Raw genomic sequence first — 72,089 nt, 5'->3', positions numbered from 1 at the left:
ACATAAATTAACTCAGAAGAGACTGCTCACATATAGAGAAAATCCTCCCTGACCTGGTTTGCAAGGCCATTGAGATCATTCCTTAGGACCCACCTTTGCTAATAAACCTCTGTAAAATGAACTGCTGAGAAGAGGAGAGGAAGGTATTCTTTATCTGTTTGTGATAGCTTACAAATATCAATGGGTTCAGTATGACAGAGGTGGCTGTTACTGAGTTCTCTTTCCTATGCCAAGTATGTGCTGGTAGTGACTTACATAAAATATTTTGAATTCAAAAACATGTATGATCATTTCATAAAATTCTATTGCCATTAGTATAACAGCTCTTTGCAATTTAACTAAGAGAAAGCCTATAGGCTAGAAAAGTGGCCCCTCACTGCTAATAAACTGGGATTAAATGCACATGATTTAATTAACTCAATTTCATAAAGCTTCATTCTGGTTTCGCTTGTACAGCTTGCGTGCCAGAGAAACACACTGGCAGGCTCCCAAATAATAAACAAATACAGAATATTTCAAGGTTGGGCTTGTGCCACACCGGAGCAGGGACAGCCAAATCTGCAATAGAAATGTCTGCAAACTGCTGGAGGAGAAAAGCTGTGCCAGGACACACCCCTTTAAATAAAATCCCGGGAGTGACAGGTCCTACTGCAGAGCACTGGATAGAGATGTGGGAGAGGTGAAGAGAGTATTCAGCTGTCTGGGCAAAGAAAAAAACAGGACTTTTCAACAAATCTCTTATGTTCTTACACAGAAAATAAAGCTAATTTTCTTCTAATATTTGTCAACATATTTTTATTCATTTGCTTGTAATTCAACCTGAAGTATACATCTGACATGGAAAAATTAGGAACGGAAAAATCAGAGCTTGGATAGCTTATATTTGGTAAAGTTAGAAACAACAATAATCAGGAATTTAGAGGATAATTGTGAATAACCTTAACTAAAGTTATCACAACTGCTTCTACATATAACAACAATCTTCTTTGCTAGTTTTTTAGTAAAATGGTTTGAAAATTTTAAACACTGGTTTAATTAGGGAGGAAAAACTTTTAGATTGACTGTAGCTATACTTTCAGGTGAAAGTACATGAAGTGGTCTTTAGTTTTTGCTCTGAAAATAGCTATTCTGGTATAAGCCTCTTTTTATAGTAATTGTGAGTTCAGACTGGAAAGACATGCTGTTTGAATTATGCTATATATAAATGTGCTAAATAGATATTGTACTAAATATACTATAACTGGAAAGATTTCACTATTTTAATTATACTGATGGACTTAAAGATTTGCATTTTTCTGGCACAAAAAGAGGATCAGCTTCCTACACACATTCCATGATGTCAGCTGAGTGACTTTGGTCTGATTGCAGCAAATGCAAGGTACTGCCTTGTGTTTAAAGCTACACCAAGTCATACCACTTCAGATTTACCATGGACTAAAAGCATTCATGTGGATTGTTTTCATGGCTCGCTTGGTCCACAGTAACTTGTTAAGCCCTGATGATTCAGTTATGAATTTGAGCTTGAAGGGAAACATTTCAGAGTACTGTGATAATGGTGCTGTAGCTGTGATATTATAAGGATATGTTTTACATTAACACAAGACCTAACGAAATAGCACTGTCATCTAGACTGGGCCTGCAAGAGAATATTAAATAGTAAGTACTAAATGATGCTCAAATAGATGAGGGCTCTCAAGAGAATCAGTACTGGTTAGGATACAGCTTATGACCAGCCTGGAATGCAGCCATGCTCCTTAATGCCCACGTGAATCTTTCACTTTAACCCAGAGAAAGATGATTTTTGGTTGAGGAAAGTGCCCTCATTTGGGAATGCACTTCAGCATGTACTTGAATTTCACTAAGAGCACTAGGATTCAAGTTTGAGCTTAAAAGTAAACATATGCCTACATGTTTTCCTGCATGGGGACACTGATTTAGGGGCTGAAAACCCTGCAAGTTAACCTCTTTTGAAAGCTACCAAGGTAGTGCTGAAGAAGGAAATTAAGTTAAAACTTCAAAAGCTAAGAAAGTATTTGGGTCATTGTGTTTCAAGTTGAAAATTCTGATACTCAAAAGTGGAGAATGATGGCCAGATAACACAAGAATGACAGAAACCCGCTAATGTCAACAAAGATAAATCACCTCCGGACCAGGGAGGTGGGGGAGAAGGGGGGAGGATTGCCCGGAGGTAACCTAAGGCTAATTAGGAGGGTAAAAATCACACCCCTGGGAGGGGACTGTACATGCTGAGGTCAGACTGCTTTTGTATGGTGGACTACTCGCTAATCAGAGCACATGCAGAAAAGCATCGTTATATAATCGAAAGCTGACTAATTAACAAGTTATTGTGCAGCTACAAACTCTCCAAAGAGGGGTGTTAGCTTAGGGAACTATGGCCTAGCTCTCCTTTCTGCAGATTGCCATCAAAGGTTAGAAGGTGGGTCTCAGCTCTGTGTGCTTGTTGGATCCCATACACAGGACACAGACCTGTCCCCTCTTTGAGGGACAGCAAAGTGACAGCACAGAGATCTGTTCAACGACAATGCCATTACATGAATTAAAAACCCGAGGTAATTTTTGATAATACAGTTTGTTTGCTGTTTGTGGTATCTTTAAGCAGAGAACTGGATAAGTCTGATAAGCTGTTTAATTTTGGACTGGAGGAGCTGATGGGAGTGTAGTGTTGCCAGTGCTCTGAGAACCTCACTTTCCCTATTGAAACTCACATGGAAATTATCCTGGCTACTCTAGATGTGTAAGAAAATAGACATGGGAAGGGCAGTTCCAGGAGTCTGCTCAGTCTTCTTTTCAGAGCTGTAATGTACGAGGATGTGTTCACATGTAGGGTGAACATTTACAGTCAATTACACTCAATTTATTAGATTAGGTATGCAGAGGAATGGAATAATAGCAGAGTCATATGGCAGTGGAGGTTTACCATCTGTTATCTGCCTTTAGCAATGGACCAGTTCTCACTGTGGACAACAGAAAAAAGGAGTAATGAAAAAGTAAATGGGATATATGCTTTTAAATTCCCAGCTGGGAATTTGACTCCAAATTCTCAATTTACAATAGCACCATTTTGTAAGCAAACTGAATTATTTTCCGATATTTTACAGCTGAAGAGGTTCGCTAGCAGGCTCTTATTAATTGCATTTAATAATCTTCTGTAAGAAGCCTGTGTAGAGTGTGCCACAGGGTACAGGCTGAGGGTATAGATCCAGATAATGCTATCGACAGCAGCAGAACTGTGCCGAGTTCATTTTGGCTTTGCAACTACTCATGTGCATTCACTGAGATTTTTGTATTAAAAAACATAACTGTGCAAAAATACTAGCCCCAGAAACAGAGCTGAGGAGAAGACATACGTGACAAGAGACTCTCAAGCAGCATTAAGTCAGGCATCTAAATCTGAAACTGGGGGATAAACCCTTCTATTCAGAAATCTCCTTCAGCTGTCAGCTGACAGGGGACCCTGCTGCCAGCCTGGGTGAGGTGAGCATCCTCAAGAGCCAAAAGCTACTTCTCTGCAACCACAGGACATCATTCTTCAAAAAAGGTACAAGTTAGCCTGATGTCAAACCCACCAAAAAGCCTCACCTGCTTGTAGAAACCAGAAATATCTCCACACACGTTCCTAACAGCCATCTGTAGTGATGCTTTATTTCCACATTGTGGCTTTTTTTGTTTTTAAAACTTTGTAAATGAAATCTACCTTCTCAAATCTCAGGCCTTTCTTTCTCTGTGCTGCAACGACCAAAGTTTGATTTATTTACAGAAACGATCAGTCCTGAGTAATTTTGTGAGAGCCTGTGAGACCTGTGACATAACAAAACAAACACAGCATTGGTATTGCTGCAGCTGCTTTGGGAGACTGACTTTCTGGGATCAGTTGATATCCCTTATATCCTTGCATATCACTTTGCTGGGGATTGGTATGGAATGGGGAGAAGTTATTTGCAAAATAGACCTTGACCTTTTCAGCAGCAAACAAATGCTGCTGGAGCAAGCAAAAAACCCACCATTTCTGGGAATTTTTAGAAGAGGAGTTTTTGATTGGGACTGCATTTGCCATCTCATTTTCTACCATCACTGTTCCAAGAGCTTATAGATTCTCAAACTCAGTCTACCTACTGATAGCTCAAGTTTTCCAGTTCCTGTTTCTAACCTCTATTAAAAACCCCAAATATTTAGAACTATGGACTCTAAAATTTTAAACAGCTGAAATAATACCATCCTTACACTTTAAAACTCTATCCTTGTAAAAAGGAAAAATAAGAAACACTATTTCAATCAAAAGAGATGGTTCATCCAGAAGAATGGATTTGAGGTGAAATATGTTGTAAATCTGTTTGACAAACTGAATGATACTAAAAGATTTTTCATTTCCCTTGCTTTTAACTTAATAATCTCAATCCCATCTGTAAACAAAGATAAATTAGTTCCTCAAAACTAATCACAAGAGAATGAAATTCCTAGCAATACATCCATCTGCAGGTTTGTGTGGATAAAATATAAAATTATATTATTTCACATGCACTTGTGATTTTTTTTCAAATTTTTGTGTGCGCTTTTGACCAAGTTGTTTTAGCATAATTTCAGAATGAAGATTAATTTGCTGTTGCATGAATATCTTGGGAAGTTCTCAAACTGCCAAAAGCATCATTCCCTCCATTTAACATCATCATCATGAACATTGAGACAATTTGGTGATTTTGACATCTTGGGTTCAGGGACTTACTGACTTAATTTGCCCTTTTTTATCTGCTTTTCTACAGAAACAAGCCTTTTGTGGTCATACTTCCAATTTCTGTATGTCTCTACCTGTGTGTCCTCCCTGTTCCTCAGTAGCTGAGGACATGCTGGCCAATTTAACTTCACAGATACACACAGATGTCTCAAAAACAATGCATGTACTTTAAGTGTCATTATGAGGTAAAGAGACTCCAGTATTTACCTTCTGACACTGCTGTGTGAGCTCATACCTTACAGTGCACTCGAGTTTACCTGGAAAAGCTGAGAGGAGGCAGACAGACAAAGAGCAGGACCCTCCAGCAGCAGGAAAAGCACCCAAGTCAGTAACACACAGGACAAATATGCAGGAAAACAAGTTCCCCTAGCTGTGGTGCTCCTTGAGTGACCTCTAGGTGTACATGATGCTATTCTGGTCCCAGGAACACTGTCTAGAAACCAGTGCCTATCAAACAGGATTAAACACTGGACTATCTGGTCTGACCTTGCTTAGCTATTCTTTGGTGGCCATGGCCAGTGATCAGGTTTCCAGGGCAGAACTCTGCCATGGCACTTCCTTTCTATGTGGTTCTGTCCTGGACTTCCTCAAGTGGTTCTTGGGTCTTGCACAAAGTTTACTAGCTCATATAGTATAAATTCACCGGAGTAACCTGTAGAGAAGCAAGATTCAGGATGGGTACAGTTCCAGGCATGGAGAAAAGCATACAGCAATTGGCAGGACTTTTTTATGGACTTTCACAACTGCACATGCCCATGCTTGCCATGAGTTTGCCTGCTGCCTGCTTCCCCCACTCCTCCCCTTTTTGCCCGTGTCCGATTCTGGTTTGTCCCCCTGCTTGTCTCCACCCTGTGTTCTGGCCCTTTCGGCTCCCGAGCTGAAAAAAAGAGTGTGTGCACGCCTGAATAAAGGATTCTGCTTGCACCCTTCCTCGTGTCCTGCCCCCTCCCCTCCTCCCTTCAGACTGCAACAGTAACCCAGCGGGTAATACCTGGAATTTACGTCCTTGAACTTGCTCTGATGGTGGGCTGAGGACAACAGCATGTATTATATTGTGTGTCTTTGTAGGCTGTTAAATCAATAAGCTGCTGGAGGGGAATCTTCCACATCATTTATAAATAATGGTGAGAGATGTGCTCTCAGCAGCACGGCTGTACATGCAAAGTGCCTCCATTGACTTCTGCACTGTTATACATTTTGCTGCATGATTAATTTAACTTGTTCCCTCTCGTGAACTGACCACACCAAAGATTACTACTCTAACCAGAGACTCAGCTGTTGCAAAGAACTGTCAACCCAAATCAGCCTTTCTAATAGTTGGGAAACAAAAGAAATTATGAAAACCAGGAGGAGATGATATTAACATCAGATAGGTTCTGAACCACAGGCACCTACAGCAGACTGTTTAGGAACCTGCTCTCCGCTGATACAAAATGTTCATTTGCACTCCTGCTGTTTCACAATAAACAGGTTTCAAATCCGTCACAGGTCTCCTTCCCTAGCTTTGTACTTGGGTGTTGAACACTCAAAATGTCAAGTCCTGTACTCCACACACACCTAAATTTCTGACCCTGGAATTTATTATTATAACATATTATGACCTATGACCTCTGGCAGAGCTTAACTCTTGGAGCTGATGCAAGAAAGGAAACATCAAAAGCATGGGTGTGGGCACATATACTGCAATATTACCTTAGCAGAGAATGAGAGAAGGAAGTATAGGTGATCACAAATAGACAAAAGATCCTAGTCAGAATAATGAGCAAATTAGTGACAAAATAATATCAGACTTGCCAAATCCAAGAAAGTCTGAAACAATAACAATATATTCATGAATTACTCAGATGTTTTGGTGAATGGAGTATAGATAACAGATGAATGATAGAAGTATTTAACTGAAAGTTATCTAAGTACTTAAATTTTATGGAGCAGTTTTTCCAAGTAAGGGGGTTTTTAAATGTGTCCATTTTTTCCCAATCCTATCACTACCAGCTGCTACTGCCCAGATTTGCTTATCTCCTGATTCTACTTAAAAACACTCAGCCATCACCTGAATTACTAATTACTTTTTGCCTAATAAATATTTCTATTTAATTGGAAACTGATAGCAAAACTGCTGAAAAAAATTAAGAATTCCTATGAAGTGTCTTACTAATTTTTTCTTATTGGTCATAGAATCATAGAATGGTTTGGGTTTGAAGGGACTGTATGGATCACTATTTCCAACCCCCTCCCATGGGCAGGGACACCTTTCGCTAGACCAGGCTGCTCAGAGCCCCATCCAACCTGGCCTTGAACACTTCCAGGGATGGGGCAGCCACAGCTTCTCTGGGAAACCTGTTCCAGTGCCTCACTACACTTATAGTTAAGAATTTTTCCTAATGTCTAATCTAAACCTACTCTACTGCAGTTTGAAGCCATTCTCCCTTGTCCTAAGTGCCCTTGTAAATAGTCTCTCTCCTTCTTTCTTGTGGTCTCCCTTCAGGTACTGGCTGTGATTAGATCATCCCAGTGCCTTCTCTTCTCCAGGCTAAATAGCCCCAGTTCTCTCAGCCTTTCCTTATAGGAGAGGTGCTCCATCCCTCTTCTACCCATTGATGAGTATATTGAATAAACTAAACCGAAACTTGGAGAACAAGTTGTGCTGTCAGCTCAGTGAGACAAATTCCTTTCCTTTGCACCTGAAGTTCAGTTGTGTGTTATTCCCACTTTTCTGACATGTTACAGAAGCTACACTGGGCATGTCCAAATGTCAGTCAGGAAGTTGGTATATTTTCTTAATATGAGCTGAATTCTTACCCTTCTGCTGAGTGGGAATTATCCAGGTTCTGGAACTCATGAAAAATGAGCTTCTGAACAAAGATGATTTTGATTGGTGTGCAGCTAACTGGCAGTTTCAGCAATCTCTGCCCAAACATTACCTCTCATTTCCTCATAGCAAGTCCTTTTGTAATTGAAGTTACTTTGACAATAGAGAGCAAGGTTCCTTGTTGATCTAGTGACCAAATAAACCACAACAAACAAGGAACTGTGAAACACCACCAGCAGCAATCTCTCCTCCAGCACTTTTTTCCAACATTAAAAGACTGTTTTGTAGTGAAGTAAACAAGCCTGGAAGATTCTGTCATCTCATCACCTAATCCCTTTGTAGTCCTGCTTAAACGTGCGGAACCTGCAGACTGTAAGGTCCTCACATGTTGAATGGCTGTTTTCCAGTATTTTCAAATATATCCCACAAAGAAGTAAAATATTCCTTGCTTAATAAGAGGTATTTACGCAGAACTACTTGATGACTCAAGAGCACTCTCAACAGATAACCCCATGGATGATGTGTTGACACTACCCAATAAAGGTCCACATTCCTCTTGATCTGCTTTATGTTTTCTAATTTCTTCATCACAGTCAGTACCTTTGGCTGGCAGAACTAACACCAATAGCGCTGTGTTTCATCACTGTTTTTGACTCATAAAGGTTGTCTGGGAAAGTTTGTAAACATGAGAAATAACCTTTGGACATAAGGATCACATTACCAGTCTGACAAATCAAGGAAGTTCTTGCTGGGTTAGAATGAATAACAAAGGGCATAGAGGTATATTTAGAAAGTAAATTCATATGTGTGATGAGCTACATACATTTCACAAGCAGCAACACTGAGAAGTTTGTGAAAGAACCAGTTCCCATAGGACTCCACCCACACAAAGGCAGCAAATAACCAAACACGTATGATGATGAAGCAGTTAAATGAAATTCAGGTATACACACCCAGCCTGGGTTACTTTCAGCATTTGTATGGTAATACATAACCTAAATGGGTTTATAGCACTGTGAAATATTAATCTAGCTAATAAGACTACTTCATAATTATTTTTGACAGGAGTATTTTCCAACGCAGCAGTTTACCAGAGTTTGGGAGACATGGGTGCACGGTGCACGTATACAATATACTTAAGCTTTCTAGAGAAACACTCCATACAGTAGGAACGAAGTGCAAAATTTTTATTAATTTTAATTCCTTATGGCACCTCCTCCTCTGCCTCTTTCCTCTTTTGTTTTCTTCCTGTACATTTTGATTGCCGACCTCTTTTTACTTTTCCACGTTTTGCTTCTTTCTGCTCTTTCTGATGTTCTGGGCAGTAGCGCCACAAAGAAGGAAAAAAAAAAAAAAGGGGAGTGAGGGGAGGAGAGGGGAAGGACAAAAACAACCCAGCCCTGGCTCTGCTCCTCTTATCTGGTGCTAATGATGCTGTAAAGAGCAAATGCCTGGAGTTCCTGTTACTGCGAGCAGCCCAGCTGCGTGGAAGAGGCTGATAGGAGCAGCCCCTCTTCTGGTGATGCTTATTTTAGCAGAATCGCGGGAAGGCGTACCTGAGTGGGAAAGCCAACACAGCTCCTACCAATGACGGCGAGGGGCCCAAAATTGCTCTAGCAGACAAACCTTGAGTGACAGTCTGAAAAGCACGGTGATCCCCGTTAATACATGCTAAAAAATGCGCGGCAGGTACAGCAGGAGGCGGCTGCATTTGTTAACCCTCAAGTCACGGCGCTGACCTCCTTTCCCCAGGATCGGGAGGAGGGACAGAGAGCTGATGGATGGTAATTAAGTGCCGGGTTACCCCTCATGTTCTTATTCTGGTCCGTTTTACTGTGACACGTGGTTGGGGTAACCGCTCAACCCGTGTATATTTATAAAAGCACACACAGCAGAGACAATAATTTTCTTTAAAATCATCTAGGTCGTTAATGAATCGCTGAGGTAGGAACATCATTGCTTTCCCTGATCGGAAATCGGAATTCCCAGAAAGCCTCACATCTCATTGTCAGCACCAGAGGCAAACAGCGGCATTGTTATTCCATGGATTGCACCTTTTCAATGGCTGAATTGCCAGCCCGAGGCTGTGTCTGGGTGCGCAGGGGCAGGGGGGCGGGGGAGAAGGATTTGCCTCGAGTCCTTTGGTTTCAGGCAGTTCCATTTGTTTTCCTAGAGGATGATAGTGCTCTGGCAGGCCCTCGCAGTTTTTTGTCTGGCCAGCTCTATCTCTGTATATTGAGCTCCGTGTAGCCACTGCACGTTGAGCTCTCAACGAGTTGGTTTTGTTAATGTGCAAAAAAAAAAAAAAAAAAAATCCAGGAAAAATCTGGAAAATTGCTTAATAAATTCACATGGTCAACATGAATATTTTATCTTCGTTCCGTTCTTCTTCTCCATCAAGCTGTTAGTTAGTAGCCCTTGTTGTGGTTTCTTTTGTTGTTATTGTGGTGGGTTTTCTTTCTTTCTTCTTCTTTTTTTTTTTTTTTCTGAACGCTGCACAATGAAATGTGATTCAGAGTTCATTTTGCTAATCAGTCCTCCTTTGACCAAAAAGTGCTTTACGGAGGCTACATCCAGCTTGGTGGTATCAGATTTCAGTGTGAAAGTGCTACATTCCTGACTGCCCTGCATTCCCTTTGTGTTTGATTTTGCCTGGTAAAATAAATGGAATACTTAGAAAGACTAATCCCACTCAGAAAAGAGGGAAAAAAAAAAGACCAGGGGGAAAAAATATAAGAAACAAGAATTTCAGCTATTTTTTTTCATACTAGATTCCACTTTTCCATCTACTATATTAATTTTCAGTCTTTTATTGATCCTGTCCTGCATTAATTTTTTTCTACTTTTGATTTACTACAGGTTTGATTCTACTTCTTGACTTCTGGTTTTAGCTGAAGAAAGCATTTCTCTAGGTCTCTGAAATTCACAAAACCCATATATATATATATATATATATACAAAACATAGGAAGACATGTAACTTTCACCTTTGACTTCTTGCTGTAGTTCATGAGAGAACTAGTTCATGCTGGAAACACTGCTTGAACCATTTGACAATCTTAAAAGCACTCTGGATTTATATGTTTATTTATCTGTGTTTCTTTTATAACACATATCTAAGGCCTGAATTTTTAGATATATCTTTTATTTTGAAAGCTCCTTTCCCCCTGCCTTTCTTCTTGTCTGTAATTGTCTTTTTCTGAAAGGTAATTTTTGAACGTAGGCACTTGAGGGGGAGGAGGATCATTTGCATCACTGTAGCTTTTTGTCTGAATGTAGTTACACTGGCACAAGATAGTATAATTAGTGTCACTATAAAGCGACAAAAATGTTGACTAATTCGTAGAAGAAAACGGACTTTAAAACAGTATTTGCTGTGAACTTCTGACATACATTTGAAAATCTGTTTTGTTTTGCATGCAGTAGGATATTTGTGTGACCTGTTTTGGTTTGGGGTTTTTTTTCCCCTTGGAAAGTTGGACTTCTTTTACATTTTTAAAGGCTATATTTTTATTATCTTCTTTTTCTTTGTTTCTGTATCTTATTTTTTCCTTAAATACCCTCACTCTCTTCAGAGTCACAATTAAGAACCTGAAAACCTTCAGAAAAGGGGTTGTTTAAATTAATTATTCTGAATATTATAATTTATTTTTTTTAAAGGGCTGCATTTCTAAGCATCCTTCCTGGTCTTTAAAAACTGAAGCTGGCATCTGTGTTGGCTTGAATTTAAATGGACCCTGCAGGCTCTTTAACTCAAAGAGTTATTTTATTCATTTGGTTGTTTCTTATTTCTTCCCGTAGGGTAACTACAAACCTAGCTCTTGTATTTGTTTACTTGCCTCACTTTATTAAAAGATTATGTCTTCACCAGCGCTTATGAATTTATTAGTGCCTACAATGCACTCAAATTGTCGAACAGTTTGCCTTTATCACTCTATTTTACCTGAAGCATTTTGTGCTTTGATTGTTCCCCATGTACCAACAATAAGCTCCCTGAATGGAGAAGAGTACCGAGTTCGCTGAGCAGAGGATGTAGGGAAGTGTCAAACATTATTTGTCGAGCTTTACTTGCTCCTATTAATATATCCTTCATTTGTATCGCCTGAGGTCAGCATTTCCAAACACAAGAGATTATAACTGGGTACCTTAGCTCCACATCTGTTAAAACATGTTACTGACACTTTGTTTAATGGGGACAAACCCGTCTCTCAGGCTGTGTTTCCTCCCGTCCTCTCCATAGTTCCCCCTGTGCTCAGACCTGTGTCCTCCTCCTCAGAGCAATGGAAGGACACGCTTTGTTCCCAAGCCGAGCCCTAAAAACCTCCTTGTTCATCTGCCCCCTTCCCTCTTGCTGTTTGCTTCTCCCAATGTCCAGCAGCTCGTTGTCCCAGCAGGTTTTTGAGGGTTTGTTTTGGGACCAAACTGCCGGAAAAGACCAGAGCTAAACAAGAGGGAGACGTGGTGCAGGGTGAGACGAGAGTGGCCTGGAGTGTTTCTTCAGCATCACTGAGCTGCACCTTCAGTCCTGAAGAGAACCTCCAAAGAGTAAAGTCTGTCTCTTCTAGAATATCTTCCTGAATACTATGCCTGTAGTTGTAGTGGCCAGGGAGGGGGAGAATGGGTGGGATAACCATCGCTGGGAATGTTGGAAATCCTGAGGCAAGCCTTTGCTGTGTTCCTTCAGCCTGCCCTCTGCCAGGGCTGTCCTCAGCTGGTGGCAGGACATCCACATGGGCAGCTCTTTCTACCCAGGAAGTTTCACAGGGTCATAGCACGTGTCCAATGAATATAAAACAAGTGTCAAAATCTCCTAGTCCCTGTTTCCAGCCTGATCAGCCTTTGATGTTTATAACATGGCTGGGTTCTGCTCAGCTCTAAGGTACTTGATAATTGTATAACCATTAACGAATATAGGAGATGAGATAAGCAGTGGAAATATAAAGGTCAGCATCTGGCTCAACCTGTTTTCTCTCTGGCAAAAAAGAATAGCATTTGGGGGTTTTCGTTGGGTTTGTTTTTTTTTTAGTAAATATATATCTCATCTGTGATATTGAAAAAAAGAAATAACTGAAAAAGAAAAAAAAGAGGTTTATATTTGTGCCAGGGTGGGCAGGTTTGAAGTATTTCTGGTGGACTATAATACTGGAAGTATTTCTTTGACTATATCCTGAGGAAAAAAAACAAATCTTTCTTCTGCATAAAGGTAACAGTCCCTGTGGCAGCAACAGGTTGTTACCAGTGGCAGTGGAGGAACTGAAGGTTGGTGAGAGTAACTGCTGTGTGCTGGAACATGCAAAATATTGTAATATTCAAAACAGGCCACCCAGTTTCCATTTGTATGTGAGCAAAGAGAGAGCAGAACACGATAGGAGTAAAGATACCTGAATATGAATTGGTGAGGGGAAGATTGCATGGTGTTCACTTTAAACCCATCCATATAAACCATATATAAGTCCATCAAAACATCAGGGTTGTTTTGGCTGTCTGAAGAGACGCTAATCACTTCTAAAATGCTCTGAGAAGTATATACCTACAGAGAAAGGCAATTGATTTTATTAGAAGAAAGTGTAAGGCATCTGGAAAGGATCTCACAAGGCAGAGGTGGCACAAAGCCTTATTCTGGTCCTGAGGGCACCATGGCAGTCTTCATAGCTCAAGACACACTTGAGGCTCAATTTATTCTTGGTCTTCAACTAGTGGCAAATTGCATCTGCATTTTAAATAATTGTTGTGGAACTTCATGGTAAGGTTTTAAATTGCAAAATGTTTGCTTCTTATGTTACAGCAAAATGTTGTAGACAAGCTGCTGCCATCACTTTTTCCCCCAGTTCAGCAGATGCAATCTTGTTTTCTAAATTCTAGCATTAACACATCGTTCTTCCAGCCTCATCACTTTGACCATAACAATTTTTTTCTCACCATGTCATAAATACTACTTGGTTTGGTCCCGTGCTTGTTGACACTTACCCTGTCTATATTTTCTCCCACCTTTTCAGTCTGTTCACCGTCTTGGTGTCACCTGCTTTTTCAGGTGGCATCATCTTTTATTGCACATAACATCTTTCTTCTTTCTCTTTTGATCATCAGCGGTATCAAAGGACACCTCCCCCACCCCACCCCCCAAAAAAAAAGAAGTAAAGCCACAAAGTAATTTATTCTACATCCTTGTTTAAGCCTCTCTCTCACAGAAAACGTCAGTTTGCAACCAAGTAGGCAGTTAGGTGTTATTACTCATATCATAACCATCTCCTTCTGTCTGTTTCATACTCACTTTAAAGGTACTTAGTATTTCTTCTCACTAGACATCTTTCAATTTTTCAATTTTTTGCATACATTGCCTAAATTACAAGTCTGTGCAGTACCTTGGGTTGTTTTTACGTTTGGCTTTTTTTTTAAAAAAAAAGGTATTCTCCGTTTGTAGGGAGAAGTGTATTCTCCATAGTTCTAGTCAAGACTCTTAATATCTGGATGTAGTTCTGATTTGTCTGCGCTGCTAAAGGACAGTGTGTATAAAATACTCAGCTTCAGGCCAGTTAAAGCAAATTATTAACATTTGCTTACCAAAAAGAAAGGGTTGGTTTACAGAGCATCCTGCCCTAATCACTCTGCTAAGATACCCCCTCCCCAGCCTCCAGCCACCAAGAGTTACAACAAGCAGAAAACAAGCAGAAAACAAGCAGAAAACAAGTGACCCTCTTCTGGTCACTTCTGTTCATCCTGAAGCTGATGAGATGAAAGCACTTTGATTTTGCGGATTTCTAAAGAGGAATAGAGCAGCTGAGGTGTGGATACACTTGCTGATTTTCTGTTTCTGCTATTGGAATATTAATCTCCAAGAGAGGGAAAAGAAAAACAATTAGAATAGTACCATCTTAAGTGACAGATAAAGATATAATAGAAGGCTACACCATTAAGAAGGGCCTATTATGAAATAAAGCCACACTTAAAATTAATCATGTTTGACCTGGTATGAGGTTACAATGACAGGGCAATTATCATTGGAGTAATGTTACTTTGTGGTAAAATTAAAATGCCATATCTCCACACAGAATTTATCTTGAATAGTTTATCTAGTTGGGTTCATGACAAGAGTTTAATTGCACACCTTTAGGAGTGCTAAAAGGAAACATGAATTTCAGAGAACAGAGTAGACACTTTACTCAGGACACATATCGACACTTTGTTATGCATACTTAGTGTACCTGATGAAACAGAGCATGACTCATAACTGGAGCCTTTAGACCCCACTGTAGCAAAACCAGACAGTAGTATATATCATTCTGATAGTCTTTAATAGCAGATAATAGAATCATTAAGGTTGTAAAAGACCTCTAAGATCATCAAGTACAACCGTCAACTCAGCACCACCACCATGTTCACCACTAAACCACGTTCTTAAGTACCATATCCACATGTTTTTTGAACATTTTCAGGGATGGTGACTCCACCACTTCCCTACGTGCTATCCAGTTCCAGTGGTTGATAACCCTTTTTGTGGAGAAACTTTTCCTAATGTCCAATCTAAACCTCCCCTCATGAAACTTGAGGCCATTTCCTCTTGTCCTGTTGTTTGTTTTACCTGGAAGAAGAGACCAGCTCTTTTCAGGGAGTTGTAGAGAGCAATAAGGTCCCTCCATGAGGCTCCTTTTTTCCAGGCTAAACACCCTCAACTCCCTCAGCAGCTCCTCATCAGACCTGTGCTCCAGACCCTTCCCCAGCTCCGTTGCCTGTCTCTGAACATGCTCCAGCCCCTCAATGCCTTTCTTGCAGTGAGTGGCCCAGAACTGAGCACAGGATTCAAGGTGCAGCCTCACCAGTGCTGAGTACAGGGGGACAGTGACAATCATTTTAGCTGATGTAATAATTCCAGACACATGGTCTGGTCTTCCTCTCAGAAAGGATTGTCCTAGGCTGATGCTGCCAGGAATGCATCTGTTGATCCTCATGTGCATACTCACACACATGCTCACAGCCCGTCCTCAGATGCACTGAGTAATTCAGGCACTCATTCAGCAAATGGGCACAGACAGTGGCTGCCAACAGCAGGGCTGTGTCACCTGAGCCACCCCAAGCTGCTGCCTGGGGACTGATAGGAAGCCACACCCTGCTAGGGGAAGCTCTGACCACTCTGAGCCCTGTGGGAACTGGGCCCTTCATTCCAGTGGTGCCAGGACTTCTCCTGCAGCCTGTGTTTAGGTGAAGTATCAGTAACCACCATCAAAATGTGCCCAGCTGATATAAAAGTTTGCTGCTGCAGCTGAAAGAGGCAGGCTCCAACCCTCATCTGTCCTGGGCTGACGATCCTTCTTCTCCTCCTAAATTGTGGGATTTGCTGGATTCCACCTCCCCAGTGGCCGCAAGGCACTGAACACTGCCCAAGCACAACGGAGTAGCAGGGAGCAGTGAGAGTGCAGGGGAAGGGAAGGGCCAGGACTACTGCTTTTCATGTCACTGCAGACCCAGCCTTTACCACCCTGTACTGTAAACAGATCTCTGAACTTCCAGGGAGAAGTCATAAAATGCATTAAACTGTCCCACAGAACAGACATTACAGCTCCTGTAATGTTCCTGGCACTTCAGTATTTCCTGTATGAGGGGTAGAACAAAGTGTTTTGCCTAGTGCAAGTTATTGATTTTAATTTTTCATACTGTCCCTTTCAGATAAGCCAATATTTACTCATACAATTATTCATACGAAGCAAATGGGGAACAGAGAGATGAAGCAAATTGTCCAGAGATTTCAACAGACAGTAAAACTAAGGCTCTGGCTGTCCTGCCTCCTCACTCTCCTCTCCTGTGTCAGGCCACTTAGCTTTGAACTCCTGAATACATTTTGCTCATCCTTCTGGAGCATTTCACTAATTGATGAAAGATTAAAGTATAATTCAGGATGACATTCATCACTGAAATCTGACTTAACAAGAGGCAGTAAGCTCAAAGCATGGAAAAAAGGGGAAAAACGCTTTTGGAAAAAAAACGATGTACATAATTTGAAAAGTAGTTTCATTTCTTGGTAGAGGACTACTCGCAGAATGTCCCCAGATACACCACAACTCTGCAGTAAGCACCACATGCAATAAGCAGTGGCACTGTTCTAGTTTTCCATTAGGTTAACAGTGCTAGACTTCCAGCTGGGTGCTACTTCTCCTGGGCAAATACTTTTCACAGGCTCTCTGGGAAGCCATTTCAAACAGGTTTCGTGGTAAATAGTTACGCAAGAGGTTACAAAGGTTGTTATCAGTTAAAATATGTATCCCTTACACTGTCAGCATTTTTTTCCTGAGCTAATGTAATTACAAGGCACTATTGAAACCGACCCAACCTGTTTATAGAGTAGGAAGGAAAATTACATAACCGTACCTAAAAAACTCAAAACAAACAACAAAAAACCCCAAAACAAACAACAAAAATCCCCAAACAAAACAAAAAACCCCACACTACACCAACAACTAGAAATGCATCCAAGTCAATCTGGAACATAAACTGGAACACTCCCTTATGACAGGACACTGTTTAAATGCACTGGGTAGGGAAGAAAAATCTCAACAAAGGACACCTACGAGAGGGCTTCTCTTTGGGTCAGCGAGCAACATCCACTGCTACCTCAAGCACCCACACCAAACACTCCCTTCCAGAAACTGGAAAAGTTCTGCGCTGAAACTTGTTAGATCTTTATTTTTAGATCTCCATGGGGGAAGGCTCCTCCGGAACATCCAGCATGGACAACCAGAAATATTAGAAGATATATTAGAAAAACATGTGGATTCCCCGGGCCAAGGTCCCTGCCGTACCCAGTGGGTGTGGCTGTAATGAGGGAAGCAATGAAGGGCAAAGGCTGGTTTCTGTCACGTTTGCCAGTGCAGCAGCCAGGGGGACCTGTTCTGAGGGTACATGATCAGTACCCAGGGTAAGGGAAATGGGGGACAACCTAATGGGAGTGGAAGGAATATGAGGCCAACAGTATGGCTATTTTACTACCACAATATTTTACTACTACAACTACTTTACTACTACAACAGAGCCAAAAGTATGACTACTTTTACTATTTTACTGCTATTTAGGCAGTCATATCCATTCTTTTCACTGTGCAGAATCCCCTTGATACGCAGCGTTATTTAGAGCAGGGACATCTGTAAGTGACACACAACAGCAATTTCAGTATTCTCAAGCTCTGAGGTGCTGCTAGACAGAATTTTGTGACTTTAGGGATTCCCATAGTATACCATGCATACACATCCACCTAGGATAAAATGGCATTTAAGAAATGGAAACTGGAGAGGCAAAGTTGAAGGCTAAGCAGAAGAGTGTATGGAAATTAAGATAACAAGGAGGAGGTGGCATCCATCTCAGAAAGGGCTAGGAAACATGATTATACAGTGCTGCCAACCAAAAACTTATGAGTAAATTCTTTTTCCACACATCCCCAAATACTGAGGTTGCATTAAAAAACAATCTTCTTGAAAAAAATAAAGTCAAGAATATTTATATTTGGGTTGGTTTTGTGATTTCCGCATGTCTTTTTCACAGTCCATCGGCTGCAAACAGGTTCTGATATTTGTTAATTTTTAATGAAAGTTCTGTTTTTCATGACAGTAGAAGCTGATGGTTTAGAAGACTGAGCAGCACAAGGCTTCAAACAAATTGGAGAATTATCATTCTTCAGTGACCTCATGAATAGAGACAACAGGTATTCAATGGAAGAACTGGTCAGAATCTCTGTAACTGGGGGCCCCAACATACAGATCCTCAGTGTTAATAACTATTTTGCTGGAAAAAACCAGAAATTAACACTGAGATGCCTTTGAAGAGCTCATCTGTAAGAACTGTTGCAGTTACCCTAAAACACTTAAACTGTGACAAGCAGGTTTTACAGCCCTGAGGTAACCATCCAGGCTTCCCTGGGGAAGGGGAGTGTCAGACACCCACGCAAGAAACATGACAGAAAGGAGCCAGCTGAGTACAGAGTGTCTCACACTGGTGAAGAGTGAAAGGTGAAGTGTGGGACAAGGAGTGAAGTGTAGGCATCTAAGCTACTGACTCCCCAGAATAGCTGATGGACCTGAAATGGCACCTACCTACCTGTTCTTGAGCTCTACACAGTGGTAACACAGCTATTAGTGCAAATACTGTATAGGAGGCTTGTGCCCTCCAGGATACAGACTGTCCCTTGTACCTCCCTTGTACCTTCAAAATATGCTTCAGGCTTGGTATGTAAGGGTAGTTTCTGCAGATTATAGAGAATCTTGCCTCAGGGGTTCGGAGATTACATCTCAGGAAAGGGCTTTGAGCAGCTTGTTAGTGACTGGGCAATGTCAGCAGTGCCAACCAGGAGAAACTTGGCTGCTTAGCAGGACAGTGGCAGCTGAGTAGCAGTTCGGAAAATGTCATTGGTGTCTTAAGTGGTAGATACAGACACCAAAGAGGCTGGTAAGTGCTAAAGCACCAACTTTAAATGCCTTGCACAAACAAAATAATCTGAGAGTTCATAATGCTGTCCAAGACACCATCAGCTACTAGTTCTGCGCTATTAAAACTGGCTTTATTGTGGGATTAAGTACGAAAGTCCATTGCCTTTGGCATATCTGTGATTTTCTTCCTGTTCAACTGTACTCCCTGAAGGGTTCCTTCCAGCAGAAGGGGAGCTAAAAGGAAACTGGAGATGGACAGGCTCTTCATCAGGAACTGTAGTGATAGAAGGAGTGATGGGTTCAAACTGCAAATCTTCAGATCAGTTGCTAAAGACGCACTTCCTCATCACATCTATTTCTCCTTCTAAGGGAAGATTTCTTCAGCCGAGCTGTCACTGTGGTGAAAAACAGTTTGCAACAGGACAGGTCTGTGTTGTTTATTGTATTAATGTTCCAGCCAACAGACATTGCACTTTTACTGTCATGAGCATATACAATGAAATACATAACTAACAAAAGATGTGCAGCACCCATATTTCCATAAAAACTAATCACACCATGTACTCCTCCTCTGGATTTCAAACAAACCACATCTAGTTTATATTGTATGGATTTTGCTTTCCTTTCACCACATAAATATAAAACTCTACATTTGGGTCAACTCTAACTACCATTGTTAGGGGAACTGCTCTTCCTTCTTTCCTCTTTCTGCTGTTTCTGCATTAAAATGATGCAAACATCCAAGTAGCCCCTGAGAGAAAATTATTCCAGGCAAATTATATATCTAAGATTTAATATCACAGGGAGACAAAGGTGTAAATTGCTGCCCTTTTAAAACGTCTCTGCTAAAAATTGTCTCTCCAAAAAGAGGAGCATGGCAAGGTGTGAATTTTACCCTGAGAGCAACTGTCACTTGATTGAGGTGCTAAATGTGAAAGCTGTTATTTTAACTCTGAATAAACCATCTCTGAAAAACATTAACCCAAATTAAAGACAATTAAACGTCAGCTATTGTTGGATAAATTTTCCTTTAATTCTTATTTTTCCTGGTAATGGATTGTGTTTAGTTATCATTATAAAAAGGTTGTAAGTGCATGAAAGCTTAATTGGAAGTGGCCCAAGGTTGTTAAAGAAAAGGCAGAACCTGGTCATCCCATCACCCCAGGGGTGCAGATCCGTGACTCCTCCAAGGCATCACCGGGATGTGCTCCGTGGGGAAGCTGAGGTGGTGGTGGGTGATAGAAGAGGGTGGTGACCCCTCGCTGGACCTGTCCCAGTGGGGAGGTTGGAAGGCTTCTCTCAGCAGTTGGATGCTGCTCCGGGCTCTGCCAGCTGAGACACAATGTGAGAGCCTGCACTCCAAGCTTTATTATGAAATACTTAGGGCTCTGTAACTTTGCATTCTGAAAGATCCTTTGTTGTAATCTCCCCAAGGTGATGAGACCTTAATGTGGACTATCTCTTGACTTTGGCAGTTATTTTCAGCATATCAGCCTGACTCGCCCTGGGCTGGGTTAACTAGTGCTGATAAGGACAGATAGCACCAAAAAACTTAGTACAACAAGTGCCTGTTCCTCACATCAGGGCACGGATGCCAGTATAAGCAATGCCAAAATTATTTTGGAAAAAAATGGGTGCACAAGCGAGACCTTCCCCTTCACACCGCTCTAGATGTGGTGCCAACTTAAACCGATCCCAGCTGATTCACAGTCCTGCCCTTTCCCTGCCACCCAGACCTCATTTGTTTGGTTTTCTTTTTTTCTTTTTTTTTTTTAATGCCAGCTGGCACTCAGGCAAATAAGCAGGAAAACAGTTCAGGGAGCTCAGCCGGCTGAAAACAAAAGGTCTTCATCTTCGGCCAGCCTGGCTTCCCAAACTATCTCATCTGCTGGTGCCCCGAGCTCCAGTGCCAGCACAAGTACACACGTGGGAGTTTTGGGTTTGGGAGGAGCAGGACTGTGGCACCCCCAATTTAAATGACCAAACTCCAGGTGGATACACATGAAACATCAGCATCCTGCAACTGCTGAACAGAAATGGTCTCTCCTACCCACTCCCCCTCTCCTGGCCAAATAAAGCCGTGTCCTCCCTTGTACTGACTCTGACCTGAATTAAAGAGTAAAGCAATGGAGTTTGCTGATCCAGAAGAAGATGCGTCCCAGAAAAAAACTGCAATGATTCCCTCCTAGTAGAATTCCAGACCCAAAGTAGAATTCCAGACCAAAAGAACTAAGGATAAGTGTTTACTCTTTCTCTTTATCTTCCCTGTTTTTTTCTCTCGTCCTTCTTGAGATGTGTTGTTATCCATATTAGGAACTGTAACAGTCCTGGGGGGAATTTTCTCTCGGGAATTGTAGTGTCTGACCACAGTAGCTCCCTCCCGTACAGGACAGGAACTGGAATACAAAATCAGCCTGTTTCCCTTTGCATTTTCAGGAATGCAAATTCTTCAACAACTGAGGTTGGTAGATAATTTCTCTTAAAAAAGTAGAGGCAAGTTGCAGAGCTATGCAAACCATTTTATTCAGGTTCTGAAAAGTTTAATTCTGGATATATCAAACAGTCCCACCACACCATTTTGTAAATTCATTATAAAATTAGTTCTGAATTTGGGCTTTTCGTTTAAAAAATAAGCAAAAATTTAGAAAATATTATATTGATTTTATGTTTTATTTCAAGATATCTATAAGTTTAGGCTGAGACTGATGTAGGGCTAGTACTGAAGTTTTTCTTAATATTAAATATTCTATATAATTATTCATTTGCAAACCATGGGTCTGGATTTCAAACCTCTGCTCTGGTGGATATATTTTCCCTGTTGGCTGGATTCTGCCTTTTTTGGGCTTGATCCAATATGCTGGCACTAGTAGAAATCAGTTCATAAAGTTTTGAGCCTGACCTTTCCTTTTGTGAGTGGTCATTTTCACAGTTATCTCTTTCCCTCTTTGTGTTCAGTGTTCCAGGAAGTATAGGTCACTCAAAATCTACAGAGTGTCACATCCTTTAATAAATCTGGTGGCTTTATGTCTTTTTAGTGTTTGTAGTGTGGAAGAAGGGATTTTTTTTTTCTTTTTAAAAATAGTTATTAAACACTGTACTCTTCATTTGCAGGAGTGTGAACAATTTTCAGGAGTGTGAACATGACTGCATCAGTGTTGCTTTTGATTTAAATGAGACCAGGAATAGTCTGTCTAGGCTAGACAAAATGTGGAGCTCACGTCTTCTAGATGCAGTACAGTATTAATTTTAATTACTAGCTAGGAATTATTTCACAGGAGGGTGAGCATCTCCATTCTAATGACGAATCATTTTCTCTTTCTGTAATGACTGTGATTGCCTCATTATACTTTCCATGGTATATAATTTCTGTGTTGACACAAGTGGATGTACAGCAAAAAACCTCACTCATCCAGTCAGCCTGGGATACTCGAGTCAGATTACTCTTTAAAGCACAAGTCTGCAGCACATACAAAATAAGAGAAGCAAACAAATTCTTAATACCCCTACTTTGAGGTTCTAGTTCCTTTAGCTTCAGATTACATTAATATTTTTTTTTCCCTCATAGGAGGGAAGGGTAGTTCTGTTCTGTTGTTAAATGAAATGCTTGAAATCCTCCAAATTAAAATTCTGTGCTTTATGTACGGTATCCAGCATCTTATTGGATAGATTTGTTTTTAAAAGGAGATCTAACAGACACTGTGAATTGTCATGTCCTTACAAGATGTAAGCACTACTTATCTGAGCCTTCATGGAACACAATGAATTTGCCCTACTTATCAAAAACCTAATTCTGAGCTGGCAGGTAAAAGCTGCTGCTTTACTGAGAGAAACCAACCATTTTGAAAGACGTCACTGCACATTCATATATTCACAATTCCAGCAGAAATGGAGACACTGCTGATGTCATCACTAGGAATCCTTTATTGAAAGAAAGGTATAGCACCTCCTTTTTAGCTGTGTTCTGGAGAAAACCCCATGAGTATATGATATCCACTTAATCCAATGTTTTTGACAAGGCCAGAAAAAAACTTCGTTTTAAACCCTTATCTTGTACATATGGAGCATAATCACATAAAAATGTATTTGAACTTTATTTGTTATGGACATAACAAAAAAAATAAAAAAACCCCAGTAACACCTTTCAAAATTTGTTTGGAATGCAAATCTGGACTGCACAGCTTTTGCATTTATGTAAATATTTGGTTGTGGGTACTTCTTAATATAGACAGAGCATGGACCTAATGAAGCACATGATACCAACATAACTTAGCCCTTTGTAAGTGTTGGAAACACATTTATGTCAGTGAACAGCTGTGCTATTGCAGTATATAGTAATATATGCATGGCAATAAATTCACGGAGAATAAACCTCGTCAAGTCGTCTTTGTCCTCTGATAAACACAACTGATGCTTTGGCTGTGCGTGGAGCGCAAACCGTGGTTTTTTCGGGGATCTGCTGGGGCTGCCAAGCCCCATTTGCACCCTTTCCGCAAACCCTCTCGCCTCCCTTTTGTCTCCCTTTCGCCAGCTTTCCGCAATTCCAGATCTTTCAGTGGAAAGGCGTGTGCGCCGCACAAGGGGAGCGCAAGGCGCTCGCACAGCGGCGTTGCCATGGGCACCAGCACAAGTCACTTCGGCGGGGGGACACCACCGCCCGCCGACGGGAGCGGTCCGTGCCCTCCGCACCCGGGGCACCGCTCCGGACAGCGCGGGCAGCGCTCGCACGGGGAGCTCCGGCCGCGCGGGGCGAAGCAGCGCCCCGTCCGTGCCGCCGGGCGGGCGGGCAGCGGGCGGGCAGCGGGCAGGGAGCCCCGGCGGGGTGCGGGCACGGCGTGAGGACGGCCCCGGCGCGGCCGCAGGTGCCGCCGGCGGGGCGGGCGCTGCGGAGCGGCCGCGGGGGGCGCGGCGGGGCGGGGACCGGCCGGAAGTGACGGGCCGGGCTGATTCACCTGCTGGGCGGCGCGGGGAGGTGCCCGCCGGGAGCCCGGGGACGGAGCGCACGGAGCGCGGTGCCCGCCGCTCCCGCCCGCGCCATGGAGCCCGTGGAGCCGCCGCGGCTGCTGCTCCTCCTCGGGGTGGCCCTCGTGCTGCTCTGCTCCGCAGGTGGGCGCAGGTGGAAGGGGAGCGGACCGAAGGGAAGGGAAAGGACGGACAGAGGGTGGGAAGGAGGGAGAAAGAAGGAAGGAGGGAGAGAGGGAAGCAGGGAGGCGGCGGATCCGTGGGGTTGGGAGAAGGCGCCGCGGGGGCGGGGGGCTGCTGCCCCGCTGGGGTGCGCGGCACCTCCGCCCCCGCGCCTGTGTGGGTCTCCATCGTGTGCGTCTGTGTGTGTGTGTGTGGTGGGGGGTGTCCATGATGTGTTGGGGGGGGGTCTCCGTCGTGTGTGTATTTCCTCGGCAGCCCCCGTGCCCTGCCCGCCCGCGGCGGTGCCCGGGGCGCGGTGCGGGCGCTGGCGGCGGGGCCGCGCCGCGGAGCCGACCTGGGCTTTGTTCGCCGCCCGCCCGCGGAGCTGCTGCCGCTGCCGCCGAGCTCCATCTCCTGCCGCCCCCTCCCCTTCTCCTGCCGCCCCCTCCGCGTCCCCCGCGTCCCCCGCGCCCCCCGGGGGTCCCCTGTCGCGCTGCCCGCCCGCCGTCGCTCCCCGCAGGACGGCGGCGGAGCGGGCGCCACGCCGGGAACGCCGTAGTGAAAAGAAAAAAAAACGAACAAAAAAACCCCAGGGATTTAAATTCAAACCCCGGCCATGCGTGTGGAAGACCTCTAGCACCCACGCCGGTTCTGGTTTTGCCCTCTGGGTGGCTCCCACCGAGCCCCCTGAATCCAGTCGTCCAGAGCCCGATGGCCGCCGTTGAACCGTGTGGAGGAAACCAGAGAGAATCTGATTGCGAGAGGAAAGGAGTTGAATTGGATGGAGCTAAGCTCGTTTGGTTTTCGTGGGAAAAGAAAACAAAGGAGTAGCTACTCTTCAACAAACAAAAAAAAAAAGCAACCAATGAAACCCAAAAAACACACAAACCAAACCGAGCGTGCCAGGGCTACTAAAATGTAGGTTAATGTTTTTCATCTCAAATATTACATGTTATTAGGTTCCTGTAACGAATTTGGGTGCCATGTCACTGTTTCCTAAACATATCGGTAAAAAAAAGGAAGTTTCCATTAAAGTTGACCCAAACTTGTGTGAAGCTGCAAAAGGTGACAAAACACCTATGGCGAGGTTCAGGTTCACAGTAACATGTGTATCAGTGGTGTCAGAAGGCCAGTTTTTATTTCCTGTTGAAATGTTAATGTTACCGTGTTGATGTCACCACTGTTTTGGGAAATTAGTCATGGGATCAAAATTCTGTATCTATAATGGAATGGTGAACTCTGATCCCCTGAGGTAGTTCCGCATTAACTCTGTTTCCCCAAGCAGAGTTAAAAACAAGATAGATGCTTGGTAAGAGCTATAAGTTACCAGTATTCAGTTGATAGGGTTAGTAATCAACATTTATATTGAAACACTTCACGTAACAAAAGCTTTGAAAAAAGCCTGTTGTGACTAGAACCATAGGTACTGTGGTTGAGCTGGATCACTGCTAGGAAAGCAAAGGCTGTGATACTAAAAGACTAGGAATAATTAATATATGAGGAAACATCAAGCTGGAACAAAATTTTACGATATAGTCTTACTGAAGGATACAGGTGTCTTCAGACCTCAGTGTGAAATTGGACAACTTGTCAAAACACAGATACATCTTTTGTACAGTTATTTGGATGACTCTACCCTAAAAGACACAGTCCTCTGAAGGAAATGATTGAATAATACGTAAATCATAGGAGATGATACGTCCTCTAGGCTTGCTTGTGTTGTTTCCAGTCAGACTGGGTTAATATTTCTGGGTCTGTGTGCCAGATAGATGTGACTTCCTTTGCTGAGGGAACGGATGTCAGTAAGTTGCCGTTCTCCATATGGACCACAGTTAGAGGAAGCTATTTTTTGTGCAGTTAGGTGTAAGCTGTTGGCAGTGAAGGATTGTCTAGGTGCTGAAATATTTACTGGATTTGTGGCTTTTGTGGTTTAACTTCAGCAGGAAACTAAGGACAACCCAAGTGGTCACTCCCTCCCCTTGTGCTGGGATGGGGCAGAGGATCGGAAGGGTAAAAGTGAGGGAACTCGTGGGTAGAGATGAAGACAGTTTAATGGGGAAAGCAAAATCCATGCATGCAAGCAAAGCAAAATAAGGAATTCATTCAGCACTTCCATGGCCAGGCAGGTGTTCAGCCATCCCCAGGGGAGCAGGGCTCCATCACAGACAGAGGTGACTTGGGAAGACAAATGGCCATCACTCCGATTGTCCTCACTTCCTCCTTCACCCAGCTCTGCATGTTGAGTGTGACATCCTGTGGTGTGGTTCCATCTTCCTGGTTATAAAGATGGGGAAATAATCTCATTCCGTTTGGTGCAGGTTTCAAATTTGTGTAGGGTTTTGTAAGATCAAAAATAAATATGGGTGCCAGACTTGTCATCCCAATTTAACAAATAAGGTAGTGACCTACAGTTGTTAAACTTGTAAAAATGTGTAATGTCAGAACACAAATTTTCAATTGCTGAAATGTTAACATAGCCAGATTAGCATCTATCTTTGTATAGGTATAAAAGAAGTGATTACATACATGGTGATCACTTTAACCTTCAGAAGGTATGTTTTACAAAAGAGTAATGCTGGGCATCTAAATGCCCCAGTTAAGAATTTGAGTAGAGTTTTAAGATAAATAACTAGGCAGGAATTTCTTTAGTCTGTAGGAATATCTTTTATTGCTGCCTTGTAGTGAGTTCTGTGGGTTTTTGTGCATTTTGGTTTTTTTATTTACAATGGCAATTGAAATTCTGCAATATGTGATGCTTTACTAATAGAATAGTAAGCTTTTAAATAGAATTGAAGTTCTGGTAAGCTTCAGGAGAAGTTTGTGGGTTTTGCCCTATTATTAAGGTTGCAAAATAGTTCCAATAACATGCATGCAGGGGTAGAACCTAATTCAGGCATGGGAAGTTAGTATTTGGTGGCTAATACACTTTGTCAAATAAGTATAATAAGGAACTTAAGCCTATTCATGTTTTTATGCATGCAACAGGATCTTACAGAAGCTTAAATTAGGAGAAATTTGACTACCACAGGAGTTTAATGATCATTCCTATCCTAGTCCCTTAATTGCTAAACTTGGTATGCTTCATCTGTTGGACAGTAGTTACAACAAGTTGTGAGTTCTTCCAAAGTGTCCATTGATAAAAAAAGTTACCTGAAGTTCAGGACTTCTTCCCAAGGTTTTCCAGATCTTAGTGTTTTAAGAAGGATGAAAAACTTTAACTAGAAATTACTTAATCAATTGTTAGTCAACTGCTGTGGACATCGGCCATGACATTTGAATTACCCTGATTAATGTGTGTTTATCAGAAGGTATTTTATGCATCCAGAATGCTGCTGTTAGAGATTATTATAGCTCGTCACTTTGGTCCCCTCTGACTGCCCACCCTCCCCGTGCTGCCTTCCCCTGTGTTGCATCAAACTTTGGCTGCCTCTCTGTCCTCACTTCTTGTCACAGCCTCATCCACAGCCAAGTCCACTTAACAGAGAGATGAAACTCCCACTCCTAAATGTCTGGTTTAGCTTCTATTGCTGCCTTACAAGAAATACATTTTCATATGAGCACACGTATGCTTTGCTACTGATTCCGTTCATGCTTCAAGAAATTAATTCTGAATATCTTTGAATCTGCCTCAGTATTGGGGAGTTTCAAAACCCATTTGCCACAATGCCTGCAGAGATTTGTACAAACTGGGGAACTTGGTTTTGGGGCCAGTATTGTTTCAACATACTAGCATTTAATAATTTGTTGCTTGCATGCATTCATAAGCTTTTAATGACAGGGATTCTTTTTGCTCTTGTTGCAACTTCTGGTTGATTTCATGGAGCTTTTAAATGCTGTGTGAAACATTATAGGTGACCCTGCCTTGGTGGGGGGGTTGGACTAGAGGATCTCCAGAGGTCCCTTCCAACCCTAACAATTCTGTGATTATAAATCAGGACAATTGTGTGGCTCACCAGCTTGTAAGAATGTGTTCTCCCCCTTACATCAATTTAGTTGCTCTTCCTTTTTTTTTCCTTTTACTCATTTGCATCTTTCAGGAGATGACTGAAAGAAGAGCCACTTCAGCCTGTTGCCATGGGATTGAGTGGCAGTCAGGCCACAGTTCTGTAGAAAGAAACCTGTTTCAGTAGCAGCTGGAACAGAGCAGGCCCTACATCCTTGCTGGTCCTTTCCTTTACTGCACAACTGCCTTGATGGTGTGAGCGTGTGGAACATGGGTCTCAGTTGCTGAAAACTTTGATTTTTTTAACTGGTTGGATTGCATGACTTGAAACAAGAAAGAGTTTTTTCATCAACTTGTCCTGGTACAGAGCAGGAAGGATGGCAGAAGAGCATTAGGAGGAAACTCCATCGTGTTTGATCAGTATTTTCCCGTAGGAGAAAAATGTCTGTGTAAAGTCTTGGCCGGGGTTGGGAGGGGGGCTTAGCTGGGGATCAGACTACATCACTAAGGCAATCAGTTGAATGGTGAGATGTGACCCCAAAGATTATTTCTGCATCCCATTTGAAGTTGCACCTGGCGTTCATCTGGCTCCATAGTGAGCCAGTTCAAGGAGGTGCAAAGTCAGAAGAAGACTAAATTTTGTTGAGGTCAGTTTTCTACCTGTTCCTTTTCCTGATCCAGCTCAGTGAGATCAAGTCTGAATTATAACAAAGGAGTGTCAACTGGAACCTCAAACACAGGGTGGAGTATATTTTTACTATTGATTTGGGTTTTTTTCCCCTATGTCACCTACTTACTGGAGCATGTGATAGAGGCAAGATTTGGAGCTTTACTGGTTGTATGCTGTAACCATTCACTGGTGCTGTGATATCCTTTAGCTACTGTTATGAAACATCTGAGGTACTTGATGGTCATAAATTTTGCAGCTCCACTTGCTGCTACATTTTTTAATAACGTATTTTTCATGCCCTATAGCTAAAGCCTGTGCCTAGTATGCTGACAAATGATTTATCAATAAGAACTGTTTCGTGTGTTGAAGGGAAGGATGGGAATTCAATAAATTCACAGCTGTTCGGACTTCTGCAGAGTTAGTTTGCATAGGGAATTGAAGTTTCGTGTATTCACTTATCCTGCATCTTCAGTTCTTTGTTTTAGATGCATTAACAGTATAAGCTACAAGGAGTATTTCATCTCAGTTGTTTTAAAGGCATGTAAAATTAATGTGTGTGTATATATTTTAAAATCTCCCTAAATTTTTAAATTTTGGCTATTTAGGGTGGATATCCAAATTCTTTGAGCTTACTCCTTTCTGTCTGTTTCTTGCATGGTGGGAGTGGGGCAGGGAGGGAAGCAAAAGGGGGTCATTGTGATGCCTGACCTCTTTATTTAAAAAAAACCAAAACAATCCAGCAACAAGAAAACAACCTAAAATTAAAAAAAAAAAAAAAAAAGAAAACCCAACCCTGTACTACTGAATGAAATAGTTGTCAATCTCAATGCAAAATTGCATGTGCTAGGAAAAAAGCATTGCTTGTTCAGTAGCTCGGAAAAGCCAAAACCCCTTTACTCAAGTGAAAATAATATTGCTGCTCAGTTAAGTGTTTGATTGTACTGAGCTCCCTGATGCACTGACTGACAGATGTGCACAACACATTCACACTGCAAGTGATCTGCTTCATTCAGTTCCCTTTTACATGGCATCAAATTGGCAGGAAAAAGATCAAATCATGTGACTTGATTGCTTAGTGACTGTATAAGCTTTCAATATCGGTTTGTAATGGGAAAGTGACTTGCAGAGCTAAAAGCAAAAACAGCCTGTGCAGTTGAGGTAGACTTGGTAGAGGAGAGACATGGTTTTATGTAAGTTGTGTCCAGATTTGGATTCTGATATTTTTCTTTTTTTACTCTCTTTTTTACTGGAAAGTCTTTGTAGCCGTTGGCCTTCATTTCGTGTTACACTTCATAATACTATTTCTAGGTGGTTTCTTAATGGCTCTGAAGTGCAGTCGTGAGGTACAGTTTCACATTCCACCTGGCCCCCTTACAGATCTGGTGCAGTTACATCTGGTGTAACTTTGTGTGTCTGCCGAGGTGGTTGTTGGGTTCCTTCTTCCCTCCCTGTGTCAGGGCAGCCTTATGCGGCTGCTGCCTGAGTCCATTCAGCTGATACCAAATAAAACTCATTTTTTAATAATGTTGTTTTCCTGCTGGGTGATTTCACTGACTCACACCACTTCGTGACTGCACAGCACTGCTTGCTCAGAGCTGGTCGCAGCGTGGCTGGAGTTGGTGAAGTGGGAAATGGCTCTCCCTGGCAGGGTAAGCAAACCTGGGTCGAGGCTCAGGCAGCCTCACAGCCCTTCCCTCTCTGGCTTTGTGCTCCTGTCCCACTTACCTCGTGTTCAGGGGACCTGTGTTTGGGGAACCCCAGCAGGAGAGAAAAAGCCAAACTTGCTCTGCAGAGTCGGTTTTAGGGGAGTCAGCTCTTTGTTCTGGCTTTCTACCTTTTTTCATAAAGCGTTAGACTGGCATAAAGGGAGGTGATGAATCAAACCTGAGGATGAGAAGGCAGGACCTCAGCAAGTCCTATGCTAATTGATATTTTCTTAACACTACAGGTTGAATTAGGGCCATGCTGGATCATTTAAATGTGACCAAGCATCAAAACTTGGGAACTCATCGTGATCTTCTGTAGATACTGCACTAAACAGTACTCACGTGCTTTAAACCAATCTTAATCCCAGTTTGTTACAATATCCCCTCCCCCTTTCAGTTGCCCTCCGAAAGCTTATCCTTTCCTTCAGTAAGGAGATCCGAATGCCCCCTCTCTCCACTTGATAAGCACGTACCACTCGAGGAAGGTCATCAGGCAGCAGTTGCTAGGATACAGGCTGGTGGCTTTGGGTTTAGCAACCAAAAAGCGTCAAGAATGTGCTGAACAAGTAGGGAGCACAAGGACAGTTGTAAAAAGAAAGGGATGTTAGAATCTGAAACAAGGGGGGTGTCGGGGAAAAAATGAAAGTTGTGGGGAAATAATAAAAAATAATTAAAGCTTTAGCCTGTGATTTTTAGGTTTTCTTAGTTGCATGACTACTCCAGCTGATCTTGGTGACCTGTGGTTGAGAATGAAATGAAGCTCGTGCTGAGTACGTTCAGGGTTGGGTTTATTGGTAGTTCTGTTTATGAGTCTTAAAGTTAAGAATTTTTTTATTAAATTGTGAGGTTGAGTAGCTTCTGGCTTAATTGTGCAGTACCTTATAAACTGGGGCATGGGTATGCAACACAACATGAATTGGAGGTAGTTATTAATTTAATGCTGTTTGAAGGCATCCAGACTGAAAGAATTTTTTTTTTCTGTCTTTGAAGAAGTGTACTTAGCCTATTTACTGTCGTTTTAGTATTTTTTTTTCTCGTGTGATTTAACAGAGGATTTGTGAATTCAAGTAAACGTACGGAAGTGAAGTTTGGAAATATAAGCCCACTGTTTTGAGACCCAGCTGCAGAGTTCACTATCCAGGTGGTAGAACTTTACCAGGCTCGTTCTGGGAGTAGAGGTTTTTTGTTTGGGTTTTTTTTTTGTTTGTATTTTGCTTTAAGTGCCCCTGCTGTGTCATCAGCCTTCTCTCTGTAGTTTATCGCAGAACCTTCTTCCAAGCACATAAGCCTTTTAGCTGCACCATCTGTGGAAAAAGTGTCCTAAAAACTGAACCAGAATTCTGGGAGTTTGGTTGTTCAGCTTCCTTAAGCTACCGGTGAGGTAGCTGAGATAAAATGTGCAAGAAAGGGATTTAAAAACTTGTTTCTACGAACTGTCCATATAAAACTAGATCTTTTCTATAGAAATTTCTTGTGGATTTAGTTTCCTGGTCTGTTTTTATATTTAATCTGGGACTAAATGGACTAGGAAGGAGGAAACACTGTTGGAGCAAGGATTGGAGCCAGATCTCGTCTTTCCTAGGCGAGTGCTTTTATTCCTGGGTTGTCTTTACTTTCTCTGGCTCCATAAACTGTATGTGTTCTGCGTAGGAGGAGAGTTTCACTATGATCTGTGACAACAGTTGAGAGAGCGCTGTCCTGGAAGGTCTGAAATGCAGATGTGAACATCTTTCATCTGAATATTAAATCTCTATCTTCGAGGATTAGCCAGTTTTTTGCCTAGTGGACTTAGGATAGTATAGAGACACAAGTTTTTATCTTCTCTCTGTTTTGTATTGGGCCTTTTTGAGGTTTAAGTAGAGGAATATGTAGTATGTTACTGTCATTATCCCTGAAAATGTTAGTTTGAGGTAGGTTTGGTTTTGCTAAGATGTTTTGGGTTGTTTTTCTTTGGTTTGTTTTGGGTTGTTTTTCTTTGGGTTTTTTTGGGTTGTTTTTCTTTGATTGTTTGTTAATTTTTGATTTGTTTTTGTTTGTTTACTTTGGGGTTTTGTTTTTGTTTTTTTACTTAGAGTGAACTGTGCTTATCTATGAAAATTGTACTGTTGCATTGTATGATAACATTTAGAGTGTCAAGCATGGAAAAAATGTGATCTGTGGAGCCTGTTAAACAGTAACTGTTTAACACTTGATATTAACAGGACAGTACTTCTATTGTTAGAAAAAACTTTGTGATTTGCCTTTATCAGCACTGGAATACCCTAAAAATCTGAATTCTTTGCAGAGTTCTTAAATTGTAATGTACTAAAATCAAGCCTCTTTGGTTATATAGGTGTAGGTGCAGTAATGCTGTGCGACGTTTTCTTGTTTTATTTACTGCTGCATGATTATCTAGCTTTTGTTAGTTCATTACCAATTGCTTACTTGTTCCTGTCCCTGATCTCTTGCTTGTTTTTGCCTCGGGTGATGTTACCGTGAAAGTTAATTGTTCTTTGGCATAGGATGTGTATTGGGCTAATATGTATTTTGAAATCTGTCCTGAAACATTTTTACTTTTCATTCTCACATCAAAAGTCCCCAAATCTATTGGATTTGCTTTTTAAACTGAAGACAACTGTAGGGGTTTTTTTTTATCCTTCTATTAAATTTCTGTTCTTCTTTTATTAACATAATTCCTCTAATGATTGTTAAGTTAAAGAAGACTCTTTAGGGGCTGTTCTTTGTATTATTCCATGTCATGTGTCCCATGGAAAAACAGCGAAGTTGAGAAAATAAGTACAATGAGAGCTGCTTGAAAAACTGAAATTCACTCATTTCTCTTCTCTTCTTGGTACCCACAAACTGCCCAGCCTGAATTTCCAAAGTCTTATACAATTTCTACAGAAACTGAAACAGGGCTCACTCTGCCCTAAACTGTGTTAGACCTCATCAGGACCAGGGACACAGTGTTTTTGGGATGTTTTGTGATATGGTGATGCTTGATTGCCAGAAGTTGTAGGGTTTATGATGTGTGGAGACTCAGAGGCAGCAAAGCTTCATAATGTCTTGGACCCAGGCTTCTGAAACCTATGGCTGTACTGGGTCTTCCCTTTTCCTGTTGGAGTTAAGATGTGGAAACTGTGGTTACCCAAATCTGAAGATAGGCTTTTTTTTTTTTAATGCTTTTTTGGCCTTTAGGGAACAGGGGGTCTCCCTGCTAAGTCTGGGATTTGGTTTGTGGTGCACTCACTTGTGATAAACTGGTGAAACAGCATGAGTTAACTGCAGCTTGTGGCTATCTTGGCTGTGCTGATGTGACTCAGCTCCCGGGTGCTGCAAAAATCACTTAAATCAGTAATGTCAAATACTCTTTTCCCTTTATTCTTTTGTGAAGGCAACTTTTAATCCAGTTACTTGACTAGCAGCACCCTGCCTTGCAGAGGCTCCCTTTGGCAATTGGGGACACTGTGTTGTGAGGAAGCAGGAGGTGATTGTGAGGTGGTGGCAGCTTGTGGGAATTGCAGCCGCAGAAGAGACTTTTGTTTGTGTTGGATCCTGCCAAGAAACACCGGGAAGTCTCCCTCAGCACAGCACTCAGAGTGTGTACCTACCTCTGTGTGTACACCCAGCTTGCTAAGGGTGTAGATTTAAGTTGGCTCACTCAGTCCCAAGGGGCCTTATTTCAGAAGCGCGGGTTCCAAATAAGATGGAGAGCTTCTGAGTGAAGGTAGGAAGGGAGAGAGTTGGGGAACTTCGCTTTATAAAATCATTGCAGCTAACTGGAAAATGTAGGAGATTAACTGTGGGTAAGAAGCGTATTCGGAAGTAAAATGGGAATGGTGGGGAGGTAGTTTTTGAGGCTGAAGTCTGCCCAGTGAAAAGATTTGATCACAGGTACATCTGTTATCTGTATTTGAAAGAAAAGTCTAAGCTGAAGTGTCTCTTAAGTGAGCTTTATAGCTTGTATTTCTACAAGCACTAATATGCATTTCTGGTTGTGATCATCACTTGCTGCTGGGGACCTCATTATGTGAAGGAAAGCATTTCTGTATTTACAGACACTCCTTTCTTGTTTGTGAACATGTGTTGGCAAGTGACTTTTTGGAGAGTCTCCTAATAAAGGTACTTTCCAGATGTCGTTGCAGATGGGTCACGTATGACTTTAAGTATGACAGCATCTCTGAACTCAACTCTTATGCTCTGTAGAAACACTCCTGTTACCCATTTAGGGAGGGACTCTGTCTGTTGGGTTATATAACACTTTTGTGACATGGCCTTATCTGGTGCCAGAAACATTCACGCCAAATTTAGATGTACACTTAGATTTCTGTAAGCCAGCAATCCAGAATTTTGGTGTATCCCAGTTAAGTAAGAAAATACTAAATGTGTACTAAAATACTAAATTCATATAATAAAAATCTGCTTTTGGTTATTTGTTAGTCTGTATCACAGCTCTGCTTGTATCTGTATTGGAATGGAGAAAGCTTTGCCCCCTTGTAATTTTTTTAAGGGTAGTAAAGTCTGCTTTCTCTTTTGAAGATTCTTTTGTACTAGAAAACAGCTTCCATCAAATTCTGTCAAATACTTCATTTTCCCTACATTATACTTAATAATAACATTGTTTGCTAAGCCCCGTTCCACTCGAGTGGTATTTAAAAGTAAGTTCAGATATTCAGAAAGAAAGAGTTTTTCTAAGGATAGTGATTTCCACCCCTTCAGAAATCATCTGAAGAACCTGCCCAGTCATACAGATATAGTTTACAATACTCTTTGGGTCAGATTCCTAGAGAAAGAGTATTTTATTCCACATTAAGAAACTCAAATCTGAGTGTTTAGAATCCAAATTGTGTATTGACCTCCTACCTTCTTCTGATATAAACTTTTATGGGGGATATTACTCATTATTCTTTATCAAAGAAGGGTGCTTGTCTCTTCTCACCCAGATGCAAAGGTTCATTCTTTTGTTTGCCCCAACTGGATATGGCTCATTTTCTTCTTGCAAAATACTTGGAGAACAGTACACTTGCATTTGGATCCAGTGTACTTCTGTGTTGACTTTCAGCTGTTTTTTTGGGAATCTGTTGAATGCTTCTGAGTGTAAAGTTTGCTGTGATTTATTTGCTACAATTAGAAATTGGATATTTTAATGCTAAGCATCTTTGAATAAGTGAGATAAGTTACTTGAGAAACCCTCATCTTTCTGGTGCATTAAAACAAGTATGAAAAAGGTCTGAAATTTTATTCACGAAACTGTGCTAACCAAAGCAAATACAGCTTGATAAAATGTCTGTCACATACTGGCAGATGAATGCCACAGTTGATCCACTCATGTTTTGAGGAACATTCTAGGGAAGTGAAAAGAAATCGAATCTCCCTGATTTGAGTGGAAACGGAAGGAGGTGAAGCTTTGGAAAATTTGGAGAAAATGTCTTTTCGCTGTGTGCATTTGCTTCATATGGATCTTTAATGCAATTACAGATTTCCAGCTCCAAACAACCTCAGCAATGAGTACTTTGGTCTTCTCTGTGTCACCTATCACCTGTCCTATTTTTCTTTTTCTTTCTTCACTGCTCATGTAATAGTAGAAGGTTTTCATGTGGCACTGAAGTCTGATGCTGCTTTCAGTTTTGGTTGTGTTTTGACTTCCCTGGCAGGGGCGCTGCATGCCTGGGCAATATTTGTGTATTTGTCCCTTAGTAATCATGCATCTTCCTCAGCCCAAGCTGCTGATTGATCTGATTGATTGTTTCCCTGAGTGCTGGGATGTACTTCTCTTGTGGTTAGAAGCAGTTGTCCTTAAATACCTCCCAGCTTTTTTGAGCTCTTCTGCTTTTCAGAAGTGGATCCCACAGAATTCCAGTTACTGAACGAGTTGGCCTGCCCTTCTGAAGTGCAGGGTTGGTGCTGGATTTACCTTCCTCTCTCCTCTCAGGATTTTAAACTTCACTATTTTGTGGTCACTACAGTCAAGATTTCTGTTGATCCCATCCCCAGCAAGTTCGTCCTTTTTTTCCTTGAAAGCAATTTCAAGAAAGTATCAAATGGGGATTGACTCATTTAGCACTCTTTGTTTCCTCCAAAATGAAGTCTCCTGGATTGTTTGTATCCTACTGTGTTGCCCTTCCAGTAGATGTCAGGGAGATTAGTGTCCCACAATAACCAGTCTCTGTGGTTTTTAGAGACTTCATGGAATTGCTGAAATACACTTCATCAGCTTTTTTACCCCAGTCAGGTGATTTGTAACAAAGAGTGTGATGTTGTCGATATGGTTCTCTCCTTTAATCCTGACCCACAAGCTCTTAGCCAGCCTGTTGTCCATCCTGTAGAACAACTTTCTGTGTTCCAGCTGCTCTTTCGGGTAGAGGGCAGTTCACTTGCTGTGCTTTCCTTCCTGGCTTTGTAGAAAAGCTTGTACACCTCTGTGACAAAGCTCCAGTCATGCAAGCTATCCCACATGTCTTATTTACTCTGGTGTCGTAGTTCTGTGTACAGGTGCTTTAGGTGGTTCCCCTTTCAACATGCTTTATCCTCATCACCCAGGTCTTTCTTCCTCCCAGCAACCTGACCTATGTATTTAATATGTCTCAATCTCTATTCCCTCCCTTAACTGCAAGCTTCAATTACTGTTCCTTGGCAGATCTCTCATTTACCGGACTTGTCACCAAATTTGATGAGGTTGTTCATAACCCCCGTTGTCAAGTGGACCCCATCTCAACTTGGCAGCCCTCATTTCTCAGAGGCACTTGTGGCCATAAAAATTAAACCCCTGCTTGCAGTGCCAATCCTGCAGCAAGTCCTTAACTTGAAGGATGTGGCTCTACAAGCCTTTTACTTCTCACATGAAAAGAGCAAGGAGAGCAAACATCACTTGTGGTCCCATGTCCTTATTTGCCCCTGGAGTTTTCTAGTCACTCTTGATTTGCTCCAGGTCTCCTTTGTTAATAGCATGATGGGTGCCTGTGTGAGCAGGTAATAGTTAGGGGGGAAAAAGAACAAAAAGGAAAAAGGGGGAGGGGGAAGGCAATAGTAGTGATGATAATAAGGGTTGGAGGACCCTTGACAATATCTGACATGTCGAATCTGGCCAAACCTCCTTCACCAGCATATCTGGCAGCAGATGTGTGTGTCTTCCCTGCAGAAGGGAATCTCCAACTAGTATTATCTGCCACTCCCTTGTGTTGCTAATGCTCAGTTCAAACCCAGCTAGCTTTGGCACGTCCCTTAATTGAGATGCTTGCTGCTTCTGCATGCCAGTGTTGACCTAAAGAAAAAGTGTAAAAAAGCTTTATATGCTTGAGTCCTTACTGTAAGAAAGAGACTGGAGCACTAGTATAGTAAAAATGAGGTGTTGGGAGATGTGCAGTAAGAAAAGAACTTAGATTTATGAAAAATCTCTGAGAATTAGAAGGCTCAGACTAATGTTTGAGTACCTCTCATAACAGCTAATGTGTGCTGCAAGCTTCACGTGCAGGAATAGTTTTTGAGTGCTATCCCAAGGTTTGTGTGCTTTAGCTTTCACTGACATGTTTGCATACAGTGAATGTGTATGAAAATACTACTCAGACTTCAAAAGATTCAAAAATTCAAACATTTTTAAAATGTTTTGTAGAAATCTTGTATGTTGTATAAATGTTGGGCAAGGCACTTCAGGCTGTTGGGTCCTGCTTTTATTTGTCACATGGTTACTATGTTGATTTGTATGTTTCGGATCAGAGAAATGAGTGCCATAGCAGAAACTGAGGCTGAAATGTTTGCTATTTCTGGCTTTTAAAGCACTTTAAGCAAGCTACCGTGTGATAGGCAGTCTAGTTTCCTAGGAGTGTGTCTCTGAAATTTAGTACTTCCAGCGTTTAACGTAATTTTTCTTCCCCGTTCTCAGCGTCCCTTTCTCAGTGTTGTGCCACCTGAACAAGAAACAGTTTGTGTAGCATCCACTTTGAAATTATACTCACATGGAGTTGTCTGGCAATGAATAGGCAAGAGATAGTTGAAGAATTTAATGCTTCTTAGCTATGTCAGAACCAATGAATAACTGTAGGGTCTTCTGGTTGCACAGGACTGTTATTTCTGCTTTTGTATTTGTTTGAAATTGTCAAAGAGATGAACAAGTGATGGTGGAAGAGGGAGAGAAATAAAACATCGATTGCAGGAGTCCGATTTGTTTAGAAAAGTAGTCAAAAAAATCAACATATGAATACTCATCTGTCCGGTTTGTTTTGGCTGTGTTGTGTTTCAGCAGGTTAGCAACTAAAAATCAGAGGTTTTATACTTTTTGGTAGTAGGGATGTGTCATAGCATCTCCAGAGTATGAATTCCGTTATTCCCAATCCACTGTGAAGAGGCAAATGTCATTGTGTTGCTCTTACCTGAATAACTGAACAGTTTGTGAAATCCTCAGCAGGTCCCCTTGTGGGGAGCAGGAAGGAGATGTGTGTGCTGTGATCCTTTGTTATGGAACTTCAGATGGGAAAGTGGAGGTGCTGTCACAGAGCAGGAGCTCTGATTTACTTCAGAAAGCTTTTAATTTCCTGGGTTACAGATTTGAGGCTTTTAAGGAAGTAACATCATAATGTATTTCATCATCATGTCCCTAAACTGTACTTGACATCCCATCTCGTTTCTTCAATATAGTAAAATTGAAAAAGCAGAAATGCAATTTGGAGATGAACTTGAGAATATTGTATTAGAGTTTCCTAATGAGGCCGTGGAGGAAAAGGGAACAGAAGAATATGGAAGTTGCTGAAAAACAGATGATGAATTGGCATTATTTGCTACTGTGCTTTATGGAAATGTGAATCTACCCATTTATAGAGATGATGGCTAGTAGTATTGTCTTTGTTTATGCAAAACTGATCAAATTTAAGGATTACACTGTAATGTATTCACTGTAAAATGACCTTTTTAAGAGGTTTAGAGTGGCTAGTTTTACACTTGGAAGTCTGAAAAGATCCTTTAAGTGGGGATAACATTCGTGGCATGTATTCACAGACATCATTATCATTTAGGAAACAGTATTAATTCAGCTAGTAGCAGAGAATTAGTTGCTCAGATCTGTTTACTGTGGTCAAAAGAGGAGTGCTACAAACCTTGTTAGAGCTATCTTTGAAAAGGTGTACATCAGTTGGTAAGAGACATCGCACCTAAATCTCTTTCCTACCTCAGGTTGGTGGGGGTTTTTTGTGTTCTGTTTTGTGGGGGGTTTTTGTGTGTGTGTGTGATATTACCCTGTATGAAGGTAATATCATGCAAAGTAATACCATGAATGGTAGGAAACTAAATAATCCTATCTTAATTTGTAACTCTTATGTTTGTAATTAACAATTGTGAAGGTCTTTTTTTGCAGGCTGTTGTCTGGAATTCAGTATATCAGGTGATTTCTCTTTCTAAGGGATTTTTTTTAATAGCTGTTAAAGATCCTATTGTTTTGGTTTCAGGAAGAGAATCCAAAGACTTGACAGAGAGCAGAATTTTAGTGAGGTAGGGTAGCTGTCATGTCCCTTCCAACTCTGCAGATTCTATTATCTACTGCAGAAATGCACTACAGCTTCTCTACTATATGGAGAAGTGCAAGTGAGAGCACAAATGCACTGTTTATAATGATTTTAAACTTTTTTTTCATCTGAAGCTGTTATTTTAGAGATTCACCAAGGCACTCCATCTTCTTTACACTCTCCACTCTCCTTGTGGCCTTGAATCTCTTGTGGCTGTGGTCACATCTCTGTGACTGTCTGGCAATGTGCACACATAACAGGACTGAAAATCTGAGCTTGGTTCCCAGCAAAGGGGACAAAACAGTGGATATTCCAGTGCCAAACCTGTTTCCATACCGAACTAAAGGCACACTTTCCACTTCCTGACTGTGATGTGCAAGTCCTACACTTGATAGAAGGGAAACCCTTCTATCTCTAACAAATGAGTTTGTTGTGAAAGAGGGGAATGTTGCTTCAGGCCTTTTGAGTAGCTCTGTGTCACTATATGGATTCTTTTTCAAGGCAGAATTGAGGGAAATTTGTTGTTTGGAAACATGTTTTGCCTAGAGGCACGCAGATGAGGATTACACAGCCCTTTTAGAGGAGTAAGACAAGCAGAAAGGACAAACAAATGTAAAAAACTCATTGAGATTTTTGGAAAGGATTCATTTGTCTGCTCTCTGTAGGTAAAGGAGCCCTTATAACTCAGGATAGAGTAAATTCACTTGATCTAAGCCAGAACTTCACAAAAATTCTGTCTATCCTGGCGGACTTCATGGCTGTTCCAAACTTTCATTTTACACTGAGGGAGTAGTGGTAAGGTGATTATCTAAAAACTTGAAAACCTGCTGCTGAAAATGTTCAGTTTAGCTCTGTATGGGACTTGATTTGTACAAAAAATAAGTGTGGCTTGAAAGATGTAGCTGCCTGTTGGATGTGATTCCAAATAAGCAGCACGTGACTCTGCATTGTGTTTGGTAACAGGATCTGCATGGGTTCTCTCCAACAGTGACAAGTCTGACTAATGGCAGGATTTCTGTACAGGAACAGTATACGATGGATTTGAATATATACTCATATATAACAGAACATTTGTGGTGAAAGCTGCACGTGACTTGTTTTTAAAACATAAAAAAATATATTTTTGTAGGTCTAACGAGAAGCTTAACTATAACTTCAGTTGACCAATCAATGTTTGAAAAAGCACAAGGAGAGAGAGTAACGTTGCCATGTACTTTTGAACTCTCGGAGGAAGATGAAGGCCCACTAGATATTGAGTGGGTATTGATACCAGCAGATAATCAAAAGAAGGAAAAAATAGTAAGTAGAGACTTTCTTTTGGACAGTGTTATTTCAGTTGTTTGAGTAGGTCAATGTGCAAGTTTTGTTACTGACTTTTTAAGCTTCTACCTTTTCAGGTTGGGATGCTTGTGGTCTTAAATTACTTTGAAGCACCAGTCAAATGAAATATAGTGGAAATTTTGGAATTGCAGATTAAGTATGAAATGTCTGGAAATTTTTTCACTATAAGCTTGCCTTCTAATGAAGAACTCTCAAATTAAGTACACCTCAGTTCCAGAAAGCAAACTCTGCTTTTGTACCTGCATTATCTCCCTGATTAATAACGGGTTTATGAGGATTTAATTTTAAATATATTAACTCTTTTAGTTATTAATGTTTTCCTTTAATTGGAAGCCTTAACAATAATATGATAGATTCCTTTTAGTAGATAGGGTTTACAGAATGAAATTAGAGCAGTTCTAAACAGGGTTTTGTTTTTTTTTCAGTTAAAAGTCAATACTGACATATTGATACTTGGGCAGATGTGTGGTGATATTTTGAAGATGGAGGTATTTGGATATGTCATACTTCTGGGATTAAAACTATGGAAAGAACCTGTCAAGAAACTGAAGAGACCAAATTATTTTAAATGTTTGCATGCCAAGTGGATTTCTGAACCATATTTTTTTTTTTAATAGATAATTATGTATGCTGTCGACAGGATTTATAATCATTATTATGGTGCTCAGACTGGGAGGATGGCATTTACTCAGAATGATCCCAAAAATGGTGATGCTTCATTGGATATCCAGAATTTAAAGGCAGAAGACACTGGCACGTACCAGTGCAAAGTGAAGAAAGCTCCTGGAGTTCAAAGCAGAAAAATACAGTTGACTGTACTTGGTAAGATAATTTATTTTCTTGAGTTTTCAGTGACATTTCGTATGTGCTTATTCCGTTCTATCTTCGATGTCTAAAATGAAAACTTCTGCTGAGTAAAGTCATATTGAATCTGTGATGATGATGCACTTGTTATTGAGGCTTTGGGAAGGGTGGACATAATTCTGTTCTGGGAGAAGAAGGGAATAATATTCAGAACAATGAGCACTTTTAAAAATTCTGTGCTTCGTTCATATTTCATAGAAAATCTTTCCATACATAAAAATGGTTTGTGTCACAAGCTTTATCTTTAGCACACAGGTACCAAGCATTTTGATTGTGACTGTTACTAATTCAATGATATTTTGTTTATTAGTAAAGCCAGCAAGAACTAAATGTTCCATTGAAGGATCACAGGAGATTGGAAAAGACGTTACCTTGAAATGTGCATCACAAGAAGGATCCCCACTTTTGTCTTACGACTGGAGGAGAGTATCTGGCACAAATGAACTTCCTGCCACTTCTGTGCTGAGTACTGTCAAACTTGATTTATTACTCTGAAATAGTTTAAAAGAATGTATTAGTATTTTTGGCTTAGTTTGACTTGTGAACATCTCATAATTAGTATTAATATAGTGTAGTCAAGATAAATGTCACTTCTGCCCTCTCACTGGGTACCAAAACTGACTGTGAAACAAGTTGGGAGTTTATTTTGTTTTTTTAATTCATACTGGGAAACGTTTCAAGCTTTAAGTGGAGATTCTTACCATTAGGCTGCTGTATCATGCTCACCTTACCCGTGTTGTAAGGATGGAGTTAAGATACTCTGAATTTTGACTGATGGATTCCAAATTATTACAGTGCTGATATCAGATTTTTATTGTGACAACTTCATTGTAGAAGTTAACTTGTGAGTTCTCTGAAAGTTATTCTAGAATATTTTTTTGACAGAGTACTGCTTAGTACCATTTCTTTTTGATCTCCCTTGTAGTTATGAAAACCTTGAACTTTGAGATGGTAGGATTTTCTTGCAGATGTAGAAGTTTAAGAATCTGCTTGCAAATAGACATATTTTAACTTAGGTGGCACAGGATGTAAAGGACAACGTGACATCATGTATCGAAGAGTAGACAAAGTGGATTTCTAGAGGAGAGAGAACAAAAAGTTGTTTGGTTCTTCCTCGTGGGGGTCTCCTATGCTCCTGTAGTTTATGCCTCAGGAAATTCAGATGTGGCTTCAGTTTTGAAATGGTGTCCTGCTAGTGCTATTTGATATCTCATTTTTTGTTTTGATAGTGAATGGTTGATCATTAATATCCTTCTCTGCACCAGTCAAGACTTTAGGCTACTGTTGTTATGCCCCTTTTTTTCCCACATCCCAAATTTGTCTCATGGTAACAAACAATCAATGACAATATCAGTGCTAGACAAGAATCAATGAGGAACTGTGCAAAGGTGGCATGTAACTCAATTAGATAATGTTAGTTTTGGGCCTGTGAATGTAGGTGTGGGGACACTGAGCATGTCCTCAAGAATCTAGACAACTGGTTCAGCAGGTAGAGCAAAGTATTTGCCTGGTGCTTTGTTCTTGTGATGGAGTCTTTTACAGTGCTCATGGCAGATCTGTTGGCACTTAAAGCATGAAAGCCAGTTGAAGTTCACCTGGTAGGATCTCACAAAGGTAGCTGTCAATGGCTTTGACAGTCTGGGGAAAACCTCTTTATTTTCACTGTTTCTTGAGGAATCTGCTTAAGCTGGACTTAGTTGGTCACCCATTGGAGCACACGTTTGGGTTAGGTCCACCTCACGCTGTGCGTGAGTTCTAAAGACACCTGAGCTGGTTGTGTAGAATTGATTTAGAAGAGGGAGGGTGGTGGCTTTGGGGTGCAGTTCATCTTTTGTATTATAGAATTCTGTGTTAAGATGAGAGAATTGGCTATAGCATCTGAAGGTAACACGAATCTACACTTAAAATCTCAGCGAGTGAAAATGCGACAGGAGACCTTGCAAGCTCTTTAAAACATGAATTTTTCTGTCATATCTAGTTCTAGTCATGTCAGATAACGTAATGCAAGGCTGTAGAGCACTGAGAGTAGCATCTGTTCCTATCCATTGACAGAGCAATTAGTCAGTAGGCTTAATATTAAGTCAAATCCCGTGGAATAAATTTCTAACAGACTTTTACAAATAATAGTGGTTTACAGCATGATAGGCTTTTGTTTCTGTCTGTATCTCTTTAATATGGCATTTTTAAGTTTAGATTTCATGTATGTGCTGGATTAATAATTCTGTAGTACTGTGTATGGAATTAAACTTTGCAAAATGATAAACCTCTACCTTTTGTTGTTTGTAGATAAAGATACAGGGGAACTTCTTCTGAAAAACGCCTCTCAAGAATATTCTGGTTTATACAACTGTGTGGCCTCAAACAGAGTTGGCACGGATGAATGTTCTGTTCAGCTGAATGTCACCCCTCGTAAGTGTTTGCTGTGTAATGGTCACATATGTATGAAAACTGTGTATGAAAACTGAATAGTCTTTTTTCTCTAAACTCAAATCCAACACTCTGTAACTGGTGGGTGCCAGTTCAAGTCTTATTATTGTTTTAAATGAGTGTGATTGAGCATCTCTCTGATTCAGTGGTGTGCTATTAACGTGGATCATGTGAAACATACTGGGTTTAATGTTAAAAGAAAGTTGGTCTTATAACTTTGACACTTAACAAACAGTATTGTTATTTATCTATTCTAGCCGTAAATACAGCTGGTATAATTGCTGGAGCTATTATAGGAACTCTGCTGGGTCTTTCTGTACTGACTTTTCTCGTCTTCTGTTGCTGTAAGAAGCACAGAGAGAAGAAATATGAGAAAGAAGTACATCACGATATCAGGTAACAACATGTCTCTGGTTTCTGAGCAGTATTATTGGAAGATTAACTTTTAAATGTGTATTTCTGCAAGTAAGATACTTAACAGTTGAGATTTGTCTTAATCTGGAAAGCTTATTAACATGCTAACTGTTTGTCAGAGGACTTTTTGTAGTCATGTCTAATTTCAGTAAACATTTTAAAGGCAATGAATACTTGAATTTTTTGTTACTTTAAAGGAAGACGTAAAGATTTTTTTGGCTACTGCATCAGAATAGAAAGAAACAAACTGAATACATGTTTTTTAAGCTCCCACACAGTAATGGTGACTGAACTCTTGTTCTGCAACTCTTTTTTTGTGTATTTCAGAGAAGATGTTCCACCTCCCAAAAGCCGCAGTTCAACAGCTCGCAGCTACATCGGCAGCAATCGTTCTTCTCTGGGTTCAATGTCTCCCTCAAATATGGAAGGATATACCAAAACTCCATATAGCCAAGTCCCAAGTGAAGACTTTGAACGTGCTCCTGGTCAAAACCCAACCTTTGCACCTTCAAAGGTAGCTGCACCTAATTTAAGTAGAATGGGAGCTGTTCCTGTGATGATTCCAGCACAAAGCAAAGATGGGTCGATAGTATAAAATATTATTAATTTAAAAGCTGTTTTTTAAAGTGTTCATTGTAAGTATTAGAGAAAACTACTGTGTTCCATCCCTCATTTAAACACGGGCATGAAATTGTCCTTGAAGCAAATGAACAAGTTAGTTTGAAAAGCCACCAATTCTCAGATTTAATTTTAAACTTATTAGTATATGACAGTTGAACTATTTGCAAAAAGTGTTGAAGTTCCTAAGTAAATATTGGACACTGAAGGTATTTGGACCTGTGGTAGGTTACTGAAGAGATACTGACACTGTCAGCTAATGTGCAGTCCTGAATGTGTAACAGTAAAGGAGAATTAACAAAGCGTTTCATATTTAGACCATGGAGTTTCTCAGAGTTCCTGTAACTTTATCCTCAATTATGGAATAACAGAAATATTTTAACTTGATATTGAACTCTGATGTAGTTGCATGGGGCTGAAATACTGAGGATGACTTTGAATTCTGTTCATATTTATGTGGTTCTTTGATCTGGTAATGTTTGTTTGGAGCACTTGAGCTCTTATTTCAGGGGCAGCCAGTTATTTAATTGGTTCAATTAGTTTAATTAATCTACTCTGAATTTAAAATGTCAGTGAGTGGAAGTGTGACAGGAGACCTTGCAAGCTCTTTGAAACATGAATTTTTCTGTAATAACTAGTTCTAGTCAGGTTGACTTAATACTTACATTATCTGATGCAAGAGGTCCTGTCAGGTTGTTGGTGATGGTACCTAAGCTTTAAGATCTATAAATCAGCTGTTACTGTCACAGTAAGAATGAATTATGGATCTTTATACAGGTCTTCAAGGTAATTGTACCTTGCATTTTCCAACGCCTGTTTAGATACTAAGGCAGTGCTCTTATTTTTTTTCCAAACCAATTACCTAGAAGCTCCATGGGGATTTAATGAGAGCTATTAAACTGTTAAGTAACTGGTATTGGATATCTGTCCTCTAACATCACTGTGGAAACAACTTTTCCCATATACATGTAAGCAGTAGTCAGCCTTTACTCAAGATGCTAATGTCTTCCTGTGTGAATTTGCAAGGAGTTTAAAGCTCATTTCTCCTTGCCTCTTCAACAGCCCTAAATATTCTGAACCAATGTTCAGACTTTTTAAGAGCAAGAGTTTTGTGCAGCTGAGAGCAAATAGTTATCCAGAATTGTTCATGCAGATCTCATGTTTCAAAATTAAAAACGCTTCTTCCCAATTTTGCAAAATTAAAGCAATACAGGAGAAACAGAACAATTCTTTCTCTTACTTTCACATGTATTTAGGACTTCTGATAGCTTCTGGTAACTGATATTACATACCTGTGAAAGCTGGATTTAAAACTTAGTGCAGCTTGATTCTTTGTGGATTTTATCTTCCTTCCTGTTTTCTACCTTCTTCATCTTGTGTGGAGGGCAGGTGGGGGAGAGTCCCTTCAACTTATTCTAGCTATAGTTGTTGAACTGCAGGGTATTTTGGAAAGCTCTAAAAGTATATAGTATGTGGCACTGATGTTGATGAAGGAAATATCTGAATAGCCTGTTGAAAGATGTTAGGATAGTTTGTGTGTAGCAACAGTGTGAGAGAAAACATTTTCCCAAACTTCTAGGTTTAGTGTCTGCTTTTTTGTAGCTGCTTATAGTTCTGTGATGAATTCTTTGGCTTACTACTAAATGTTTGTCCTATCTGTAATTAGATGCACAATCCTTGGCTGGCACTATTAATGTAAAGAAATTTCCCTGCCCATGGCAGGGTGGTTGGTACAAGGTCATCTTCCAACCCAAACCATTTTATAATGCTAACATACCCTTCATACCGAATTTAGAAACTTGAATGGCTATTAAGTATTCTAGACCTAGTTTTACACATTTGGGACTTTTTTAGATTGTAAGCTGATGCTGTTAGAGATCAGATTTTTTATCTTTCATGTGTGCCTTGTCAATAAACTTTGCCTGATTGTAACTTCAGTTTTTATGAAATTTCTGGTGCCTAAACATACTGTTTGAACAGGTGCTTAGATGATGGTACAGTTCTTAAAACATGACACTGTGATCTGATTTCTTGATTCTTATGTACTATTTATACCTCTTCATGCCTATTTTTGGATGTGACTTCAGTGTCTCTCTCTGTATTCTTCTGTATTTCAAAATGTCACTCCTTCAATTGCTAATTATGATTTAAGTGTTTATATTCCTGAAAACTGTTCAGTTGTTGTACCAATGAGATGGATGATTGATTTTTATATGTGTGGTAAATAATAGGTTTAGTAAATGTGCCAAACATAGCTTCTGAAGAACAATAGATGGGGAGACATCTTCTTGCATCCTATTATTGTGACAGAAGAGACTTCCAAGATGTTAATTGTACACTGATTGTTTACCTTGAAACTAAGGCCTTCCTTAATTAAAAGGGTATAGTTATAAATACAAGTTGAGTACAAAACTAAGCTGAATCACAGACTGAGAGATAGCTATAAACCTAAGCAACCAGGCAGCAAACCTACTAAATTTGGTTCTTAGCCATCTGTGGTCATATGTGTTTTTTGGTGGGTTTTGTTCGGTTTCTTTTGGTTTGTTTTTGTTTTGTTTTGTTCTTTTGGTTTGGCCTGAGACCCTGCACTTACAGTCAGTTAAGCCCTAGGACACTCAGAACCAGAAACCTATCTCAGTAAAGCAAGCAGAGCAGAGTTTACACATGCTTGATGCTCTGTCAGCTTGTGCAAAATAATAAATGGACAGAAGGACAGCGTGATGTGCCCTCAGAGCCTGGCTGTTAGGCTTAGCAGCCTTGACAGTGTCTGTCTATTTATGTAATTGCATGGAAAAAGAGGAGAAATAGAATCTGACATAGTCCTTATCTGAAATAAAGAACCCCTGACTTGGGGTAAACTTGGCCTCAAGTTGCTATCATCATGCCTTTTTGGATGGATAGAACACTACTATGAGAACATAATACTGGTATTATAAATTATAAATTATTTCTTTTGTCACTAGATTGTTCACTTACACTGGATTATGATTCTCAAAGGCAGCTACTGTAGTCTAACAATGATTTCTAGCTGTGTAGGAGATGAACTGGTTAAACACGTGAGGTGTCCAATCTTACAGATAGCTCTGCTAACAGAACACTTTTAGGAAGTAATGGCAGCTGATATACCAGTTAGGAGGTGGCATTTTTAATGTCTCATTTGAGTAAAAAAGAAAAAAGGGGGAGGGGGTAGGGAGGGTGGTACCATTTTGTAAATACTCTTAAGTGAGCTCAAGAAACCTCTAGTTAATGTCATGACTGTAAACTTGCCTGTTGAGGACTACTATATATAGGAAGAAACCCCTCAATTTTAGCATGGTGTGAATAAAGTGTTAGACTTGTAATACTGTAGAGGTTCCGTAACACTTGTCCATACAGTTCAAGCATCTTCATAAACTTCCTGCAGTGGGTATTTAAAGATAATTGTGTGAAACTTCCTTCCCTGAAAAATGAATACTTCTTCCAAAACTGTATAGTGCACAGAAATGCCTTGTTGGAGGGGTGAAACATGACTTTTGAGAGAAATGTACATTGCATACGTCTTTATCAACTCTGGATAGTTGCATTCATATTAGATGTATGCTTCCTGCTTAATAGTGCAAGTAAGACTTCTTAATTGCAAGTTTTTTCTGTAATGCTGAATATTGTATACTACTGGTTTCCATGACAAGCTTTTAGTTTTGTTCTGAGCAGTGTATATTCTGGATCACTTTAGGTCTCTGTTCCAGTCTAAAGACATTAAGCTATTTGTGTCACTTAAACCATGTTTTATACACTTGATAGGTGCTTTATGGGACCCTTTGGTTACTGGTCCTCTAGCATTGAGGCACAGCTCAGTTGAAATCGGAGCAATAAAACTTCCTGGAATCCCAAATGTTACGATGTTACATTACACTTCTCATGCACAAAGCATGGACTTTGATATGAATTTCAGTATGAGGTTTTATATTCACACTTTTGGGGGAATGGTATTTTAAAATATGAGTATTGTGAGTGAATTTGTAAAAAAAAAAAAAAAAAAAAATTCAAAATTTTAAAACGCTGTAGTTCCATGACAGACTTGTGTACTTTTTGAAATAAAACTGTTGGAGAAAACAGTAGTCTGTCTTTTATTTTAAAGCAGCACTTGTGTATGGCTTCAGCTTTCTCTTTTATGTAATTGGAAGTGAACTAATAAATATGGCTGTGTATACCCTGCTGGCATTAATCATTTTATTTATTGCTTTCCACTCCCACATTAATTCCTAAGAGAACTAAAACTTTAGAGATTTTAAAACATGCACTTACTGATATCTAAGTTTAGATATCAAGTCATTCTGAAAACATAAGGCTTGAAAGGAACTTTAGATTCCATTTCATCCCTCTTTATTTTCAGTAGAACCAAAAAATCCTGAAACTGATTATTTTTTTTCTTTTAAAGTTCAAAAAAGCAGGTTTGCAGCACTCAAAGCATGTTGATAAAATGCTCGGTTTTATGTTGCCAGTTAATGTGCACCTTTTTCAATTCAAAGGAAGTTGACTTGGCATACTCTGCACCCCTTGGCTTTGCAAACCAACTGATTATTTCCCCTGTCATTTTACCTGAGATTAATGTGATTTCTCCAGTCTTGTCTTGGGCACATAATTAGTTTTAGGAAGCAAAGTCCAGCATGAGCTCTGTTTGCATTAATGACATGTATAATTCTCATATCATTGGAGGTATAATTAGCTTACTTTTGCTCCTAGTGTAGGCATGTTTGTGTTATAATGCATGCATATCTTCATATGTTAATGTGTACCTGTGCCATGCCAGATGTTCCAGTCCCTTCTTTCTGTGTAAATAAAACCCCCGATGCATGTGTGCACAAGCATCTGAAGTACTGGTGGGAAAACCTTTAGGAGTTTTTTCTATTTCAAATTAAGAATCATGCTTAAATACAAAGGGAAACACTAATAAAAATGAAGGTTTGGATTTGTCTCTTTTTGTAGAGTTCTAAGAAACTTTTCCTACACTTTTTACCATCAACGTCAAGACTTAGGATGGAAGTCTTGAGCTTATGGTGGCAGTTTTGTCACAGATGGCTCTTGCATGCCTCAGCTGCTCCAGGTATTTTTTTTGAGAATAGGTGACCGTGAACCAGAAGCTGAGTACCTCCAGCTTCTCTGTGGAATTCCAACAAACCATGTCAAGCTTTCCTGAGTGTCCTGAAAGAACAGAGGGCACTCATCATGTGGTAGTTCTACAGAACCTTCGTGATCCTTGTATATATACTAAACAATGCCTTGGATAAAGTTTCTTAAAGTCTATCTGGTTGGTTGGTTGTTTCTCTGAACATCTTTGGCTGTGTCCTTTGAGCTTACTGTCTCAAAAATTTACTTGTTGGATGGAGAAACTTCATTTATTGCAAGCTCTGTGATAATGCTGAAAGGCTGTTTTAGAAATCAGTTCATGACAGCATCTTAACCTTGTTTTCTGTCTGTAAAATTCATAAAACAAAAGAGTTTTTAAAACAAACAGCTGATTAAGAAACAAAGGCAAGAGTAGGATGAAAAGAAGCTATAAATGTTGCCTACCTTTCCAAATCTCAGATTATTTTAAAACTACCTTTCACTTGTGTAGGACTGTAGGTGACTGCTCACAACATGCATCTTAATATAAAAAAAAAAGTGCACTTGAGTTACGATAATTCTGTTGCTCTTTTAATTTGCTTTAGGCTTTTTGCAGAATGGTGCAGGCTCAGCTTATCAGGGGAAGAGTATGAACCTTTAATTTTTTAAAATAACCACTCTGGCAGAAAACTGGCCTAGAGGGTTGTGCTGCTTCTGACTTCCATTCAAAGTCAAGCTTCTGAAAACAGGGATCCTTTAAGGATCCTTTGATTTTCATATTAAGTCAGTGTTACTGTCACCCTTGTAAGTTGGCATTTTGAAGACTTCAGCTTTCAGCTGTTGAAGTACTTACTGGTCAGGTTGCTTGGAATATGGAGAGTCAGTAGCATGAAGTGGCAGCAGGTGCTGTCTGGGTCCTCATTTTTAGTGGATTAGCACAAGAAACAGACGGAGGACAATTGTACCATGTTATTTGGGAAGCAAAGGAAGTTGTGCAACTCACACCGGAGCCCTCTCTGATGCCAGGGTTGATGGATGGCGGGAGGGGAGCAGCCTTACGGAGAAGTTGAGTGTGTTGGTTACACAACTGGGTTATGTAACAGTTTAAAAAAGTGGCAGTATTAGAAGAGACATTAACATCTGAAAGCACATCATTTTATCTTTGCTTATCTAATTTTTTCTTGGGGGGAAAAAGTGTCCAGAGGCAGCGTTGTCCGCTGGGAAGCGCAGAAAGCTGTGTGATGCATTGACAGCTGTCCCACTTCTCAGGGCTGGATGCTGTGGCTCTGGGAGCTGCAGGCAGGATGAAAGTTGAGTGCTGTACCTGAAGGGTATTGTGTTCTCTTTCCTGAAGTATTTTTCCTAATTGCAAAATGGGGAGAGAAAAGCAGTGAGTCTGGGGAGTTTTGTGCCAGGGACGTGGATTCTGGAAGCACACACGAACTTTCCAACTTGTTGGAGCCTTTCCTTTACTCTGGTTTCTAGCAACATCTGATTTAGGGGTTTTCAGAGTCTGCAGAACTTTTTTGCATTTAGAGTTGCTCGTATAGCCAGCATGCCTTCATTACTTAAATTGCAGAGCCTTGTACTCTTCCTACCGTGCATAATTTCTGCATATGATGCATTTGGTTATATTATTACCAACAGTACTGTATAAAGAAACAGAAGAAACTGTAGACTCCTGAACACTCCAGACTTGGTGCTCAGGGCACAAACATCTCCTGCCACTCAGGTTAGGTAGCAGCTTGCTCAGAATTTGGTATCAAGGAATACTAAATCACATGGTAAAGAGCTATAAAAGTAACTTATAGTACCATTTAAAGTACATTAAAAAAATTTTTAGTACCATTGGTATAATAGCTTCCACTTATGTCCATTTTTCAACTTACATTCCCGCATGTATGGGAAAGAAACTCAAGGCGTTGTGTCTTGTGGCCAGTTACTGCTGTGCAAGTGAAGTAGCACCTTTTTATAGCTTGTGACTTGGCCTGCTCTGGGATTTGTAAGTGTGTTATCCCATCCAGGACTCTGAATCTCCCTGCTTCATGTCAGTTGGTAATATTTTACCCACGGAACAGCAGTGGGGATTAGTTGGATTTCACGGAAGTTGAAGTTGCAGCGAGTGTTTGTTCTCAGGGTTTAAGGTCTCTGATTAGAGCTCTCAGCAGCAGCCACTCGCTGGTGACTCGACAGGCAGCTGAGTGGGTGGTGTTTCTAAGAAACTTAGCTCAAGTCAGAACACTTGTGCTGTGCCTTACTTAGCTGTAGGAGACCAAGATAAAATTATTACTTTAGATTTCTGTTTACCAGTAGAATAGTTCAGGTGGGAGGGAAACCGATACCCTTAGACCAGGAACAAAGGCAAACGGTGGTAATACATACATGAAACTGCTGAACTGCTTGTGACTGCTAAAGAAAGTGCCAACTCTGGGGCACAGCTGGTGGTTTGTGGAACATGTCAAAAAGCTTATGTTGTGGCTGGTAGCACTGCACTCCTTATCCAGATGAATAAAATGCCCTTCCATGTCACTTCCAATCCTGTAACTGTCAAGACCAGAAACAGTTCATCTCAGCTGTAAGATAAAAAATAAAGCTTGCAATTACTTTATTTTCATGTATTCTTTCCTGTTCCTTGTTGGTACGTGAGAAAAATTCAAACTTACTAAAAGGACACAGCTTGAAATGAACTGTTCGGTCTTGCCCTGGTTTTGTCCTTGTATTTTGTAATTCAATATGAAGTTGCTTAAGCATTGCAATATTCTTTTTCTTTCTCTTCAGATTTGAGTTGTGGTTTGGGTGACCTCTTTAGGTAACCTGTTTAATGACTTTGTATGCCATCTGTGTTTAAAACAGAACTTTAAAAAAAATGTAAAGTGCTGTGGTCTCCTATACTGTCTTTGTCCCACTTGGAAAAAAAAAATTATGGTGAAATATGAGTGCTTTATATTGAAACCAAGTAATAAATGTTATGTTTGGGAATTAGGAACGTCCCCCATGGCTGATGCCTTGGCAGCCTCTCTCCATGTCTTCTGTGCCCAAACACAACTGACTGTACTGTGCTTTGCAGTGACTTGCTAAGAATATGTTTCCCAACAGAAAGCTAAGAAACCTTCTTAGGTGCCAGGTGGTTATTTTCTTGTTGCTTACTCAGGAAATAAATTTAGGTGAGAAAATGATTCTTGTAATCTGCATCTGTAGAGACTTTTTTTTTTAATAAGCTCTAATAAAAACCTGTAAACTGCAGAAATGTACAGCTGAGGTTGAATGTAGTTTTTGATAGGTTTTAACAGTTGTGGTGAGAAACACTATATTTATACACACTGTTGCTCTGATGGAAGTACTTCTATATCCTTTTTTTTACCAAAAAAAAAAAAAAAAAGATGTAGCCAATGCCTGATTGACTAGTATGGACGAGAGCTTAGAGTTAGTCATTAAAATATCAGTATTCCTCAGACTGAAGTTGAGGTCACCAACAATGTTTCTTCATTTGCCACTCATTTAGGGGAAAAAGAAATCCCCAGATCATAATTGTGCCTGTTCTTTTAGGAGCAAGACAATGAAAAACTGTGATTCTTGTACAGATAACCTACAACTCTGATCATGCCAGGCTTGCATACTTGAAAAGCATCGAAGTTCTAAACATAAATTATATGTCTTTAAAATCAGGGTTGTGTCGCTACTTGAAGTATTTTAGGCGTATTATTTTAAATATTATATATGCATATCTGAACTGGGTGGGCAGGCAGGAATCTCAGGCAACCCACTAAAATCCTTTATTCCTAGATGAAAGGGCTGGAAGGAGGGTTAGAAGAGCCTTTATGCTCAACAGTGCTTTCTGTTGCCTGTTAGAAATCAGCATAATTTCCCTGCCCCTGGTGTTACCTGAGCAAGCTGGGATTTTAATCAGCCCTCCGAGTGGGGTATCCAGCATGACAGTGAGAACTGGGTCGTTACGTTACACACATGAATTTTATTCTGACATCATCTCAGCTCTGTGCCAGCTGTATTAACTATTTAATTTGCTGCTGGCTTTATGGTTTGTACAATGGGGGAAATTGCTGAATGTGCAAGGAAGCTGAGGATATCCTTAGTGCTTGACATGGCTAACAGAAGCTCACTCACCAGCAATTAAAAGAACAACAAAAGAATCCCAAGGCAGAGGAGTCCGATTAATGAAGTGGAGGATTAGGGTTGATGACCTGTCTCTGTCAGGATTTAGCTGTGTGATTTTTACTGATGTTAAGATTTTCTCGTTGTTAATTGTCTTCCGTAGCTGTTAGAGTGGAAGTAGTTCTGTTGTGAAACTAGAGTTTCCCATTGCACTGTCATTTTTTTTAAAGTTATTCTTGGCAAATCTTTTCAGTCTTCCTCAGATGCCCATCTTAGTGCTTATTTTCACCTCTTTCATAGTCTTAGAAAATTCTGAAATAGATGTATTTAAAGACAGTTATCTTGTTCAGGCCATCTGTGGTTGTCTCTGTCCCCTGCTGCTTGCTGGTTTTTAATTCTGCCCAGGCAACAGTCACTCTTCCAGTACTTACAACACTCCTTCGGTATTTCAAGTTGTAGTAAAAATAATAGTAAGGCAGATCTCATTATGCAGCTTTTTGAGGGTGAAAGATCTCCCAAAGCCCATTGCCAGTGCTTTCCCTCCAGAGGTTTGGTCAGAGATCCTAGCTTGGATGCCTGCTTGGCATCACCTCGGAGTGAAGCAGCTTCTCTCTGCTCCCACTCAGTAGTGTGCAGGACCAAGTGTTTAAGTGGGCTGGTGTCCTAATCACTCTGCTGGACCACTTCGTGCTCCCTCACCACCCTTTCCCTGCTGCTCACTGCAGGTGACTTGGAAGGTATTCTCAGAGTAGGATAATGGAAATACAGGATCAAGGTGTGTTATTTTCCTTCATCATTGCTGATATTGGAGGTGTCTAACCATGTGTGCTTGCTTACTCTGCCAGGCTGAGATACACACAGAGAGATGGAAAGCTCCTTCCTGGCATCATTGGCCTTGTCAGCAACAAATTGCTCTGTGCTTGGTGTTCTGTACAACTTTCCTCTGCCTACAGCTTCCAACTTAAATTGGTGCCTGACCTTCCTCTTTCTGTCACATGCTGCCTTTTTGTTTCTGATTGCGGGATGGATTTCACTGCTGAAGCAGGATGGAGTTTTAGACAGGTTTTCCCTTTTTTCTGAGTGTGGTATGATGCTATTGATCATGCTTTTGTGGGGGGTTCTTCCTTCTACTACCCTTTTCTATCATATTTTTTGTCCCTAACCATTTTCACTCACTTGCCTCTGTTTTAGGCAATAGGCACTTTAAACTACGTTACATAGAGTGTGTTTTAAACCAGCCTCTGGTTTTCCAGCTTAAACATAATGGGGTTATGATTGCAAGTACCTGGGCAGACAGTAGTTTCTTATTAACTTATAGTTTTCCTTTCATGATCCAAAGGACTTACCACATCTTGTTTATAGGTTACAACACTGGGGGGTGGATTTTAATATTTTTTATTATTATTTATTTATTCTTTATCACAGCTGCATGAATAGCCTCTAGCTGCATGCTAGAGTTCACTTGCCAGACTGCATCTTTCTTTTTTTTTTTTCCATTGCTAGAGATGTACTTAGATGAGAAGGAAAGAAAAAGAAAATCAAGACTGAAAGTATCAGGGCAGCACAGGCAAAGGAGGACAGATTATGCTGTATTTGTTCCATTTTGCCTTCGTAGCTCATTTAAGTATCAGATTTTAAAGAGCATTTGCTTTTCCAAACGACTGGACTATCAAAAGCTCTCCCCCCATCCCCGCTCATCTGTGTGCCACGTAGCAGAATTTTCTCCGTAAGCAAGGTGTGTTAATTATCCCTTGACTCATTCATGAAGGGGAGCAAAGAGGATGTGCTTGCTGGAGACACATCATTACATGAACCCCTGCTTGCAAGCCTGCCTTATCCCTGAGAAAAGCTGGATTTACAAATGTTTTGGTGTGTAAGAGCGCTGTTTCTTCAGGGTTTTCCAGTAAAATGAGACAGGATGAACTGTGGGGAGCAGCCTAATATTTATTTAGAAAGCATATGTTTGCTAATTATTAGCTCATTATCTGTTTGAGGGCTTTTAATGCGAGAGGTGGGCAGTAGGACTGTTGTGTGATCCTTGGTGCAAAGACAGGAACACAGGCAGAAAGGACACTTCTTGCCTCAGCATCCAGTGCCAATTAATACACCTCTTAGTATTCCTTAAAAGAATAATTACATAAGAAATAGCCAGAATGAAGTTGTGAAACAGGTTTGCATGCCAGGTAATAGCCTTAAATCGAAAGAAGCCAAAGGTCCTGGTTTCATGCCAAGCAGTCCTTGGTACTGATTCCAGTTACGCTTCCAAGCAAGGCTTTGGGAAGGGGCTCAGTTCATTTTACTGTCACGTGCAACTGGAAGATTTTATTTGATGTGTAATTCTAATTGCAGCGTGACAGTTCGCAAGGAAGAAAGTGAGATGTTGCAGAGAGGTAGCCTGAGTCACTTGTTTTAATTACTGGCCTTATGGAGAAACTGTTGTGGCATTGAGGCATGTTTTAAAAATCTGCGAGGACTTGTGTAATTATACAAAGGCCTGTAATAAGCTGAAATGGGGGAGTAAGAAAATGAGATGTTACCAGTAAATGCAATGCATCCATATACATTTGTGGATTATTAATTAGGAAGAGTTGTCTTCTGGTGGAATATTATGTTTCCAAAATTAATAATGGTGACTCTCAGCAGCAATTGAGCACAGACAGCACGTAGAAACGGCATTTTGTGGCTTGGAGTGGTGGCAGAAATGCTGAGTTACCACTTTTCTTACAATATCAGTCTTAGAATAAGAAGTCAAAGAGTTCACAGAGCTGATAAAGAACTGTAGCTAGAACAAAGAATTGTTTATTATCTTTGTGCAACAAAAAGGTATCCTCAGAAATGTCAATAAAAATAGTCAGGGAACTAAAACTGATTTCTAAGGAAATGGTAAAACAAGCCAGTATGCAGATTGGGATGAGTCACTGGATTCTTAAAGAAAACAGTGTTTATAACAGTAAAAAACAAAAATGTGTGGTTCTTTGATAATTCAGGTTACTGTTATGCAGTTGAGGAAAGAGACACCTTAGCAGATGTTGACAGGTACTTCAGAAATGCACTGTAGTAGGTCTGCACTGGGAAATCCGCGAGGATTGTTAAATAACCTGTGTAAAGGTACTGAAATTTTACTATCAAGTTAAAGTTACATTCATTTACAGTGCACTAATAAATGGAGTGTCAGTTTGCTGCACCACTGCACCACTTTGCTGTGAGACACTGGTTTAAACCCTAATCTGAATGGCCTCAAGTTGGTTGATGATCTGAATAGTGCATTTAATTACTGTATATGACAGTATCTAGCATCTTGTTAATATAGATTAACGATATTCTTTCTTTTTGTAGTATGACATCGCACACAAGATTGGTGACATAACAGTGGTATAAACATGAAGAAACAGGCATCAGTTTTTGCATGACTTTCCAGTATGGTGAAACTGAAGTACATTGTGAAATGAAGTGCAGGGTTTTTTTTTTTACTTGATCTCACTTTAGATTCAAGATTGTTAAGTCGACTCTATTCAGTTTTGTAAGTACCACATTTTTTCTTTTTCATATTTTTGATGCAAAGTTTACAAAGCGACTACCAACGTTTTTCTTGCTACTTTTGTGTTTTGAAAAGTGTGCACCATCAATCCTCTCTGCTCCCCCCCACCCCTTTCCTGGAGATGCAAAAAACTGTGAAGTTAACAAAATCAACTCAGGTAGCACAAATATAGCCTTAAGCAGCAGCGCGTTGAAAGAGGTTGTAATCTGAAATAGAGTAGTTTTGTTTTTTCCTAGCTCTCTGGTCTGCTCATTTGATAGGAAGTGTATTCTTTGTTGAGTGCTGTAGTGATACCAACAAGGTCTTACAACCTCTGTGTGAAATGCGCTGTTTCAAGATTGTATATATTTTATAACACTCAATAAAATACACTTGAATGTTACAGTTCACACGTGCTTCAGTATGATCTGTTAATGCAGGTGTTGTGGTAATTCATGTCTGGACACTTCCTTATTCCTCCTGGTCCACAACTTACCATGCAGGAAATGAGAGGGAAGAGGAAGGTGCTCTTTAAACCAGGCTGGTTACGGGGTCCTCGTTTCCTCCTGCGACATGGAGACTTTGGGTATTGATTTCATAATGAAAATATTAATCTGCCTAACCACTGTTAGGTAGGATGAGACCACTGTAAACTGACCTAGTGGATGGAACTTAATAAATTAATTTTTGGAGCCTGGTACCCTGCTGGTACTTAGGGCATTTTTGGTAAGTCATTACCTGTCACAGGCCACATAAATCTGAGCACAGGGAAGGACACCCCAGCATTCAGGCAGTAGCAGTGACCATATGCAAACTCAAACCTGTCTTTGCTCAGCTACATCTTTCTGTGCACTTGAGAAATACTGGGTGTATATGCACGTGATGATTCTTTACCATTGTAAATATGTAGATACTAATTTAAACCTTAATCCAGTATTAAGGTTTGTGCTGTGCTGTGGTCTGAAAGCAATCCATGGTGAAATATAATCCATGGTGAAACTGATGGTTATAATGCTGAAAAATATGTTACTTATTAAATTATTTTTGCTTCTGTTTTTGAGAGGAGCACAGCTAATTCTAGTTTAAACTCAAACTCAGATGCTTCTGAGCGAAAGTTCCATTAAGTAGTTTTGTCACTGCATATAAAAAGTCAATTAAAACCATCTGAGAAAACAGGAATATCTTCATGAGAAAAATGAAAGCATGGAGGGTTTCTAAATATCACAGGTTTAACTAACCAATTAGAAAAAAAATCATTGTAAATCTAACTTAAGTTCAATGTTATAATTACAGAATAGATACTTTGCCTTTAAGAAGCGATTGTTTTTATGCCAAAACACTGCATTCCTCGCTCTCTCCTTTGACTCCATGCTGCCTAAACTTGTCTGTGAATGAATCTGGCAAGTAATTAATCAGGGTAAAATTCCATTGGGATCAGCATGAAAGTTGCCTTGTCAAGAAGCAGCAACTGCCTGTTTAGTGTATGTTCTGTAATGTAATGATTTATAGACAGAACTTATGTTTTTGCTACAGTGTGCTCCATATAAGATAAATAATTGTCTTTTCCTTCCCTCAATAATCACCATCATCTAGGTGTTTAGTTGCTGGTGTTTTAGGAAGGTAGGATCAAAGGAAGGAATAATTGTACTAGCTTATAGTTTTCTTTAAAAAAATGAATTTTTTTAGAACTGTTTTTGGTTTTTTTTTCAGAAAAATCTACAAAACTTGATGCATCAAAGTATCTTCTTAAAGGAATAAGTGAAATAAACTTTTTTGTACTTAAATTCCTATCTAAATTAATTTAATAGGTATATATTTTTAAGTAACAAAGAATGTACATTGCTGTTATTGAAGTTAAATGTGTGTCTGTTTTGCAAAGAAATTTCCATTTTTTTTTCTTCTTCCAAGAAACTGGTAACTGTACAGCTTCCTTGTTCACCTGTCTAAGGAGTTACTTGGCTAATCTCCATATTCTTACCAGATGTTCAGGGACCAATACCGAGTCTTTTGAAAGTTATTGTGTGTTGGGCATTTAGTCATGAAGTCTACCCTGGTGAGGTCACCAAGTAAGTGTTGTTAACTTTATGTTGCTGTGGTGTAAGCAGGGTGCAAGTTTGAAGCTTGCCCGATGCCACACAGAAAGTCTGAAGATTAATTCTCACTCCCAGTCTGCTCTCTGCCGCCTTTCTCAGACTTGGAAGATGCAATAATGAAGCCTGAGTGTCTTGCTTTTTGCAGATTATCACGACCAACTGGCTGTTTAGGACTGATTGTAGATGTCGGGGGGCATTTTTACGTGGTATAGATGAATTTTTCGGCCATTTGTAATACATTGAGCAGCTTGGTCATACATGGTCAGCAGGTGGAAAACTCCCTGACTCTTGTGCCAACACTATTAAATGAGAAAAAGTAGTGCATTTCATGTACTTTACTTCTTGCCAGGGCTTGCTTGTTACAGGAGAGCTGAAGCATGTGTTTGTTTGGTAGCTGAGCTCTTGTCCACACCCAGAAAAGTCTCATCTGATGTTTTATATACATGTTAGCTGGCCTGGACCTAAATGTCGCCTGTGGCAGCCTGTGTCTTTGCTGCAAAGCAGATAAAACTAACTCGTGCTTTCCAACCATCCCTGCATATGATACTTTATCTGTTTAGTTCAGACCACTTTGGTTTCATTTCTCCAAAAGCCATTATGATTACGGGTGGCTGAGGAGCAGCACCGTGCTCGGCCATTCCCACGCTTACCCACATCTTCTCTGTGGGGAATAAGCCTTGCAGTCGTGTAGACCTGTAGGTTTGGTGTAGGCTTTGGGAAATGTATGCTGCAAGCTGTTCCTAAGGTTGGTTGTGTGGGCTCAGACTGCCTTGGTGGTGTCTCTCCAGGATATAGGGCAAGCCAGGGAGTTCACCAGATCAGCTTTACCGTGGTTGAGGGGCTGACTCGGATTCAAACGTTTCCCTGCAGGCAGTGTGGCTGCAACAGGCTCAGAAATTGGGAAAATCGATGCCAGTGCAAGGCAATTTCACATTTCTGCAGCTGTAGCCATGCCTGAATTGGTATCATTGTAAGTATTTGCATAAAATTGAGCAACCTCAAACCATGTCTCCTGTCAAAGGCATATGCACTTTGAACGACAGCGTTCGACACGCCACAGAAAGATTTGGCCCAGCCTGCCAGGCTCTTGACTTCTCTTTCCTGGCCTTGGGCTGCCTCCTATCTTGTCAGCATAAGCATTGGTGCAGCTGCTGTGAGCCACATCAGAGACACCACGATACAGTTTAAAATTGCTTGCATATGGTGAAGTGTAGTTTGAACTTGGGTACATTCATCATTTCAGTTGAGCAGGCAGCTGCACTTGTATTTGTGCTGACAACAGGGGAAGGAGGCACTGTGAAAGTGGAAAGAAGGATCAAAGTATAAGGCAGACAATAAACAGGTTTTAGCTAAAAGGACTCAAGGCACTGAAGTGCCCTGCTCTGAGCTGGGGTTTGTCCCAGGCAAACTCCAGAGGTGCTTTCCAACTTCAGTGCTCTGCGGTCCTGTAAAAAAGATGCACATAGCCAAATTCTCCCTGCATTCAAAAAAAAAGGTGATCCTCAGCTGCCATGTAAAGGTGAAGGTGCCAGAAGGCTACAGGCTCCTCAGCTTTTGGCACAGATGTTTCCAGGCACCTCTAACCTTCTACCGTGCACAGAAACCCTTTACTCTGAGTAGGATGCACAGCTTGCTCTGCATGTGCTGCACACATGAACCTTCAGGAGTGTCCATAGGCACCCAAAGTGTGCTCCCAGGGCATCCTGCTCCAGTCAGTGCTGGGACAAAGCAGACTGGCAGCTGTTGCCACTTTTAAGACTTAAAGGAGATGGTAGTTGATGATGCTGATGATGTCATCAACTGTGAGCTTACAAAAGATGTATGTAGTTATTTCATCTGACTCTGAAGTAATTCCAAGTCTTGAGGCATCTTGCGGAACATTCACGTGGGCAAATCACCTTTGGCTTCAGCAGATGGGTCACTGGCACTGCAGTTCTCTTTGCAGGCTCCAGGTCCCCTGTGTTACTTACGAAATACAGATGGGTCAAACACAAACAAAGAGGAGTAGCTTACCTCAATCTCAACTCCAGTAACGTGGAAGGTAAAGAGGAAAACCATTACTTGAAGGGAAACCACAGCATCCTTTCACTACAATTTGATGCCACATTCAAAGATGGCTTGCTGAAATCTGCACACTGGAGACCCAGCTCACTGGATTTTAACAAGGCTGTTAACGTGGCATAGCTGCAGGTTTAGTGTGGTTCATTCCAGTTCATTTGTATGCCTCGTATGACTTCCATTGTTTACAGGAAAGTGTGATACATTAGGAATCTCAAGTAATTTTGAATCACTTATATAATATAATGCAGGCTGCATTGATGTTCAGGAGGCAGCTAGACATGAGCAGGAGCCTGAACCGACACTGAATATGCAAAATTATAATTAATACATTAATTACGATTATTGCAAAATAAGCCATGAAAGTTTTGTCAAACAGAAATATAGTAATGGAATTATTGCTTCTTTCATTAATGCTGGGTCATTCTGCATTTTAGTGTCTCTGAGTATCTTAGCTCACCTACATTTTCTCTCTGTCCTCATGATTATCATTTATGCAACAAGAATTTGCTGTCCTCACAGAAAAATCATGTTCCTTTCACGTATGTTCTTCTCAGCTTTGAACCCTTTTCCATGCAGTCCTCTTATCAGAAATCAAACTTTTCCAAAGGCTCCAATAGTCCTACTTCTGAGGTTAACAGAAAAGAAGGTGGTAATTCTAATACATCTCACACCATGCACTAACATAGAAACAAGGTGCATACAAGCCTTGCTGGACTCCTCAAAGGAGTGAATTGGTGAAACTGGGAAAGGGAGTACTAACACACCAAAACCTGTCCTATGACAGACAAAAAAGTTTCATACCTTCAAATTTTTGTGTATGTTTTTATAATTTAAATTGGGAACTAGACATTTCTATGAGGAATGTGCTTAGAAGTAGCTAAGCTAGTTTCAAACCTTAGAGCAAAATTTTACTAGGCTAACTGTCTTTAAGCATTGCCAGTCATAATCCCTGTGCATGCAAAGCATTGGTCCATAGCAGCCATGCCCTGGATTAGCCAAACCACAGACCCAGTGCCCTGGAGTTTGCAGTGCTGGCTGCCATCCTGGGTGGTTTTATTCCCAGAGGTGAGGGTGAGGTGGTTTGAGAGCTCTTGGGCTCTCTGGAAACCAGAGCTGAGGGAGGGACTTCTTTTCTCTGCCCTTTTGCCCCTCTCCAAAAAAATAAAAATTTTGGTCTTTTATGAGAAGTTTGAGTTTCCACACAGTTCTCAGCCCTTGGTCTCTTGCCCTGGACTGTGTGCTGCAGGAGGCTGGGGAGGTGGAGTGGTTACTTTCCAAGGACACAGCAGGTGTCCTATGTTTTATTCAAGTTTTTTGGGTTTTTCTCTTTTCTTAAAGAAAGAGGAATCTTTTGTCATCTCCCAATGTCATATTTCACTGACCAGTGTTAGGCTGTCTGATGGCCGTTCATCATTCCAGGGCCTCTGCTTTGGCTTCACTGCAGTAAGCTAATGAGAATGGATTAAATTAGTTTGGGTAGGCTTTTGCTGGAATTAATTTGATGTGTGTGTGTACAACCTCTGCTATGCCAGCAGAAATATCTGGCAGCAAAAAGGGTGGGTGGGTAATATCTTCATCTGCTCCATCTGGATACAGAAGAGGAGATGCTTTTGGGAAGCACCTGTGTAGAACAAAGGTGTGATAAAGCAACGGGTCTGACTTGATGTCACAAGACAAATTTTAATGACTCTTGTGGAGAGCTCTGCAGAGCCTCTCTTGGCCTAGTTTATATGGTAATAAGCAATGGAAATGGTAACATAAAAAAAAATCTGTGTTTGTAGTGTGAAGAGTTGCATGTGCTTTTCTACATAGCTGATAAAGGGAAATTGTAATAATTCTTCATTTGTAAAAGTTTCGAGACATGTAAGAAAGAAAATACCTTGATTAGTGTGTGCAGTTTTGGGCATCACAATATAAAAAAAGACATTAAGCCATTAGAGAGCATCCAAAGGAGGGCCACGAGGATGGTGAAGGGGCTAGATGGGAAGCCATATGAGGAGTGGGTGAGGTCACTTGGTCTGTTCAGCCTGGAGAAGAGGAGACTGAGGGGAGGCACTCACTGCAGTTACAACTTCCTCGAGAGGGGAAGAGGAGGGGCAGGCACTGATCTCTTCTTTCTGGTGTGCAGCAATAGGTCCCAAGGGAATGGCAGAAGCTGAGTCAGGGAAGGCTTAGGTTAGATATCAGGAAAAGGTGCTTCACCCAGAGGGTGGTTGGGCACTGAACAGGCTCCCCAGGGCAGTGGTCACAGCACCAAGCCTGAGAAAGTTCAAGAAGCGTTTGGACAATACTCTCAGTTTCGTAGTGTGATTCTTGGGGATGGTCTTGTGCAGGGCCAGGAATTGGACTTGATGATCCTGATGGGTCCCTTCCAAATCAGCATCTTCTGTGATTCTGTGATTGTTTCTTTCAGTAAGGTTTTACCTGTTTATTTGATGAGGAATGTGGTCTTTTTAAGGTGTGCTTGCAATGGCAGTCCCCTCATTTCTGAATCCCATTGACCCTTGTGTCCCAAGCAGCTCATAGTCAAGGGCTTAATCACAACTGAGTGGCTGGACTGCACCTCTGGCAGATACTTAGGTGCTGTGTGACCTGGCAGAGTGGACACCTGGGCTGAGGTCAGCTGAGCACCTTGTTTGAGAGTGCAGCAGTACTTACTGCACACAGGGGACTAAGAGAGCCTGTATCAACTCACACCCTCTCTGTCCTGTTGCAAGATAGCCCCTTATGGACAGCCCATATCCCTGGCTGCACATGCTCTTAAACCCACTCTATCCAGAGTGCTACCCAACCAAAACTGCTGTCCTGTCTCCTGCAGCACATCCTTATTACTTATTATTACTTACTACTTGTGGAAAGGAGGCAAGTGGTCATCCACAAGGAATCAGTGTGGGACTGGAAGGGAGGCTGCTGCTTCCCCCATGCAGCCCAGGATACACAGATACTTCTAAGGAAAAGAGAAACAAGCACTGGGTTTCTGATTTCCTAGGGCTGGGCTGAAGCTCACTCCCTAGTGTGCTTTCGGATGCTCCAGCCAGTATCTTCAAGACAACTCTGCTATAAAAAAGGAATCAGGGTGGACAAGCTGCAGTCTAGGGAGTGGACTTTTCCCCTCCCTTTCTTAGCAGTTTGCATATAGCCCTGGGACCTGGCAATCTCATCTTCCTTCTGGCTTGTTGGTCATGAGCTTTCTGGGGGTCCCAGGAGAGGCAGGAAGGTGTCAGGTGGGTGCACTGGGCTCCTGTGCCACCCACAGCCAGGGACAGCAGTGACACGGGCCAGGAGGGGTATCCCCATGGCATGGGCTCGAGGGTTTGAAATGCCCTCTGGTGTCAGTCTCCTGCAAAAGTGAGGGTTTCTTACCTTTCCCAGACTCCCTGGCTACCACTGTGGTAGATGGAAAACTTGTGTTGTGCTTTTTTTTCTTTTAGTAGCAGGAGGGTGGCTGACAGAGCATGGAGCTCCAGGGGACCAAGGGGAAATTGGGCTTCAGAGCCATTTTCCCTCACTCCTAGGGATCAGGATCCACTCAGGATCAACTCCACTGATCCCTTTAGTTGGAGAGTAAGCACAACTGTTACTTGACCTAAAACAGTACTATTATTATTCATAAAATGCATTGTGCACGGGTAAATTCTTGGCTATAAAGCCATATTTTGGCATGTCAGTGAGTTGCCTAAAGCAAGAAAACGTATGGAAGAAGATAAACAATACACTGTGTGCTGATGTTGGTGGTGGCTTCTCTTCCATTGTGTCCCCCGAATGTTCTGGCTTGGCAGTGTGCTTTCATGCAGAAGAATAAGGATTAGGCTTGTCCTGCTGTGAGATGATTCATGTATGGGGAATGTGCATGTTCAGAAGCAGTGAGATTTCAAGAGTGCATCACTGAAGAGAGGCTTGTAATAAAAATCATCAATAAACTAATAGCTGAGCAGGGGAAAATGTATTTAATAAAAGGAATTTAAACTAAAGTTGAAATCTTAAGCAGTCATTGCTTGTCTGACCATGTCTGCTAAAGTTGCTGTTCTTCATTCTAGTTTTAAAATGCTTTTAGATATAGCTTGTTCTTTGATTTTTAGGTATTATATAATATTGACATATATTAGATATTTTATTTGTATATATTTTTACAATATGCACTTCTTGAGATGTTTTTTCCAATTTTGTTACATGATTTTGCTTTAGTACCACGTCAAGACATATATAATACTAGAATAGGACTGGATAAGGTTAATGTAACAGAAACTAGATGTCAAACTGTTATTTCCTTTATCTAAAGTGTGAAAGATGTGAGCTAATATTTAGCAAAATGAAAGCATTTCTCAACTTTCAACACTGATGCTTTCCCAGAGATGTTAACATAACCCTGTAATTGGCATGAATTCTATCCAGCAATGAGCACTGTAGGAAATGCACTTTAGGTTTGTTACTTGTTTTTAAGGCACAGTGGAAATTCATAGGATATAACAAGCTGTGCACTTGAGTGTGGCTGATTTTCTTTCTGTACAATGAATTTATTCTGATGGGAAAGAGAACATGAAGCTTAACATGTTTCTCAGGAGAAAGCTTTCTCTGCAAGATTTTCATTGGGGTATAAGTGCCCAATTTCCAAACAGCATGTTATGTTAAACAGACACTTTCAGAAAATCTGCGTTTGAACTCTCTCCTCTAGAAAAAGAAAAAAAAAAAAAAAAGAAACAGTTCTTCTGCTCAGATTTCAGCTCCTGTCTTCGTTGTGAACAACCCAGGCATGACAACGTTGTTCTGGTATACAAGCCCTGAAAAATAAGATTTACAAAGCAAAACCACAGCACAGACTGTGGCTGTCTTTAGCCTGTCAGGTCGACTCCTGTCTAAGCGGATGAAAGGCTCCTGCCACTGGAGAACTGCTTGGGAATCTGCGTGAAGCTTGTTTATGCCACTCATTTCGGTTCCCACTAGCCAGGTAACATCACCAGAGGGGCCCCTTCTTCCAGCCACTGCAGATCCATCAATGTGACTGTGATGAGTGCTGGGCCAGTAAGAACTGGGATTTAGAACTAAAGGCAGAGTATGACAAAAAGGCATCGCTGGCTTCATCATAGCCAACTGCTGCATGGTAGAGAGCCTCCCAGGCCTCTCTGCTGGCCACTTTCCCCCTCTTTACCTTCCTGCCTTTCTTATTTTTTTTCGATTTCTCAGCTCAACTTTTCAATTTTTTCAGTTTTCCCAGGCAAGCATCTTTACTGTTAGAACCAACATATGCCATAAGTTATGGATGCTGCAGATGAAACCCTGTGCCTTTAAAATTGTGCAGGAAGTACCATTTAATTTCTTACTGATTTGTGTTGGGGCACATTTTGGGTAGGCAGTGAATCTAAGGGAGATGGGGCTAGAAAATCACAACACTTTTTGCTGACTTCCATGCTGATTCCCTCCCCTTCCCCTTTTAATTTGGGTAGAATTGAAAAACAAAGAAAGCCAAATCCAAGCCATTGTTGCTCAGGCAACAAGATGTAGCTAAGAATGAAAACTGCAGCTTCATTAAAAGCAACGCAAGGGATGTTCTGTGGTTGCCTGTGGAAATCTGTGTCGATCAAACCTGGGTGCATTATGAAAACATCCATTTCAGTCAGGTTCACTGCAGAAGCAGCTAGGCTTGTGATGGGAAGTGGGTTTGCTTTTGTTTATATGCATTGGAACCCTTGCTGTTTGGAAGTTACAATCTATTTTGGCAGGCATGGAAGAGAGAAATGTTGTTAATAGCCTCTTGCCAATTATCAGTTCTGCTGGATATATCATACAGCTATCTAAGAAATCTGACAGCCTTCATAAAATCAGCCTCCAGCTAATTAGTAATGCCAATGTTTTTCAAATGACTGTTGATATTATTGCTGTACATCAACCAGAAATGCAAGTGGGGACCAGCACTCTGTGTATTCAGTAGATATGGCAAAGTGTCATGGCACTGAATCCAAAACTTTCTGAAATCTGAAAATATTTCTGCTCTTTTATCTCCCCTGTACTCCTCTGTTCCCAGGTTGTAGTCTTGATTTATCTTATGGACTCAGTTAATGTTAACTTCTTAATCTATGTAACTGATGAGAAAAAAAAAAACACATGGCAAAACTTCCTTCCCCAGTGACTTATTTTGGTGTTATACATTCTTGATTTTGAAATGGCACATACAACTATGAAGAAGGTCCTAGAATCTGCAGTCTTATTTTAACTCATGATACTTGATATTTTTTTCACCTTAGTCTCTAACTGCTGGAATTATTTAATGAAAGGGCAGTTTTGGAGGGGAAATATTTCATTAAGAATACGAAGCAAGTATAAAAAGTGAAAAAAACCCAACCCACATCATTTTATATACCAAACCTACCACACACACACATTCACATGTACAGGAAAACAGCAAGAAACCTGTCCTACCATATAGACCCTGTAGTCTAAATAATAAATACAACAAAATGTTGAGAGATGAAGGAGTGGCCAGATTGTTGTCTTTGTTTTACAGAGGGGGAAGCAAGCCAGAAACTGGTTAAGTGAGACACCACAGATCGAAGAGCTACCCTGCAACTGAAAGATAAACCCAAACCAGGTTTCCTGTATCAAAGTCCAGTGCATTCAGCAGGTTAGCATTCTTCCAGCAACAAGAGCTGTAGGAGTAAAAGAAGAGAAAGTATACCTAGGCATTAGTTGAAGAGGCTGACAGAATTGTGAGTCATTAGGTAAAAAGAGGAAATGGGAAGCTGGAGGATAGGATAATGGAAAAGCTAAAAGCAAAGCTTTTAATCTGTGAACCTTCCCTTCATAGATAGTTGAGGTATGACTGCCAAAATAGGATGTTTATTTTAGGTTTATTCCCAGTAGGAGTCTTTATAAAAATGTGTGGATCTTATTTTTTTAGTTTTATTTCATCAGCTGTTGGAAAGGCTGTGCTGTCTCTCAGTTTCCGGAGATCAAAGTGTGGGCAGTGAAAAATAATCTAATCTGCCACTTTGGAATAATTTGCAGCAGCAGGCATTCCCAGTGCAAATCAGAGTACAAATCAGATGGTGAATCGGTGATCTCAAAAGAGGATTACTTTGGATTAGTTGTCCAGTGAAGCAGGCACTTTGTACAATGCAGCAGACAGCTCCAATGTGAGCCAACTCTTTGCTTGTTTTGTGATTTGGTTTTTTTTCTTTAATGAACATTAGTTTATCAAGTGGATTCTCATACACTAATTAAGAGTATTTTGGCAGCGTTTGTGTCTAGAAGACAGATTATGTGACATACTACTAAACAACTGAAAATTAAAGGCCAGACTCTCAGGAGAGGGAGGAGATGTGGTAGGAAGCAGTCCAAGCTGCATTTTGGTTGAGAGCAGGTACATGAAGATTTAAACCCTACTTTGAAGATTCTGTCTTGAATGTCCATTTCAGTTTACAGTTTGATTTGTGAGACAGGGAGAAGATAGTGCTGTCTGGCCACAGTTCAGTCCCACTGCTTCTCTAGTTTGTCATGTTTTAGTGATGCTTGAATCACAGAATCACAGAATGGCCTGGGTTGAAAGGGACCTTTAAGATCATCTCGCTCCAACCCCCCTGCCATGGGCAAGGACAGCTTCCACTAGACCAGGTTGCTCAGAGCTCCATCCAACCTGGCCTTGAACACTTACAGGGATGGGGCAGGCACAATTCCTCTGGCAAACCTGTTCTAGTGCCTCACCACCCTCACAGGAAAGAATTTCTTCTGTATATCTAATCTAAACCTACTCTCAGTGTGAAGCCATTCCCCCTTGTCCTGTCACTACAGGCCCTTGCAAAAAGTCCTTCTCCATGTTCCTGGTAGGCTCCCTTCAGGTACTGAAAGGCTGCAAATATGTCATCCCCAGGCCTTCTCTTTTCCAGGCTAAACAGTTTTCTCAGCCTTTCCTCATGGAAGAGGTGCTCCACCCCTTTAATCAACTTGGTGCCTCTCTGGACTCGCTCCAACAGGTCCATGTCCTTCCTGTGCTGGGGACCCCAGAGCTGGAGGCAGCACTGCAGGTGGGGTCTCACCAGAGCAGAGCAGAGGGACAGAATCCCCTCCCTCCCCTGCTGCCCACACTGCTTTGGATGCAGCCCAGGACACGGGGGGTTTCTGGGCTTCCAGTGGACATGGCTGGGTCATGTCCAGCCTCTCACCCACCAGCACCCTCAAGGGCTGCTCTCAAAGAAGAGCTTTAATACCATTTTACTGATAGTGTACATTGCTAAATTAATCTGCTTTTCAGTTCAGTAGGACTGTTATAAGTAACAACATGATTAGAAACACCACTTACCCATTTATAAACAGCAGTGTCCTGTTTCTTCAGTTTAATGTTTTACTCTATCATGCCTGTAGCTGTGAGGTCACTATTGTGCACAATAAATTGGTTTGCTGCCTCCCTGTGGACCTGGGTTCTGGCTATTTATTATTAGAGATAAAACCATTATTGGCTACATTTCTCACCTTAAAACATTGGCTTGCTGGCTTAAGAAGCACCATCTATCCAGAACCAGTCTCTGGGAGCCGTAAAGGGATTGGAAGAAGATTGAATAACAAGGACTCACTTGGACATCATGCACTAAAAGGAGACAAATTGTGCGTATTCTGGGTGTGAAATGGTATCTGTTTCAGTATCCAGGGAAAGCAGTCTTTGAGAGAATGCTCAAATTTCCTGAGCAATATAAAATCCCTGGGGAAGAAGAACAAAAGTAGCCAGCTCTTACTGTGACAATGGAAATAAACACATGCTAAAGGTTGAGATCCAAGCAGCTTTGTATTGAGGCAGGTCCAGATCCAGCAGCACTATTGTCTCCTCTGTTTGGGCAGTAACAGCTTCAAACCATAGTCCCAGCTCTGCTCCCACCCCTTGACACACCGGGGAGAGGTGTGAGGAAGCTAAAATTTCAGGAGTCACTGGTGAAGATTGAGTTTGCACCATTGTTTCTGTGTTCATAGCAAACCTGAACAAGCACTGAGAAGCTTGGTCCCTGCTCCAGACAAAGGTCAGCCAGTTGCTTCTGATTTGATCCCAAACAGGTTGTTCTGTCAGAGGTTTCCTCCCCCATATCAGCAGCTTGCTCTCTCCTTTGGACTCTGCAGCAGGCTAGAAGTAAGTGAGAAGACGAAAATAACACAGTCGCTCTTTAAAGCTTCTTTTGAAATGAGTGAAAAGGTTGTTTCCCTTGTGCCCACTGTCCTAGGTGAGGCACCAGTTTCAGCCATGAACAAAGTAATATGAAAAGTGACAGGGAGACTTACACCTCTAAACTGCTGGGATGGAATGAGGTCAAGTTTGGCAAAGTGCATTATATCAGCTGGAGAAATCCTCCTTTAAAAGACAGCCCTTGCTGGCCATGCCAGATATAGGTTCTACCCTGCCCCTGAAAGCCTCTTTATCCACCAGGGCTGTGACAAAGATGTTCAGGTATGTTTCTGCAAGAAGCAGCATAAATATCTATTGCCTTTTATGTATATTTGTGACACAGTTCTGTATGCTCTCATTCATCTACAGCATGCTGCTCCTTGAGCACACCCACTATCCTCTGCTGTAAAGCAAACATCAGAATCTGTGCTTTTAATGAAGAAAAGCTCCTTGGTTGCTTTAGGAGTGTTGCAAACCCACCTGTATTTAGAATTCATTGTTACTGAACAGGAATGGCAAAGTTTAGAAGACTAACAAATAAGAT

At 40.9% G+C, this 72,089-nt stretch overlaps 1 protein-coding gene across 2 annotated transcripts; it reads left to right on the top strand.

Moving 5' to 3' along the window:
* The first annotated feature begins 23,903 nt into the window (after positions 1–23,903).
* On the top strand, positions 23,904–58,662 carry CXADR (CXADR Ig-like cell adhesion molecule). Of its 2 annotated transcripts, XM_051779606.1 has the most exons (8): positions 23,904–24,069; positions 41,006–41,175; positions 41,835–42,039; positions 42,392–42,547; positions 44,368–44,490; positions 44,766–44,904; positions 45,250–45,436; positions 58,072–58,662. In XM_051779606.1, the coding sequence occupies exons 1-8, from the start codon at positions 24,000–24,002 to the stop codon at positions 58,111–58,113; spliced, it is 1,092 nt and encodes a 363-aa protein (XP_051635566.1). In that variant the 5' UTR covers positions 23,904–23,999; the 3' UTR covers positions 58,114–58,662. The 2 variants fall into 2 exon arrangements, with proteins under 2 accessions (XP_051635566.1, XP_051635565.1); XM_051779605.1 differs by lacking the exon at positions 58,072–58,662 and having other exon boundaries at positions 45,250–49,729.
* Positions 58,663–72,089: the final 13,427 nt, after the last annotated feature.

This window comes from Manacus candei, unplaced genomic scaffold (genome assembly GCF_025592945.1).
Source record: "Manacus candei isolate 608988 ecotype Guabito, Panama unplaced genomic scaffold, ASM2559294v1 h1tg000014l, whole genome shotgun sequence".
NCBI classification, from domain to species: domain Eukaryota; kingdom Metazoa; phylum Chordata; class Aves; order Passeriformes; family Pipridae; genus Manacus; species Manacus candei.
The sequence above is the reverse complement of the archived record's forward strand: the minus strand, read 5'-3'. Positions and strand labels throughout refer to the sequence as shown.

Coding starts and splice junctions, on each gene's coding strand:
- CXADR (XM_051779605.1), top strand. CDS start 24,000: ATGGAGCCCGTGGAGCCGCCGCGGCTGCTGCTCCTCCTCGGGGTGGCC. Junction 24,070..41,005: donor CGTGCTGCTCTGCTCCGCAG/GTGGGCGCAGGT, acceptor ATATTTTTGTAG/GTCTAACGAGAAGCTTAACT. Junction 42,548..44,367: donor TCCTGCCACTTCTGTGCTGA/GTACTGTCAAAC, acceptor TGTTGTTTGTAG/ATAAAGATACAGGGGAACTT.